Here is a 72,089-nt window from a genome sequence, read left to right as displayed (position 1 = left end):
AAGCCATGAGACGTGACAACACAATAGCATAACATAATAAAAGCACATACCGGTCCTTGGGGCCCACACAAGACACACGGCACCCAAGTCCCATACCAACCTGCCGCTGCCCCGAGAGGCAACATGTATCTCCAACAAACCTGCGCGCGCTATCCCGGGTCGGTACTCCCGTCACCCGTTCATGTCGGTACTCCCGACACCCGAGCCATAGGCTCCCTCGAAACGGTACTCCCATCCGAGAACTACTAACTACCAGTAGCCATGCAATGCACATAGAAATGCAATGGCGTAGTGAGCATCAACGTGATACACTGGCGCCCATACATCCAGGCATCAGGCCATGCTCTGCCCACATAGTAAACCACACGTGATGCATATGCCCGTGCTGGATGCAACCTAACCAAACTAGAATGTCCATGTCCAAGCATACTCAACAAATGAATATCCCAACATGCAACCTATACCCATGTGTATATCAAATCATAAACAGTAATATAATGAATCTAGACGTGCTGTAAATCACATACTGGCAAAGCTAGTTAGCAGTGCCCGGCATCGGTCAACGGCCAGTGACTAGGAGTGTCAGCCCGACGGTCCACTTGAGGGCCGTACAATAGTCTACCCTAATGTCACTAAACAATCGACCCCTACCCCATTGCTCGATAGCTCTAACCGAACTATAAATAAACCCAAGAAAACTGGAATAAACCCACACGTCTAGGAACCTAGTTCCCAAGCTGGTTCAACATCATTTCCAAAAAGAGTGGGGGCGGTACAAACCCCCATAGGCTCACAACGAATAAAATTCTAGAAGTCTCGGATTTAATTTAAATTAAAACAAATGAATAATAATTCAACAAATAAGGCTAGGCGCCGAACCAAAGTAAGGGAGATGATAAAATATGAGAAATCACGAGGTCTTTCACGGGAATTAAAGATCATGAGGAGAGGGTTAGGAGCTTGTCTTTACACGGCCGTTCCTTGCCTTTCTTGCACTCTCGCTGCGAAGTAAAACGTTTAATAGCGATTAATAAAACCATGACTCAGATTAATTAAATCTAACCGTATAATATAAATAATTTAACCATATAAAATCCCACGTAGGCTCACCACAAATAAAACCCCAACGAGTCTCATATTTAATTTAAATTAAATCATGCTAATAAAATCCTCATTGGTTATAATTAATACGCGAAATCGAAACGAATTAAGAGAAGACAAGGGGTTCATAAAATGAAAGGAGATCGCAAAGGTAAAGGAAGCTTGCCTCGTTTAAGCTAATTATAGCGTTCCCACGCTTAAACACCACCAAAATAATACACGCTACAAATTCGCATAAACTCCCAAAATTAATAAAATTGAACCCAAAACGAAATTTCAACCGTAGAATACGAATAATTTAGCCATATAAAAATTCTTAAACATATAACACCTCAAATAATTTTTACCCACATACCTGGTTAGCTTTCATGCCGAAATAATCTCGAAAACCCATTTATTTTTCCCTTATTTTTCTTTCCTTTCTTTTCTTTTCTTTTCTTTCTTTCCTTTTCTTTCTTCTTCTTCCTCTCTTCTTCTCCTTCCCGCGCCCCTGCTCTTGCGCCTTGCTTCTTCTCCCTTTCTTCTTTCTCTTCTTCTTCTTCTTCTTCTTCTTCTTCTTCTTCTTCTTCTTCCCGCAGTCGAACCAGCGCTGCCGCGGCCTTATTCTTCTTCTCCATGGCGCGCATGCCTGCGCGCACTAGCGCCGGCCTCCGTTGTTGCCTCCGCGCATCACCGCGTGCCTGCTGGTCCGCTACCCTGCTTTGCCGCCGCCGCTGGTTGCTTGCTCGGCTGCCATGGCCAGGCTCTCGGCCAGCTTCCCTGCAACTCATCTCTCTCTCCTTCTATCTCTCTCCCTCTCTCTCAATCTCGATCTCTCCCTTTCTCTCGGCCGAGCTTTCTCTCTCGCAAGCTCTCATTCTCTCTTTCTCTCTGTTTCTTCATTTCTTCCCATCTTCTCCAATGGCTTCTCCCTTTAATCTCTCTGTTCTCGACCACTACGCATAACTTAACCCCCAAGCACTTGCTCACAACCACAAAATATACATAATTAATTTAATTTAATTTAAATTAATTTAGTTTATTCTTTTATTATTATTTCCAAAATTTGAGGATATTACAATTCTCCCATCCTTATTAGAATTTCGTTCTCGAAATTCGCGTCTAGTCTATGTCCTCAAGATACGCTCACAATTCCCTTGATATTACCCAATATCTCTTCCAAGACATTCCATATCATCATTTTTCAGTTTCCACAAGCCTGAGTCTACTACGCATCCTACTTGATTTAATACACTAGCACATCTCCCCAATCCATCACCTCAATTGAGCCGCGTTATGACTATTAATACCCTAACCAGCTTAAGGAACGTCACCGATCATATATTACATCCAACTGCAATGTTCTCCTTTTACCATATCATAACCTCACCGAGTACCCAAGCTATCTCGCATTCTCATCGCACTTTCGTTTGATACTATCACGACTACATATCCACCTAAGGGCGAGCTCAAAATTTAGAGATATTCAATCCTAATGATGAATTGATTCGCAACACCAAACTCAATGCAAAGACATCTAACTTCAAATACAATTGGTAACAATAGGAGTAGGGCCATCCTTTTGCATGGCGAGAAACTAATACTCGGTAACGTGACTGGGACCCGCCATGTACCTACGAGGCATAGGGACATGGAAGCGATATGACATACTCAATCAAGAATTCAATAACAATATCTTTTAGTCTGACTTTTTTCAACTGATTCTTAACCAGATACACAACATTTTCTCGGTAGTACTTTCTCCCACAATTTGTCGCATATGCTCGGGGTCCTGTCAATAAGTATGGGTAGTTGTTTAATCAGGACTATCAAGAAATAAACGTTCTCCACTCAATACATCTTGAGATCTAAAATGTCACCAGATCTCCCCAACAACGAAAAGTAACTAAAGTGGGTTAAGCATTCTTCTGACTGGCATAACAAGCCGTCTCATGTTTCTGCCGATGTACCACTTGACCAGCATCTAGAGGAGTCTCATCCCCTCAATCGGTCAATAACCGACCCTAGGGCGAGTGGTCCGCGGTTAGTACCGAGCGTACTCATTGCAACCACTATCCTTACAACAGAACCCAACGGTTACTTAAACATGCACTTAACTTCGGTCCTGGCCATATACCCGGGTATCTTCTGCCACAACAATCTTAGCGGGGTTTTCTTATTTCTAATTCACTTCACCAAAGATGCTCCATGGCAACCCAAAACATCTACTACCACTGTTGCCTTACCCTATTTATTACAAAATCTCACATCCTTAGTCCTTTACCACGCCAACCGCGATGCCGCCTGTACTCTGCTCCACCTGTGAGAACTGAACGCGTATACCCTATCTAGGTAGTGATGCCGAATCTCCAAGCAGCTTAACCACTGTAAACTCCAAGTCTACAATTCCGTAGTAGTCCTTCAGTGAATTCCTATCACAGATCTCTCTTGGGATAAGCTCGACCCTAGGCTTATCGTAAATACATTTACACCAGGCACACATCTCGATACCTACGGATCTACCATTTACCATCGGACTCCTATAGCACATTCCCACATGGTGGGACCTTTCCGTACCATTCCCGGCAAAATCCAATCATGGGCCTCCATTTCACATTCTACCACGACCTCATCTCTCGTGAAATTGACGCAAGCCTTTATAAGGCGTTGGCAACGCCTGATGAGACCAAGGAAACTCCAGACCTCTATCTCTGTTGCCGGTCCCGACTAATCCATAAATACTGCGAAGGCATCGGTCAGCCCCAAATGGCATGGCCACGAACTTATAGTGGTCGTACGAGTACGACAAGCAATCGTTAGAAAACACCTCGGAGTTAGCCTGATAAATCATTTACTCGGGAGAAAAAAACATTTATGCCTCAACGCTACCCAGCTCAATTGCAGGGTCAATCCCTTACTAAGACAACTTCCTTGGTAAATCTCTAAGAAAATCCAGAGTATCCCTAGCTCATTCACAACTGGGAAAAGAATCCAGCCATACACGCCCTTATCAAAAACAACGTGCGCCCTAAATGCAGCTTTAAAAGAAGTTCCCTTAATCACTTCTCTTAAACGAGGTACGTGCTATCCCTAATCCGCATCACTAATAGACAATGGTTAGGGACCCAACAAGTCCACAGCAAATCAAGTGTCCGGTCTACACGGTTTTAGCGAAAACGGTCCGCAACCAAATGTCCATCGTAGATCAAACTTATGACTTTCCAAGTCCATACTATTTATCACATCAGGTCACTAGGACACTCTTTGCTAACAGCAATAACTACTTGATTCCTAAGGATCCTAAGGCTCATAAGTTCATTATATACATCTCATTACATGATACCTTCAAACATTGTACCTGATGTTTCCCACACAATTCTCATCCTTACAAAACTCATAATTTACAACCATACATTTACTTTACAACCCCCTAATAATCCCACTAACTAGAACTTCTCTTATCACCTCTGGCAACCGAGATAACTTCATCTACCAGGTAAGCTAAGTCCTCAACACTAGCTACACTGGAGCTGGGTCCAACAGGTCCCTCTAGTGGCTGTAACGGTACCCTCAAGGTGGCTTGAACTGACTAGGTGCTAGGTAGTGCTCCAATCCTAGGCCCTGGGAAAACTCCCAAATGGCAACTTGTTACCTCACAGCCCTGGCAAAAACATCATAATGGGAATAAAGACTCATATCATTCATCATTACTTCAGTCAACCGCTTTCACATGTCATTTATGTGCTCACGAGAGAACAAAACTCGTTTATCTGACAATCCCCAAAAGATCTCGTGGATCATCTCTTGAAACAACTCGTCAAGCCAATACATATAACTCACTAAGTATTCTTCTTCGTCCTGCCCGCCTCCCCATACAGAAGCAAACTCCTGTTCCCACTAACACCATAAACAATCCAATGCTGGTAGGGGTACACCGGGATCTAGGCCTCCAGGTGACTGCACTCTCACCCTGCAATTAAAACATAATAAGAACAAATCATAATAAAACTTTTATATTTTTTTTTATTTTAGTGAGAGGTTTATACTCGCCAGTGTACGAGTGCAGTTGTAGTCCAAATTTAAATTTATATTTCTGGATGAGTCCAGGTCGTCCACTGAGAGATTTATTTATGGCAAAAGAAAAAGAATGTCACACACACGCACACGCACTTGGACAAATTGGCAACAAGGTTTTTTTATGAGTTTTTTTTTAGACAACAGATACTAAAAATAAAGTAAGGTAGAAATTGAAATAAACATTAAACGTAAAAATATGAATTTGGATAGTGCTTGAGTTAAGACAATTTCAGTACCAACCCGTTGATTCCCAAATTTTAGCATAAAAGATTAGCAACATTAATTTAATTTCAGATATGAGGGTTTGTTATTAAATGCAATTAGAGATGATGATAGTTCTAGGTTAAGCAATCCCCATACATGATATGCGGGATTCTAATTTAAGCAACCACCATAAATCGAATTGCAATTAATACACAAAACAACTAAATTAATCATCCGAGTTTGGGTATGATAGCGTTTCCAGTTCTAGTAACTCTCATATATGGCATGAAAGCTCTAAGTTAGGCTTACGCTCCAATCCAAACCTAGTGATTTTTCAATAATTAATACACACTCATACTGAAATTTAAATTAATGTTACTTATTTAAAGCGCAGCTTTCTTTGGGAATCATTGGCGTTGGACACTGTCCTTGCCTTAACCCAAGATTAGATTTAACTACTCATTTTTATTTGAAAGTTAATTGACATAAATTTAAATGACGTAATTTAAATAACAGAATTTAAATGACAAGAAATTTAAAGGCATAAACTAACCGGCCATTTAGGCGGTGAATAATTAAATGACAAGAATGAAAATTGCAGAAATTTAAAGGCACAAATTAACCGGCCATTTAGGCGGTGAATAATAAAGTAATAATAAATGACATAAGAATTTAAAAGAAGAAATGAAGGAAGTAAGATCACAAGAGAGAATACTAAAGAAAAGGGGAAAGAACAAGAACAATTCTCAAAGAGAGAATTATAAGGAAACAACTAAACTTTGATTCAAGAATAATAATCACACTAACAAATGCAATCAAGTGACCTATTTATAGGCCACAAGATGCAATACAAACCACACAATTTCAATTATTCAACTAAACATAATTATATCTAATGGGCACTCACACACTTAAAATTAAATGGATTTTAGCTATAATACACACCTAATATTAAATGAATTTTAGCTAAAATACATACCTAATAAAGCACTCATAAAGTTAAATGGATTTTAGCTATAATATCCACCTAATAGTTAAATGGATTTTAGCTAAAAAACACACATAATAAAGCTCTCACATAAAAAATAAAAATAGATTTCTATAAATTGGTTTTTAATCTTTATTAAGATTAAAAATAATCCTTGGGCCTTCTCCAAATAATATCTTCCATGGGTTGCTCAAATTGGGCCTTAATTCTTCATGGGCTTGAATTCTTCATGGACTTTAATTTGATTTCTTCATAGGTTTGATTTCTTCATGGACTTGAATTCTTCATGGACTTTAAGTCTTCATGGGCTTGAATTCTTCATGCCTAAAAAATAAAATAAAAATAATTTAATGTTATTAATAAATTATATATTATATATATGTATTACACATGGCACATATATATATTAGATTATATTATATATATTATATATATATTACATGAATGCATATAATGATGTATATATATTATATATAATTTTATATATTATTATTATTATTATTAAATTTTACTTTAAAATTTCATTTCATTCATTTTTCAATTTAAACTTGCATATAACCATAAAATATATATTAATATCTAATTTAAACCATTTTTAAGATCAAAAGAAGGGTATAATTATAACAAAATTTTTACAAAATTAACCATTAATCACCAGGTTCCATTGGGAATACTCAAAATCTACATAGAGCACCAGATATCAGGTAAATATATATTAAGGCTAAACCAACATCTTCCCCAAACACCTAGGGGCAGGCACAAGTCCTAAATAAATCCCATTCATTCCACCTCACGGTCCCATCCTGACATGCACTTATCACTCCTGCACGAATATAACTTTGGGACACAATCTCTCACACGAATCAACAAAACTCAGCTTGACGCAGCTTGACCCTATTCGATTCACCTAAACCTCACTAACTCTACCCGACAACTTTGGTGTACAGGAGCTCGTCCCCTAAAACTGACTCAAACTACGCTTTGATACCAACAATGTAAGCACCATCGCCTGGATATCCCCAACCACCTGGACTACCTGAACGGGAGCACTTACAGAAGGAGAAAGAATGAAATACAAGACAAAAATTACCCTGGCATGCATACTAAAAAATAAGAGCAGCAGAAGCAAGGCTAAACACATGCATGCATTACGGGTATCCCGCTAGCATAACAGTCACATGATAAATAAATAAACACAGACTCCTGTGCCGATATACACGAGACTCGAGGAAAGACCTGGCACAGTACCAAATAATAGAGTAAATCCTACTTAGACATCAGAGTTGATCACAGGGATTGACGGGACTGCCTGTACACCATACCGACTCTGCCGCTAGAGGCTGACTCCCTTGCCATGGCCCATGCTGCCACTACCTGGAATGATGGAAAATAAGGTGAGTTGAGAGACTCAGCAAGCATAAGAAAAGAAAGACTGAAGGCTGAACATATCCAGAACACTCTCCCCAGTATAAATTCCTAGGTACACACAAGCCATGAGACGCTACAACACAATAGCATAACATAATAAAAGCACATACCGGTCCTTGGGGCCCACACAAGACACACGGCACCCAAGTCCCATACCAACCTGCCGCTGCCCTGAGAGGTAACATGTATCTCCAACAAACCTGCACGCGCTGTCCCGGGTCGGTACTCTCGTCACCCGTTCATGTCGGTACTCCCGACACCCGAGCCATAGGCTCCATTGGAACAGTACTCCCATCCGAGAACTAATAACTACCAGTAGCCATGCAATGCACATAGAAATGCAATGGCTTAGTGAGCATCAATGTGATACATTGGCGCCCATACATCCAGCCATCAGGCCATGCTCCGCCCACATAGTAAACCACACGCGATGCATATGCCCGTGCTGGATGCAACCTAACTAAACTAGAATGTCCATGTCCAAGCATACTCAACAAATGAATATCCCAACATGCAACCCGTACCTATGTGCATATCAAATCATGAACAGTAATATAATGAATCTAGACGTGCAGTAAATCACATACTAGCAGAGCTAGTCAGCAGTGCCCGGCACCGGTCAACGGCCAGTGACTAGGAGTGTCCGCCCGACGGTCCACTTCAGGGCCGTACAATAGTCTACCTCAATGTAACCAAACAGTCGACCCCTGCCCCATTGCTCGATAGCTCTAACCGAACTATAAATAAACCCGAGAAAATTGGAAATAAACCCACACGTCTAGGAACCTAGTCCCCAAGCTGGTTCAGCATCATTCTTGAAAAGAGTGGGGGCAGTACAAACCCCTATAGGCTCACAACGAATAAAATTCTAGAAGTCTCGAATTTAATTTAAATTAAAACAAATGAATAATAATTCAACAAATAAGGCTAGGCGCCGAATCAAAGTAAGGGAAATGATAAAATATGAGAAATCACGGGGTCTTTCACGGGAATTAAAGATCATGAGGAGAGGGTTAGGAGCTTGCCTTTACACGGCCGTTCCTTGCCTTTCTTGCACTCCCGCTACGAAGTAAAACGTTTAATAGCGATTAATAAAACCATGGCTCAGATTAATTAAATCTAACCGTGTAATATAAATAATTTAACATCTAAAATCCCACGTAGGCTCACCACAAATAAAACCCCAATGAGTCTCATATTTAATTTAAATTAAATCATGCTAATAAAATCCTCATTTGGTATAATTAATACGCGAAACCGAAACGAATTAAGGGAAGACAAGGGGTTCATAAAATGAAAGGAGATCGCAAAGGTATAGGAAGCTTGCCTCGTTTAAGCTGATTACAACGTTCCCACGCTTAAACACCACCAAAATAATACATGCTGCAAATTCGCATAAACTCCCAAAATTAATAAAATTGAACCCAAAACGAAATTTCAACCGTGGAATACGAATAATTTAGCCATATAAAAATTCTTAAACATATAACACCTCAAATAATTTTTACCCACATACCTGGTTAGCTTTCATGCCGAAATAATCCCGAAAACCCATTTATTTTTCCTTTATTTTTCTTTTCTTTCCTTTCTTTTCTTTTCTTTCTCTCCTTTTCTTTCTTCTTCTCCTTCCCCCTTCTTTCCTTCTTCTCCCTTTCTTCTTTCTTTCTTTCTTTTTCTTCTTCTTCTTCTTCCCGCGGCCGAACCAGCGCTGCCGCGGCCTCCTCCTTCTTCTCCATGGCGCGCATGCCTGCGCGCACCAGCGCCGGCCCCTGCCGGCCTCCGTTGTTACCTCCGCGCACCTGCTGGTCCGCTGCCCTGCTTCGCCGCCGTCGCTGGTTGCTTGCTCGGCTACCATGGCCGAGCTCTCAGCCAGCTTCCCTGCAACTCATCTCTCTCTCCTTCTATCTCTCTCCCTCTCTCTCAATCTCGATCTCTCCCTTCCTCTCGGCAGAGCTTTCTCTCTCACAAGCTCTCGTTCTCTCTTTCTCTCTGTTTCTTCATTTCTTCCCATCCTCTCCAATGGCTTCTCGCTTTAATCTCTTTGTTCTCGGCCACTCCGCATAACTTAACCCCCAAGCACTTGCTCACAACCACAAAATATACATAATTAATTTAGTTTATTCTTTTATTATTATTTCCAAAATTTGAGGATATTACAGTATGAGTCCTTTGCTAAGGCACGCATGATTGGAAAAGAGTTTTCGATGTTGGAAGGAGTTTCAATACGTTATCTCGATCACCCCAAATTAGATCTTGGCATAGTTACCGAGTCTTGTGAGTTTAATCAGTCCATGGCTCTCACTCGATCGGGATGTTAGTAAGTGGAAGGATTATACGGTATGGTAATCGAAAGCCCAAATAGATTCATTTAAAGTATTGACTCCATTACTGATAGGATCTTCTTGACATAATACTAGTTGTCACTCAGAACCTTTCGGGATGTTTTGAAGTGATGGATAGATCCTCATAGTAGGTCAAAGTGTTTGACTAGCGTTAAAGAGTTTGACATTTCTTGATTGCTACTCAGTGGTGAACTTAAAAGGTCACATGCATACTATGCATAACATTAGATTAGTGATGCATGGCTGCATGTGTTCTCAATCATCATTAAGAGTGAATGATGATGGATGTTGTTAAGAGTTAACAATGAGATCAATAAATTGTTAAGAGTTAACAGTGGGAGGCTATTAAGAGTTAATGGATATCGATAAGAGTTAACAAGCATGCCATTAAAAGTTAACGAGAGGTCTAGTTCAATTAGAGTTAGTGGAATGACTACTAAGAGTTAATAGTGGTTTTTTTATGCAATTTGCTAAAAATTGTATATAAAAGAAGCAAAACGGTTGACAGTTTGCTTAAAACTATCGATAATTTTGGCAAATTATCTGGAATGGTTGACAGTTTGCTGAAAAGGTCGACAGTTTTCGTGAGTAACTTTCTACTCATTGATAGATTTGAACTTATGTGACACACACCAAGAGGGGGGGTGAATTGGTATAATTAAAAAAAAAAATCTTTTGAGAAGCAAAGATACTTTCAAATAGTGAAGAGTAAATATAGAATTTTATCAATGAGCATTCAAAGTTAGTAGAAATAGAAATGCAAAGGAAGTAAAAAAATTGGAAAGCAGTGAGGACACGTATTTATAGTGGTTCAGCTTTCCAAGCTTAGTCCACTACCTTAGCTATCAACTAAGGATTTTAAAACCAATCTTTACTCTCAAACCCCCTACTCAATATGAGCAGGTCCTCTAGTCCTTGACTAGAGAACTTACAACCTCCCAACTTAATGGGCCCTCTAGCTACCGCTAAGAAAAAAAAATTACAGAGAATGAAATGGAGATTCTAAGAGTACAACTCTTAGTTACAAGCTCTCTCTTTTAAATGTAAGATCGAGACTTAAAAGTAATATAACAGTAAAATATCAAAGCCTCTTAAATGAAAATACAGAGAGAAAAGTTAAAGCTCGATGTAACAGTGAAGGCACGATCATTCAAGATATCCAATATGTTTTCAGCAGCCTTTAATTCATCTTCAACCACCTATTTATAGTTGATGGTGGGTATATTTGAAATTTGGACCGTTGTGGGTGGTTGGCGAGCATTTAATGCATCAAAAACTAGCCGTTATAATATCTGTGAAACATGATAGTCGACAGAAGAAAAGATTAGTCAACTATTTTTACAAGTAAAATTAAGAATAGTCGACAGACATATACTGATAGTCGACTATTTTTAATACAAAAATCCAATAGTCGACAGACATACTTGAATAGTCGACAGTTGCTGAAATGAGAAGAAAATTTTGAATTTTATGAACAAAAATAGTCGACAGATCAGAATGCATAGTCGACTATTTTTACTCGATAGTCGACAGTTGCTGAAATAGTCGACAGATGCTTAAATAATCGACAGAACATTAAAAATAGTCGACTATTTTGAAGCATAGTCGACAGAATGATCCTGATAGTCGACTATTCTATAGAAAATCTTGAATTTTTAATACATCCTTAATTGATTCTGTTAGAAACTCTTTTTGATTATCTTAAAAGCAAGTTGAGATTATCAAAAGTATATTTTGAAACAAATCACTCTCAACAAGCAAGTTTTTCAAATCACTCTTAACCATACTCAATATTTCTTCTATAAGTTTTCATATCTTGCTTCAAAGCTTAGATACTAAAAATTCATTTTCTCATTCATATAATCCACATAGTAGAAATTGATTTTCATATAGTCATTATCAAAACTATTTTATTACTAAGAGTGAAATATCACTCATGTGCTAGTCTTTCGTTGCTTTCAATGACAATGCAATAAATGCTCTGTTGTGTCTTTTTCGAGAAGAAATGAGAGAAATAGATGAGAGAGACGGGGAAGAAGAAATTGAAGAAGAAGAAAGGGAGAAAGAATGATCCTTACCGGCGACGAGTTTAGGCCATGGGATGGTCGTTGGTGTCGACTATGCAAGGAGCATCTCTTGGCTTCAACTTCTTGTGTAGTTTTTCTTCTTGCTCTTTACTCCTTTTTTTTTTGCTCTTCAATTGTTTCCTTTTCTTCCTCTTTTTCAAATCCCATGACCATGAGATGGTTTCTCTATCTAGGTTGAGGACCCAAGCTCAGCCTTGTGTCACCTTCGTGAAGGGAATCCCTAGTTGGTGGTATAGGCAAAAATAAATTTTTTACCATGTATCAGATACACGTAACGAAATAAATCTCATACCTTAAGATGTGGTGGTCTTAGTCAGTGCAGACCTAGTTTCAACAAGGTACTATTTCGATCACCTTTTTCTGTACTAGACACAGAGCATCTGTGTATCACCGGTGCTCGCATCTCAAAATTATATGGATGACCTTCACGCGTAAAATATTTCTATGACACTAGAATACTTTTTAGAGGAAAAAGATAGAAGAAGAGGAATCAGAAACGTGTGAGGGAGAAAGAGAGATCGAAGAGAGAAAGGGGTAGAGGCCTTGCCTCTTTATTTATTTTTTCTTCCCCTCTCTCTTTTTCTTCTTCTCCCAATTCCATTCTTTCCCACGTCCACCACCCTTTGATTATTGTGCAATCAATAATTGATTTCACTATATAATTAATAATTGATTTTACTATGCACTATATACTATGCAATGTGCATTATTTGCAATTCGCTGCCTTTTATTGTGCAATCAATAATTAATTATGCATGCATTATTACTATATACTATGCATTATTATTATGCACTATACACTATGCATTATTACTATATACTATGCACTATACACTATTGGGCACATGATGTCGATACCAAATACAACACTATATGGTGTGTGACTTTCTAAATTTACCACCCGTTAGCAATTAGATAATATCGAAACCCTTTTCGATATCAGTCAACCCCTTGACCCATCATCGAAACTTCTTTAAATCTTGACAACATTTCAAGAGTTCCTAATTAGTGCCTAGCAACAGTTTAGGACAGTATAAGTGACAGTGAAGTCTCATTTCAAGTGAATCTATTACAATTGATGATTATCATGTGCTATAATCTTTCCATCACTTAACGTCCTGACTGAGTGAGAGCCATGGAGTGACAAACTCACAAACTCAGTAACTATGTGTCAGACCTCATTAATGTGACCAGATGACACCTTAAGAAACACCTTTCTTAACTTTCAATCTGTTATAGCTAGGGATTGTCTTGTCACATTAATAGTAGATCACATAGGACATTCATTTCATCAAATACCAACAAGGGTGACAGATCATATTCCCAACACCTGTCTTCATATACCAACAATATGGAATCACATAGATGAACATTCCCACCTCCCAATTGGATAGTTCAACTCATTAGCAATTTCACACACTAATACACAAAATAATTGTGTTAGTTCAACTCTAAGGATCAACACACCATCGCAATCTGATGACACAACCATTATCTACCATGCCATGTGGTCAGTTATTGTCATCACATTCGGATGATCATTCCCCAACGACCACCTACAGGTTTACTAACGACATCTCATGTCATATGGCACGTGACACACCATTCTCTCATTGGTATCCTTATACCGAACAAGGTAGTAACCCATATGGTAGTCCAAACTTGATTAATCAGAGTCCCTATCTAAATAATCTGTAACAACATCATTGAAAGAGGTAACAATTATCGCTTTCATTTCGTTTAATGTTTTTATTATATGCGTATAGCTATATTCATTTGTGTCTAGCAAGAACCGATTCGATTTCGCTGCGTTTTATTTTGGTTTTTGAATTTTTTTTGAAAATCAGCTTCTGTTCTTGCTTATACCCCTAAGTGTTAGTGTGTTCTTTCAATTGTGACATGCGTTCAACCACCTGTACTTGTCCCCTCACTTTGAGGTACAAATATGGGTCAACCCCCCTTTATTTAAGGGATCCTGATCCTAGAACTGAATCTTGAAAACCTCAAGAGAGCATACATTTTACTTACCCTAAGCATATTTATTGCTTAACTTGCTTGTTTAATTGTTGACTTGCTTTTTAGCATGGTGACTAACTTAAGCATCAGAGGGCTCACATGCCTTCTAATTGTGTTTTAGTCTTGTAAAAGCATCTCATTCCTTCACAATATCTTCTCCAAGGAAAAAGACTCTCTCATCCCAGATAAAGATCCTTCTATCTCCTCAAGGAAGAAGCTTTTCCCTCACAAGTACTGGCAGTGTCCCTCACAATGACACTTGCTTCTTGCCACTTTCGGAGATGCTTATTCAACTCCCTGAGGACTTCTCAGATTCCCTAAGGACTATCCTCACAATTCCTTCAGGACAACCCTTATAATTCCTTCGGGACAATTCTCACAACTCCTTGATGACTTCTTGAGGACTTTCTTCACAACTCCTTAAGGATTACCTCCCAACTTCTTGGGGACTTCCTTCATAGTGTTGATCTTCTCGTGCTTCAGTCATGCTTTACATACCTTCACATCCAACTTCCCAAGATTATAAATTTTAATTGTTTTATTTCAATAACTACACAAATCTTGTTTAGAAGTTTTGTAATAAACAATTCTTTGTTTTGGAACAAACAATTTTGTTAAAAGTTTTAAATGAGATCAAGTTAGTTTTTATTTCTCAATTCACCCTCCTTGTGAAATAACTAGCCCTAACACCTTGCGCTTCTAATTTGAAGCAACAAACAATGAAGTAGAGTGTGAGACACTAGTTATCGACCTATAAACCACTCGAAAGTTGGGAGCCATATGTGTGAAGGCATGTAGTGATTCTCAACTAGTGGTTAATCAAATCCAAGGAACCTTCAAAACTCAAGAACCAACAATGCCTTAATACTTGGATAAAATTAACAATCTAATCTTTACTTTCCAAAGCTTTGAGATCAAGCATGTACCTCAAGAAAAGAACCATGATGTAGATGTACTCTTACACTTGGCCACTAAAATAGATGAAGATCTTGAAATACAACTTTGGGTTCTTACTCAATCCTCTGTCATAGACAGAAGAGACTTGACAAGTCGAACCTATCCACAATTGGATGGACTCGATTGTTTCATATTTGGAGCATGACATATTTCTCAAATCTTGAGTTGAAGCTTTAAAGTTATAAAAGAAAATGAAACTTTATTCTAGAGCAAGCGATTCTCTACCAAAGGTTGTTCTCTCATTCATTTTACGATTCCTCACTTCCTAAGAAGCAAACTATGCACTAAGAGAGGTATATGTAGGAACCTATGGGGACATTCTGGGGCATACTCCTTTGCTTTTAAAGTGTTTTACTAGGGTTATTATTAACCAACTTTATTTGCTAATGCTAAAGAGTTCATGACGAAGTGAAATAGCTACCAATGCCACACTAACTAGATCCATTTGCTAACCTATCTCATGATTAGCTTTGCTTCTCCTTGACCATTTACCCAATGGGGCATTTGTTGCATAAAAATGTTCCGAGGGGGGGGGGGGGGAAGGGGTGTGAATTTGACTTATAAAAATTTGATTTCTCTTAAGAAAACTTTTGGTGATAGCTTTTTTTTAGACATATAACTTATTTTAATCTGTCAAGACAAGCAAAAAATAACCACAACACAAAAGCACAAGATTTTTTTAGTGGTTTGACTATAAAATCCTACGTCTTCTCTCTTCAAGGCATTCTTGAAGGTTTCACTAAGAAATGTATCTCTAGATTTTGTTTAGGAGCTAGTAACTTGGATTACAATTATAAGCTTTGTATAACAACTATAAAACCTCATAATAAATCACCCTAGCCTTTGTACAATAGTCAGAAAACCTTGTGGTGACTAGGTGACATACCTTGAGATTTGTACTGAATTTGATAACCCAATTGTTGAAAATCTTGTATTTTCACAAAAACTCTTCCTATTGCTAGGAAGACATCCATTTGGTTTTGATGTTCTTCATTGGGTGTTGCTCCCAAGCCACGAGTTTGAGTCTCTTATGGTTGAGTAGATTAAAAGAAGTCATTTGATTGAAAAGAAGTAGTGGGAAGTTAAAGACAAATGGTTAAGAGGAAAGAAGGGAGAACACAACTCAAGCAAGAATCTCACAAATTAATCTAAAGCAAGAAGATGAAGTTTGAATTGTCTTACGAAATTTATACTAGAAGGCGTAGAAGAGACACTGTGGATTCCTAGAAGAAATTGGCTAATCATCGGCACAATCCTCTAGGGAAAGTTAACTATAGACGTGTTCGTTTGTGTTTGAGAATCAAAACATTCTCAGAAGGGTGCATGGACATCCCATTAACGTTTGGGTCTCGATTTAGCAAAAGGCTGCATGCACCATTTGAGCCATTAATTGCATGCTAGTTCATGAGTGTTTTCCACGACTCTTGAATCTTAGATCGCGACCTTTGAGTGATCTCCAAAGGCTAACTTGACCTTAACATTTAAGGGCCAACATCGGCCTTAACATTTGAAATCCAACCTTAACCTTAGCATTCGAAGGCTAACCTTGGCCTTGGCATTTATAAGCTAGCTTCAGTTCCAGAAGTTAAGTAGTAGAATGATACTACTTCTATTTCCTTACCTTGGTTAGACCTCTCTTGGCTTCAATACTCCACAAAGGCCTTGTTTAACCTAAATGAAGATTCTTTCACAATGAGCAAATTAATCTTGCTTAGGATTGAAATTCCTACTTTAACTAGGATCCTCATTGAGAATTCAACAATCCAACCAAATTCCAACAAACATGGGATAAATCTCTTCTCCTAAATCTTAGGGAGGCAGTCTACAAGGGTAATCCTAATCACTTCAAATTCATCTAAGATAAATATTCCTGAATGTTGTCCACTAAGGAAACATAATCCTAAGTGAAGGATTATCTCCACATGGTTATAAATAGAGGAATATCTCTTTTTTTTGGATATATATTCATTCTTAGCATTAATCTTACTCTATATTTGGCTCTTGGGTTTTTCTCTATTGCTCCACATTTAATTTACGCATTGGAGTGACTTTCTCAACCAATCCTGAGACAGTCCCATTGCTTCTCTTTTGCAGGTCATTAGTTTCCATAACCCAAAATTGAAGTTTCTTGCCATTTGGTACATTTTTTTTTGTAAATATATTAGTACTTGAATTTGCTCATCATTAGTATTTTTATTCGATACTTGTATTTACACACATTATATTTGTCATACTGTAATAATATTTATCAAGTGTCTTGATTAAACATGTAATTAAAATGAATTCATTTCAATGTTTCTTATAATGTATGGAAATAAAAGTAGAGTTTATATCTATCAATCTTATGACTTGTTCAAATGATAAAATGTACCACATCAACTTGATGAGATAATAGTGTTATATAACTTCTCAAATTTAAATTTGATTAAGATTGGATCTAAAACTCAATCGATTGTGAATAGATGATGTTTATAGTAATAGTAATGTAAACCCATTAAAGTTGTTACCTAAATAGGCCCTAATTCAATAATTGTTGAATTAGACAATAATAATATGTGAGATGGTATAGTTAAATTATGAATTTGTATCTCTAGAGAGTGAAGAGTGCCATGATTTGACCTCTAGTTCTTTTGAGATGCGAGTAAAACTAGTTATATGAAGTTGGGCCATTTTTGTTGGTCCCTTAGGATATGATCGCTCAAGAGGGGGGATGAATTGAGAGATTAAAAAATTTAATTATTTTATAAATGAAATAATTGTTAGATGATTTTATGAAAACTAATCTTGTATAAATAGGTGTAAGAACCCATATTTTTGTGAGGTTGCCACGTAATTTAGGTAAGTTTAGAATACTGAAAAATTGGTTTGATAGTAGTTATAAGTATCGGATCGACTGCAGGGAATGTCTCGGAGTGAAATTGTCTAAGAAAAATGATATGGTCTCGATGAACGTTCTGAGATAAGATTTATGATATCGAAAGAAATCAGATCAAGAACGGTTTTTGGCACAACTAAAATACAGTTGTCATTTAGGCTGCAAAATCGAATCTTTGTAGGAGACTTCCAGGAAGTTAATGGAAGCCTGAGAGCGCTTCGATTTTTAGTAATGAGCAACCCTTCAGTGGTTTCAGAATGAAACGACAGCCCGATGAGGACACTGGGGCGAAATCGTCATTATCGAGTAACTTTGAAGTTATTAATTGTGAATTTTCGGTATTGTAATGCAAATTAATTTGAGGTTTAAGGGCATAGTTGCAATTAAGGAATTGTACAAATGTAATAGGGATGAAATTTGGGGTTTAATGTGTAATTTTTCTTAAATTAAAGTGTAATATATAGTTTTTTTTTATATATATATATCTATGCATGCATAGGCACACAATGGCCACGCCTCTATAAATTTTGGAAGGTTTTGCATGCCAATCCCATACCCTCTGAAATCTCCACGACCTGCAAGCATTATGGAAATTGGAGTGTGTTCCACGCAGGAAGGTATGGGTAGTGAGGTGAGAGAGCGATTGAGGGCTTATAAATAGAAATAGAGTTGGAGAAGAAATAGAAGCAAAGCGACATCAAGCTTGGCCGAGAGAGGGAAGGGAGATTGATAGAGATCGAGAGAGAGTTGGCAGTTGATGCTGGTCGGCTAAAGGAAGCCACAACGAAGTTGGAAGTCAATGCTGGAAGTGCTGAAGATCGGTGATGACAGCTATGGCAGCTCGAGCACGAGCTTCTAGTAAGCAGTGAACGGGTAACCAACAGCTTCGGCGACGACCCAGCAAGGTTCGCGGTGACTGACGGCATCGGTGGAGGCTCGAGAAGCGGCCTGGGGAAGCTGGTGCAACCATGGAAGCCATGGTCGTAACTAGTTGCAGCAACGCCGCAACCAGCCGTGGCCAACGACGGCCGTGAGGGGCTGCTAGCAACAACGTGGCAGTCGCAGCAGCAGCCGGGGAGGCCAGCGACGAGTGTAACATCCCTGCTTCTTTAACCATGAGGCTCATAAACATATCCGGGGTGTTAAAGGAATCCTGAAATACGGAAGCTAGGATCGAACCTGAAGTGGTAGGATTCGTACTAGCTTAATATAAATCGCGTACAAACATATAATACAACCACAAAATACAAGTTCGGTACATACTCTAATTTAAGTAGCCTATCTGCCATTCATATTACAATAGGTAGCTTGCACACAATATTGAAAACTAAAGTACAAAATCTAAGCATCTACCACCTTCTTGCTTTTCCCAGAACTCGAGCTTGGGGTACCTGAAAAATCAGACTTACCTGGGACATTGAATATCCTAGGAGTATGAACACTCAAGTTAGATAGCTATATCTAAGTGAGGTGGTTTGTGAAGTGAGAGAAATAAATACATGAAAATGTTAAAAATGCCAGGGTGTTGCAATCACCCTCGCGCCGACATGTCCATCACACCAAATCCATTTCACGGTCCCTGACCGTACATGTCAGCCTCCCCGAACTTGCCACAGTCACAAATGCAACGAAGCAAAATGAACATAAGAAAAATATGCATGAAACATAAGGAAAAGTGAGATGCAACCACAAGTCTCACACAAACGTAAGCAAACATGATCAATATGTACCAAATAGATACATAAACCACTCACCGAAGCTTCTCACTTCTTGGTTGCGAAGTTTAAGGCCAAACGTCGCTCTAAGAGAGCTGTTTCTGTAAAAACCGAGACCTTTTGGTTATCAAACCTAAATTTTTTTTGGATAGGTAGGTAGACATTAAAAATAGGAGTTTATATGAAAAATTTCAAGCTCAAAGGAGCTCTCACCGGCCCACACGCACAGGCACAAGTGGTTGCCACACGCTTGGACGCACAGCCCTGCTGGGCGCGTGTGGCGCATGCGCTGCACGAATTTCAGCCCCCGAAAATTAAAACAGGCATAACTCACTCATTTTAACTCCGATTCGAGTCTCGTTTGAACCTACAGACTCCTCTTTCTACCCTATACGTGATTAAAGAAAGAAACTGAGTTGAGCTCATAGATTTGGTGACTGTTTGCATGAATTTCGAGATGAGTTCGTATCTTTTGGCGGCCTAATTTTGGCTTCGACTCGGGCATAGCTTCCTCCCATCTTTCAAGAATAATTTCTCCCCTTTTATAAGCTACTTACCCCCTTGATTTAGTGGCCAAAAACCCAACCCAATGCATGCTTATATAGAGCCCTTAAATCCATAAGATTGGGACACTTGGCTTCTTAAGATAGTGACACTTGGCATTGAGATTTGCACCATAATCATTGCTTTCTTTCCCTTGTGATAAGTGGCCCTTGAGATATGGGCCTAATCATGATATTTTAAACCCTTCGACGAATGGATTTTTGCCACGTGTCATGGGGATTTGAGCCATAATGATTACTTTCATCCTACGGTGCCACGTGTGCTCGAGATATGAGCTATCATAATTAGTTCCATCCTACGGTGCCACGTGTCCCTCGAGATATGAGCTATCATCATTACTTTCTCAGATTTCTTTTTTCAAAAATTTCATGCACATTTCGAGAACCTTAAGGAAAATTTGGAAAATATTTCATTTATTAAATAGAAATAGCTTACAAATTTTTGGGTATTACAGCGAGGGCGATGGTAGGCTGGCAGTGGTGAGCTGATGCTCTGTTCACGCACAAGTGGGAGGAGGAAGAAGAAGAAGAAGAAGAAGAAGAAGAAGAAGAAGAAGAAGAAGAAAAGAAAAGAAAAGAAAAGAAAAATAAAATGGGAAAAATATCAAAAAATCCTAGAAAAATCCCAAAAAATAGGATTTGGATATTTATTAATATTTTAGATATTTTGGGTGAGAAAATGGTTTGGGCACGCATTTTGAGGATATGACACGCATACCAAGGAAGCCTGAGAGGCTAAGTTAAGGATACTTTGAGGCTAAAGTTGAAGGGACTTGTGCAAATTTTGAGGTTGACACGCAAATTAAGGTGATGCACGAAATTCTAGACATGCGCGAATATCGAGGTAGCCCGATAAGCTTGAGAACGTAAGTGATATTTCCTAACTAGATTTAATTTTATGGAAAATGCTTGGTTTGTAGGTGATTCAACCTAAACCCGATTTAAGTAAATAATTTTGTCATGTTGTCATATCTTGTTATGAATATGTCATGTAGATTGCATTTACATGCTATGAAATGCATATATACACGTTGATATCATCGATCACACACATTGTAGCCATAGGGAGTACGAACTGGCACTGCTGATTTACCAAGGGTGCCCCCATACACCCCGGCTTCGAAAGAGGTGGCCACAAAAATGATGAGTAGCATGAAGGGTGCAGTTGACCCTTACAATGAAGTAAGACATTGCATACATGCATGATAAAATATTTTGTTTCCTTACTTAGATAATTCATCATCTAACTTGGACTTTGCCCTTGGAATATTCAAACGTTCTAGATGGAGATTGTAGCAGATATGAGAATGAATGAGACATGAAATGATACTTAGCAGAGTGCATGATGAATTGTATGTATGTTATGTAGTCCACGTATTTAAGTTCTACTACTTTGAATTCTGAACATTTTGAGGAATAATGATGTATAACCTTATGGTTAATGAGAATGTAAGAACTTATTTAATGTTAAAGTAAAATGTCAAGTTCGATTCTTGCTTTCACATTTGATGTGTATAATGATTCTCTTTCGAGAAAAATGATTAGAAATTCTGGGACGGATACGAGGAATGATATGGTTTAGCATTAGTTTGAAAGAAAAGAATTTATTATCCCAGAATTGTCCCAATTTATTAAGCGCCCAAGAAAGCGGGGCGTTACAATAGGTATAGGTGAAATTGTATGATGTGTTTGATATGCAAGCCACAAGATATATCGCTACAATAAAATGAATAACAATGGACAATACACAATATATAGTCGTTCGGTGTATTCCAAACACCTAATCCACTTTCTGAAGACCTAACCACTCTTGGGGTTCCACTAAATCCAACACTAAAGTTTTCCCTTAACTCACTTTGAAAACTATTACATACCTAGATTTAATTGGTTCTAGGCAACCAAAATAGTACACAACAATAGTTTGGATAAATACAAGGATTTTTCCATTCTTGGACACAAGAGAAACAATTAACATACACAAATATACAAGGCAATGATGAAAATTATTGCATTACCCTCAATTGATGGAGATATTTGGATTTGACTTATGTAGCTTTTCTTCACTTTGCCTTGAGGCTCTTGGATGAATGGACAATGAAGTTTGAGAGCCTTGAATTTGCTTGGAAGTATGTTGAGAGAACTTGAGTGAGCTTTTGATATTTAGAAAATGCAAAATCTTCTCTCAATATTAAGCCCCAAATATATATAGCTGCTGTTGGATGATCTACATAACGGACAAATTTTTGACCACTGGACTCAGAAAGTCGACTTTCCTAAAAGAGAAATCGACTTTCATTTGAATGAGAGTTGATTTTCAATACTGAAAGTCGACTTCCTCAAGTAGAAGTCGATTTCTCAAGAGATAGCTCTCGGTTGGGTCGACTCTGCATAAATGGCTCTTGGCTGGGTCAACTAATGCTATATAAAAGTTGACTTTTGGAAAATCAGAAGTCGACTTCTTGGTCCAGTTTTAGAAAAAAAAAATATTTTAAATTGATCTGAAAAATAGTTTCAATGTAAAAATAACAATTTTTATTATACATAAACTATAGAAAATATTTTATAAATTAATCAAAAATAATTAGGGTCTTCAATTAGTATATTATAAAAAGATATCCTATTTTTTTTTTTTGAAATCATTAAAACTTAATTGGGGATTAAATAAAGCAAGTTGCCTCAACAATTTTTTATCACCTTAAAACAATATTGAGTGATTTTTTTCTATCTTTATGAAATAGTAAGGGTAGCCATTGTTGCCAAATTATAATAAATGTTTGCATTATTTTTTCATCTTAGTCCTTGTATGGGATTGAGAGGTGAGATGGGTGAGTCAAGATGAGTTCTATAACATAAAAGTGTTTAGATAAATTGGTTAAGTTAGAGTTGAGTTTGAATTATAATTATTCGATAAAACACTTAAAATAATTACCTTAATGTATCTAACATGGAAAAATGCTCAAGTTGAGTTTGAACTCTTTTTACACACCTAATGTGAATTGAGTTGAAATTTATCAAATGTCTTATTTACTACATTTTTTTGCCAAAATCTCAACTCAACCCACCCTAACCTCAATGACCCCATTGGCTATGAGGTGAGGTGAGTTAAATTTGATTATATAAAAGTGTATGTTACTAAAGTTGAGTAGAGTTAGAATGTTAAATGACTAAAAGTACATAAAAATTATAATTATATATAAAAAATATTTTAACAAATCTTTGTATTATTTGATCAAGTTGAGTTGATTTATTGAAATATAACCAATGGATATTTAACAAAAAAGATTAGTTATGAAAAATATATTATTCAAAAATGTATTTTAATAAATTTGTGTATAATTTATAATTAGAGAATATGTAATTAATATGAAAATATATTTATTTTAACAAAAGCAAGAAAGAAAAGATAGAAATTTGGTTAGGGACATATAGAAGAAATTAAAATTGGTATTAGTTAATTCTTTTGAAAAAGTAAAATGGATATATTGAAGAAAAATTTTATAATAAAAAGAAAATTTTTGATAAAGTTGAGTCTAGCCATCTCAACTCAACCCAAGCCTGATGGGTTGAGAAATTTGAAATTGCCAAACACTCATGTTTAGAGTTAGGTTCAGACTTAACTTCATGCACCTCCCACTTTAATGTCACAAATCTTAATATTTAAGATAAATTATATAAAATCTTCCTGCATTTAGGATCATGTGTAATTTATTTTTTATATTTTCGATTATATTAAAAGACCCATTTACACTTTTAAAATGTTGCAATCAACTACCATTTATTATTATTGTACAGAATTTTATACAATCTATTAGTTGACCAACACAAAATTTTATATTTTTTTGATATACAAAATTCTGTATATAGAATATTTATAAAATTCTATATGTAGAATTTGGTATTTTATATGTAAATTACTGCATAAAATTATGTATAGCATTAACAGATGGTGACTAATTACAGTATTTTGAAAGTGTAAGGAAATTTTTTAATACAATCGAAAGTACAATAAATAAATTGCACATGATCTTAAATACAAGAGAATTTCATATAATTTATCCTAATATTTATGTATAATATGTGTGACATTGAATATTTTTTTTTAGTGGACAAGACCTATGTTGGCAAGCAAACGAAAGCGTTCCATTGTTGGATTCAAATTGATGGAAAAATTTGAGCTTCTTTACTTTTTAATTAGAAAGAAAAAAAACTTTGGGCAATTGGGTTATTATGTGTTGTCTTGTCTTTAATGATGAGAACAAGGAATTAGCTGAAAGCCATTGATGGATATATATGCAAGTTGATAATTCTACAAGCAAAAGGACTCAAAACTCTTAACTGATCTATAATATATATATATATATATATATATTATGAATAAACTTTTAGTTATTTGTTGCAAACCATTTGTTTTCCGAATTGAAGTTTTATATGGTAGTGCTTTTATTTCTTAATATTATAATTGTAATTTAAAATTTAAATTTGATTGAGATTGAGACTCCTAATTTGATTATAATTATGACTTTAAATTTTACTATAATTAGAATGTTATCAAATTTAGTTTTAATTAAAATTTATCTCATCTAGAGAAATATTTTTATGAATCATCTTTTAATCAAAATATAATTTTTTATATATATCTATAGATGATTTAGGTCTATAAATATATATCCAATGTCCTAAAATTAGTTGCTTCTATATCAAACTATTATTGTAACAATTTCAATATTTTATTTTTTCTATCCGTAATTTTTTTTATTTGAATTTTTTACGTAAAATTTTATCTTTATGTAAGTGATTGATAATTTGATTGTGTTTGATTCAATTTGGTGACACCTAATGACATAAATGCAAATGCATGTTGGGATGTCTCTTTTGTTTTTGCTCTTTAATTTGGAGGATTCCATTCATTTGGGATATTGAGTTGATTCAACTCCCAGAACCATTGTGTTGCAGTCCAATGCAAGCAGTGATTGTGATGGTTAATCCCCAAAGCTTGCTTGGTGCTGCTTTTGCTTCAAGCAATGCCATTTACTTACAAAATTCAAGATTATATATAGAAAAATCTCTACTTTACCATAAAAATAAGTATAAACATGCTACACTTGTATGGAACTTAATATAAAAATTCTAAAATCCATTATTATATGCAAGTTTGTTTGGGACATTCAATTACTAAAATAAGAAACTAGTATATTATTCTTATTTTATAACCAAAGTAATTTTAAAAATAAATAAAATTTAAAAGGCTTTGTTAAAGATTTAAATCGAGTTAAGATTGTACGCGATATAAGAATTTTACATCTATACGAATGTAAAATTTATGCGTGTAGTGTGAATGAATTTATATGAGTTAATTATGATATTTATTAATATTAATTTTATAATATTATATTATTATAAAGTATAATATGTTTATAACTCACACATGATATTTCATGATTCATTTTAAGTCAAATGTAGGTAGGTTTTGAATCTACGAGAGTTGATGATTTTTGATAAATAAATAAATATTTTTTGTTATCATGCAAAACCAAAATTGTAGAACCCAAACAAACCACAAAGCTGGCTAACCTTGAAAGAAGGATATTTAGGTCATTTGGGAAGTCTGTCACCGGCAACCGGTGACCGACAGAATAGTACAAACAGGTTGGAAATAGTACAATAGTAGGGCCGCCAAGAACCACATCAAACAACTCTTCTCTTTCTCTCTCTCTCCCTCTCTCCCTCTCCACAGTTCAATTATTATTATTATAATAATAATAAAGTAAGCAAACCTAACAAAAATTATATTTAATTTGTTAGAATAATAAATTGTAATGTTATTATTAACATATCAGTATAAAGATGATTTTTTTGAAAAATAATATTAGTGTTGTTGAAATTGTGAAGTGTTTGAGTGAACTCAATAAAAGGGGTTTGCTTGTTTGATCAGAGTAGAGTAGAGTAGGCGCCAGTTAATTTATTTGTAATCATAATAAATAAACGTTTGTTGATGTTAAATCATTTAAATAAATTATTTGTATTACTACCATCAGTAATAACACTGTACCATTAGAAAATCCCATTGATGATGCTGAGGATATTAAGTAGGCTTTACTGCTTGATAAATGTGTGTTAATATTTCTGGTTGGTGGGTCCTTTCAAATGCCACCAAACGCCCACAAATGTTGAGGTCTCAACCATATACATATAGGAAGAGATAGAAGCCAGAGCCATAGAAATAAAGGTCATATCATATGATGATATATAATAATATAAGTACATAGTTGCTTCCAGTTCTCTGTGCTGCCTACACTTGCCTTAAATTCCAACCCCCTCCCAGCTGCCTCCATTTATAGAATCTGAAGCTAATTCTTGCTTGGTTCACGGCTCTTTCTCTGAGATTTAGCTCTCTGTGAAGTGGGTTTTAGTGTTTGATTCGTCCAAGTTGGTTCCTTGGATCTGGAGCTGGGTTCCCTGGCCTCAGTTGACTCAAGATTCGAAATGGTTTTCACTGAACGTTGATTGGGTGGAGGAAAGAAGAGCAGCCAAATAACAATGTCTTTGAAGAGCAGAGGAGCAGAAGGAAATTCAAAGAGTGTTGTGTCTCGGAAACTGACTCTTCTGTTGTGTGTTGGATGCTTTTGTTCTGGAATGCTCTTCACCGACAGGTTTAGCTTCTACTGATTTCCATTTCTATGGCCACTTGGTGAATTGGGTGTTAATTTTTTCATCAAATTCTTGCTTACGTTTGATTATAGATTCGGGTTTTGGTGGGTTTGGGAACTACTCTTTGCTAGTGAAATTTCATGCCCCCCAAACGAAATTTGATGCGGTGATGATGGCAATTTTTGTCTTTTATTGGCCCTCGAATGTGGGGCTTCTTGTCTGTTTTTGGGCTAATACGAATTATTGATTTTTGTAATTGTTACGGAATATCTTGTGTTGGGTTTAATCATAACATTTTTCCAGTCTCTTATGCATGTAGGAGGAGCCTTTTTTTCTCCATTTCAACTCAAAGATTATGAAGGATGATTAAATTCCATGTTCAATGCCATAATAATGCTTGGTTTGGACATTTGGTTTTAGAACGCATCATCATTTTCCAAGAACATTACCACTGTGTTATATCACTGTTTTTTCGCTACCATCTCACACCTTTTTCTTCTCATTTCTTTTCAATCGGCATGCACTCTAGTGCCTGAACTTCTAAACATGAAGGCTATAGTTTTCGGTACCTTGATGGTAGGATCATAAACATGATGTCAGATCCTTAGTGATAAGAATGCAGACATGAATCGACGATAATTGCAATTGATTTCAAGCGCCTAATGCTTACAACTGTTGTTTGCAGTTGTCAGCCATGTAGTGGAAATCAATTTGGCTGCATCTATTTGGTCCTTTTCCATTTTCTGATACTCTTTTTGGTTCAAATAATCTGCTTAGCTGATTTCACCATCTTAATGTGGGAACTTCGGCTATGGGTTGAGTTCTCTGTTGTATCTACTAGTACAAAAATTTTCAGTAGCTTACAGATATGAAACTAAAAGGTGCGTTGAGATTTTTAGCATCTGTATTGACAAAAGTAGGCCTGAATTTTCTTGCCGTAACTGTAGGGTACTGTTCCCTATTTCATTTTGTTATCAAGGGTTACAACCTTTTCTATATACATGTTATAATAATCAGGTCCCTTTGGTAACAGGATGTGGGCAGTCCCTGAAGCTGGGGGCATATCTAGGCAAATGGAAATGGAAGCTTCAGAGGTCTGTGACCCAAGAATAGTGAGTACACTTCTGTTAATTAAGTATCCGATAAATTGAGTCCCCCTTCCAACATAAGAGTGACACTATACTGATATTGAGAGAAAATCATCCTTTTTTATTGTCATAGCTTTCCAATTTAGAGGTTAATTGTGATTTTAACTTGGTTTTCTCTTTTGTGATCCTATCAGAAGGATGAAAAGAAAGAGTCAATGAATATCTTAGAGGAAGTTGCAAAGAAAGATACTTCCAGACAGTAAGTTAACCAGGGTTCATTGTGGCTCAAGTACAGCCTTTGGTTTGTCTTCTGACATGAATTTGTGGCGATATGTGATGCACAGAATGCTTGGTAAAATGATTTCAAATTTAGAGACGAAATTATCTGTTGCAAGGGCTGCACAAGATTCTAAGCTTAGTGGTTCTCCCATATATGGAGATTTGACGATTACTCAACCAACTAGGAAAAGGAAATATCTGATGGTCATAGGTATTAACACTGCTTTTAGCAGCCGGAAGCGAAGAGACTCAGTCCGCGCTACTTGGATGCCGCAAGGTTCATGAAGTTCCCTGCATTAGTTTTTCTTTTAACTAATGATGCTTCTGGTCATTAAATTAGATCCATGACCTTTCTGCTTCTTACGGTATGAAAAACAGGTGATAAAAGAAAGAAACTCGAGGAAGAAAAGGGCATCATAATTCGATTTGTAATAGGTCACAGGTATGTGATGGAGTACATTGAGGGGTTATTTTACTGAGTGACATCTATCTCTTGTATTAGGTGTCATGTTTATGCCTTTGCACGTGGCAGTAAGCAACAAGCTTGCTGTTGTCCTGCTATCGGTGGTAGTGCTTTTAATTTTATGATGATCTTGTTGTATAACAATTGTGTTCGGAAATTGCACAATGACATAGGCTAACTGGGAATTCCAAGTACTTCTGCAGTTCATAGCTAAGGACTCTGCCAATCACTCTGTTATTTCACAGGGGAAACAATTATAGTAGTCAGGGAAATTAGAAGTATAGTAGGATGTGGGGTTGTGATACAGGTGGATTATATAGTTAATATTAAAAACTGTTTTGTCTGTGGACATTTTGCTTTCTTCTATATTATATTTTATTTTCGTATTTTCCAGTACTTCATTTCATGCATAGAAAATAAACCAGATTTGTTAATATTTGATTTAGCTTGCCTAAAATAAGTGAAAAGGTTACATCTAGCATCGGCATCTCAGTTGTAGGCTTGCATATCTTATTCTTAGATTGGTGAGAAAGATTTCATGTCCTAAAACCTTTTAAGGTAAACAATCTCTTAGGGCCCATTTGATAATTGCAGTTTCCTATTTTCTGATTTTGTTTTTATTTTTTGAAAATAAAAACAAAAACACTGTTTGATAACTATTTACATTTTCAAAGAAGTAAAAACTGAATGAAAACTAGGCCAAAAATAACCAGAAAAACGTGTCTATGTTTCAATCTTTTAAAAATGTGTTGTCTTGTTCCATAATGTTATTCTAATTAATGATAAAACATTATTATAATAATTTGATGATATTCTTTTAGTAATGTTATATAATGTAATACTATGTTATTAATAATATTACAATTATATCATTTATATTGTTAATAATATTATTAGTTAATATTGAAGTTTGCATTTTATTTTTTATGTTAATAATAATATGAATAATCAATGACGGTTTTGGTAATAACAAATAATGGTATTATAAATATTATTCTCTATTTACTTTCCTATCAAGTTACTTAGTAAATTATAATATAATAATAATTTTAATATAATCAATCCACAATTATAGCATTAACCCAAATACAAAAAATATTGTTTCAACTAAAACTATTTATTCTCATTAAACTACTTATTGCATATGTTTAATTATAGTATATAGCAAACACAGAATATACACTATCAAATATATTTTCTTGTTTTTGTTTTCAGTTTTTAAAACAGAATGCAGTATCAAATGTCATGCTCAGTTTTATTTTTCTTGTAGAAAATAAAAATTAAACACACTAAAAAAGAAACAAATACAGGAAAGGAAAACATGGAAATTGGCAGTGTTATCAAATGGTCCCATAAATATAAGAAAAAGGGTCTAGGAATTCAATCTCAAGTAGATAGGAAAATTGCGTTGTTGATTTGAGAAATAATATAGTTGCTCAATGAACTAATAGAATAAGAAGGATGCACAAGAAACCTCTGATTGCAAGGTTGAAGGTGCTTAATTTTGGCCTGGGGACGTGATATCAGGAAGTAAAGCGAACTTCAGAGTTAGCTTGCTTTGCAATGATAATAGTTTCTTTCTGTTGCCTCCAAAAATTTTAAAATGATAAGCTGCAATAACAATAATCTTAGGTTTGTGAAAATTAATTACCTTGTAATTCATTTCCCTAATTCGTCATACTTCTACAATACCTGGCAAGTTGCAATGTAACTGTGTTAATGTCTTTCTTTGTTTCTTATATTTTTAGGGTTTGGACTGGGTTGCATGACGAGCTTCTGATTTCATTACCATAACTACTTAGATTTTTGTCTGATTGTGTTGTATCCAAGACTCACATGTGCCTAAGCTGGTATGAGACTTGGGAGTGCTACTAGTGGTAGGTGGTAGTGTTGGTGAGACCGAGGTCTTGAGTTTGAGTCTTGTGAACCTCTCAATTGCTCCCCCACTAGGCCTATAGTGATATATAATCTTACTGAAAAAAAAAAAAGAAGTATTTTGTGTTAGCAGTTAATTTTTTCGTTTTTATTATGCAACTTATGATGTTCTGAATGTAATATCCTCCCATCTCTCCAATTGACCATTTTGTCATCAGTGCAACATCTGGTGGTATTCTTGATAAAGCTGTTGAAGCAGAGGAGAAAAAGCATGGAGACTTTTTGCGACTGGTACTGCTACTCTAATCTCACTCAGTATTCCCTTATCTGTATTGGACATAATGGCACCAATTTCCATCCATCCTAGTGCTCACCATCTCTTACAGAGACCGCACCCAGACCAACACCACCACCTCAGGTTTGTGAACATGCATGTACTCTAGTATACACACAAGATTGATGGGTCCACAGCTCTTCAGAAGAGCCTTACTGAATGAGAGGTCCTTCCAGTATGTAAAAGAAAACAATTGACTGGTCCTCACCCTATATGCATATACAATGTGCACAGGAACATGTTGAGGGTTACCTTGAACTGTCAGCAAAGACGAAGATATATTTTGCTACTGCAGTTGCCCTGTGGGATGCTGATTTTTATGTGAAAGCAGATGATGATGTTCACGTAAACATAGGTAATGATGCATATAGACTGGTGTTCTTGCATGAGTGGAATGTGGATTTTTTTTGTTGTTGTTAATTTCCTATTTAATATGTTGCTGGATGAAAATAGATTTATTCAAAATTATTCTTTAACAAGTTGATCCAATATAAACAGACTAAATTCGCCATTATTATTATAAAGCATGCACATTTTAGAACACAATCTGTACAGCTAGTTCATTAGGTCACTACTAGTCCCAAAAATAAGCTGGTTAAGAATGTTCCCAACAATGAAAATCAAACAAGACACACAACATTGCACAAAGGATGAATAACAGGAGACAGTTGAACTCATGAACAAGACTTGAATCAAGATTTTCTGGAACTGGGCTCTGGTATCATGTCAACACTAGTCCCAAAAGTTTAAGCTGTTAGCATTGATCCAATTTTGTATCAAGCTTCCTATTGGCAGTTTACCACAATGGCTGCACAGAGATTCCCCAAGAAATAGTTCCAAAAATTACTATCATTATGTGTTAATGATACTTTATTAGCAAAGCAACATAATTTGATCTATGCTCCATCGCAGTTTAAAATGGTCATAGTACTTCTTGCTGATCTTGTGCATGGATTTCAAAATCAGAACTTCTGTTATTTTTTATTGTTCTAGTTGTTATCATTGTTATCTAATCATCACTTTTGTTGACTAATTCTGCTTAACCTGCAGCAACACTCGGGGAAACTTTAGCTAGGCATCATTCAAAACCAAGGGTGTATATAGGATGCATGAAATCTGGTCCTGTCCTTGCTCGGAAGTAAGCTACACTTGTCTCCTTAACCCTCGTCTGAAGCCTGAATTCTTTTATCTTATTTATTTATTTGTAAATAGGGGAGTGAGATATCATGAGCCTGAATACTGGAAATTTGGTGGGGAGGGAAACAAATACTTCCGTCATGCTACTGGACAGCTATATGCTATTTCAAAAGATTTGGCTACCTACATATCAATAAACCAGTAAGTATTTGAATGAATAAAAGGGTTCGGTCTTTCCCTTACTTTATTACTGTAGTATCTTCTTACTTGATATTGTAATCATCTCAGGCATGTGCTACACAAGTATGCCAACGAGGATGTTTCCCTGGGATCATGGTTTATTGGATTGGATGTGGAGCATATAGATGATCGGAGATTATGTTGTGGAACCCCACCTGGTAAAAATAATAATATAATATTAGGCCTCATGCAATTTCTTCGTTTAGATTTTCATCGTCTCTACAACAGTTTCAGGATATAGCCTTGAGAAACAGTTGTTCATCACCTTACTTTGCACAGTTGACACCGTTTCTGATAGGCATATGGAATGTCTTTGACCAACCATTTTTTCTTCACTCATTGCGATCACCTGCTATGTTGTCCACATTGGGGCCTCAAATTTTCAAGTTAAGCAGACTCCATGAATTTTTAGTTTAATGCAATGCTTAGATTTAGATCTATGGTCAAATGATGGAATTTGCATCGTTCATAAACCTTGATGCATCTCAGACATAGATTTAGGCTACCTGTATAGAAATTTTCCACCCAGCTGGCTGCACAGAGTCAGAAACTTTTCCAACTGGACACTCTTAAAGACTGAATCTCTAAGAAGGTGTCTTGATTGACAGAGTCCCTATCCAACCATATAAAATATGCACCGGTATGCTGGTCATGTGGGGTTTGAGTTGAAGATTCGTCCTTCAAGCCATGCTAAGATTTTGTTCATGAGATAACCTGATAGGATCGTTTAACTTAAAGGCGAGAGCTAATACCAATAGGATTGCAGCATCACCAGATCTATGACCATATAATTGCTATGAAAAAGAAATTAGAACTAAGCTGAGAGTAGAAAAGGCACCAATAGGCTGGTGATAGGTTGTATAAACTTCCCAGAATCCAAGACAAATAATTTGGTCTTGTTAATTGTTATCGCAGACTGTGAATGGAAGGCTCAGGCAGGCCACATCTGTGTCGCTTCCTTTGATTGGAGCTGCAGCGGGATTTGTAGGTCTGTTGAGAGGATGAAGGAGGTTCACCGCCGGTGTGGGGAAGGCGAGCATGCTCTGTGGAATGCAGGTTTCTGAGAAGCCACATCTCATGCAACTTCTGGAGGAAGCAAATGTGTATGCAAGAGCTTATGATCATAGAGAAGCATATGTAACATCAAACTGTAATATATGTATGTGAGGTAGGAGGGTGAGCAGGGCTGCTGATTGGATACTTCTCCATTTTAGCCCAAGAGATGAATCCGCGCAGCGATGAGATAATAGGGGCAGACACTGTAAGCTCCATTTTTTCAGATGATTGAAGGAACATTTTGTTGTTAGTCTGTTTCATGGTGCCTAGTTCCGTTGTAAGTTTCTTGTGTTTTGCTTCTTATGAATTATTTGCTTCAAATACTGGTTCCTTTGATGGTTGCAACTGAGTGGTGACTAGGGCCCGACCTTTTCATGTGCTTCCTTCCCTTCAATCTGAAGCCACACTGCAGATCTTGACCTTTCACCCTTCTTCACCTACTGGCCTCTTTTGACTAGCTTGCCGCTGCTGCAGCTTTTGCTTTTTTAATCGCTTGCCTCTCTCTGGTCTTAAAAAGGAAATTCTACTATTTGCTTTGAAAACTGGTTGGTGATCCTCCTAAAAGTTCACCTGTGAATGGGTATGCACAACTACACCAAACTTTTCACTTTATGAGGCTCGATTTACTTAAAGAACGGGTTATTTTTATGTATAATTTTAGTTTTGCAACTTTTTCTTGTACTGTCATAAACATCTTAAATATTGTTATAATCAGAAATCAATATCTTAATCTAACATTTTTAGGACGAATCCTTTACTGCCGATTTTTATTGATAAAAGACAGATAATTTCCTACCATTTTTATAGCATGAGAAAGATTGAGTGAATTACCTAAACATATACCATTTTCATCTTTAAAATGAAATGAAAATAGAAAGTAGTTACAGTGATAAGGCCAGCTTAACAATAGAAGTTATACAATTAGGGAAAAAGTAAATAGAAATCTTTATGAACCATCCCCCACTTTTCAATGTGAAACCAAACCCAATAAAAGGTCTCAATTGACTCAAAAAGGGCAATGAATTTAGCTCGTGGGTTACTCATTCATATCATCATCTTTCCATCAAAATGGAAGGTTGGTGAATATCGTATTTATAGACTCTTTTTTTTTTTTTAATTGTCATTATAATTCGAATATGTAAATTTTTAATAAAAAAAATATCAAGAACATTCTTATCTTTACTATATATCAAGTGAGTTGAGAGTTATCTTTTTAAATATAATATTTAAACAAAATCTTACTACAAGATATATATATATATATATATAAGAACAATATATTATCCCTGTAGCTTTGTCATCTTTATGGCTCTTCAGGTAGAGCTTTTAACACAGATGGACAGACCTCTAAGACCATGGAGTTTGTCACATTCACATAGGCTGTGATTTTCAGTCAAGTTCATCATCATGATCATCAAGATGTCCACCACAACAAGAAGCATAATACAAACCAAATATTTCTAGGTTTAGGAAATAGAGCCAAGTGGAATCAATGATGCCAACCCATCCAGAAAACAGCCATCCCAACCAACCTTAGCTCTTGATTCCCTTTCTGAAAAGCAAACCTCCCCCCCCCCCCCCCCCCCCCCCCACTGCTTCTCTCTCTTCCCACTACAAACCAGCCTCTCAGCCTCTCCTGATTTCTTTCCCATTTCTTCCTCACCAAACCCCAAGGCAGCTTCTTTTTTAACCCCAAGAGAGAAAATCCACTTTCCCTCCAACCAAACAAGCAAAAGCCTAGTTGATCATCAGTTGTTTATTTTTTTTGTTTGTTTGTTCTGAAATGAGGATTCTCGATGGCAATGTGCCCCCTCTCAAGCTGCTGGATTCTTCTCTTAGGCTACTTGTGATTCCTTTGAGTGTTGCTTCCATCTGGCTCACTGTGACCAACCAGCAGGACAGCAGCAGCTATGGCAAGCTTCAGTTCAGCAATCTTCTGGGTCTCAAGTAACAAGCATCAGAGTCCATCTTCTCCATTTTCTCTTAGTTTTCTTTTTTCTGATAAAAACCGCAATCGTTATTTTTCGAGTACGTATTGCGTAAACTCACCGAACACCAAAAAGGAGTCGAGCTGACCCTGAGGAAAGGTGTTATTTTATATATCTTAGTCATTAACTCAAGGGTTTGCTTGGTTCAACGTACTTTTGCTTTATGTAATGCAGATATATGGTTTGGATCAGTGCCATTTCTGGTGGGTATGCTCTGGTGGCTGCTGTTTCTTCATGGGTGAAGCTGTTGGTGACAAAAGCCGCCTGGATTTTCTTTGTTTCTGACCAGGTTTGATTCTTCTTCATACCCTTTCTTTCCCTGTTGAGTTCTTCTACATGGCACTGTTTTGCAAGAAGTTCCTAGAACCTACAGTGGAGAATAATCGATCTATGGACTATGGTTGATTGATTGTTATCCTAAATTTCCCCAAAGTCCAAACTGGAAGATTATATTATAAGAAAACAAAAACAAAGTTGGTCGGTGAAGTTTGGCCTTTAATGACACAACTGTCACACCACTCTCTTGGTTGGGTTGACATAATAACCATTCACTTTTCCGTTCTTTTTATTTTTTCTTCATATTTAATTTTCCGTTTTTTAATGTTAAATTTTGTTCAAAATAAGTAACCAGATTTCAGACTGATAATATGGTTTTTTAAATACCTTTTTATTCTTAAATTAGCTAAATTGGGGTAGAATTTTTGTGACTATACCAAATCTGAGCTACATTTAATTGGGTATTCATAAGTCAGCTTACTTCCAGTTTGATGTAACTGAAACTCAGGTTGGGTTTGGTTTACTCAAATTCAGGTTGGATCATGTTGGGTTTTCGTTCCAAGGTGTATAACATTATACTAAAATTTTCTAATCTAAACCTGGTAGCACATTGAAATATTAAGATTTATAAAAATAATTTTAACATAAACTCTAGAAAAGAAAGCAACCACCCCAAGAAAACAGACAAACAGATATAAAAAGAAAAACAATATTAGGGAAAGAGAGTTTATATATATTAGTGAAGTTGGGCCGGATTCATAGACATGATAGCTTAACCCCAACTCTAATTCTATTTGGATTCGATGTCTACTCATTCTTTTCTCGTGAACCTAACGTGTATTAAACTGACAGGTGGTGGCATATTTAATGGTGACATCAGGGGCAGCAGTGGGAGAGATCATATACTTGGCCTACAAAGGGGACAGGGAGGTGACATGGAGCGAAAGCTGCAGCTCCTATGGAGGATTCTGCAGCAGAATGAAGATGGCTTTGGCTTTCCATGCCGTGTCTCTCTGCTGTTTCCTTGTCTTGTCTCTCATCTCCGCCTACAGGGCCTTCAGCTTCTTTGACCCCCCCATTCCCATTTCCCAAACAACACCTTGATCGTCAATCAATCACATATGCATCTTCTACTCTCTGTCGTAATGTAAATTGCTCCGACTCAATGAAACAATTAATGCTTTGTTAATTTGATCTTTTGGGGGTTTCTCTTGGCTTGAGAGAGATTTAATGATGCAACTCAAGTAAGTGATTGAGTATAAAATTGTCATGTATTTTAATTGAGAGAAATATTGTTATTCTTATGGAGAATGATAGCATGTGAAGGGGCGAGGATGACGACAAAGTCCTCCATTGAACGGTTCAGGTTCAGAAGAGCTCACGAGAACACAGTCTTCCATTGCTACTTGTTTGTTTAGAGCTGTGAAGCACGGAAACGGCTCGGAGGCGCCGTTTCGACATTTCCGAATCGTTTCCCGTTTCGAAAACGCGAAAAACAGCCCGAAACGTTTTTCAGGCCGTTTGTATAATTTTTAAAAAGTTTCGGGCCGTTTTAAAATTTAAAAAACATAACTGGAAACGCGTTTCCAGCCAGAAACACGTTTCCAGCCGCCCAGCAAGATTGCACGCAGGCAGCAACTTCCTCCTTTCTCTTTCCCTCTTTTCTTCTTCTTCTTTTTTTTCTTCTTCTTCCAGCAATTTCACAGAGCAACTTCCTCCTTCATTTTTCTCTCTTTTCTTCTTCTTCTTCTTTTTTTTCTTCTTCTTCTTCCAGCAATTTCACGCAGCAGCTTCCTCCTTCCTTTTTCCCTCTTTTCTTCTTCTTCTTCTTCTAGCAATTTATTCTCCTGCTTTCTCCTTTCTTTTTCCCATCTTTTCTTTTTCTCCTTCTCCCAGCGATTTCTCTTTCTCCTTCTTCTTCTCCTTCCCTTAACAGTGTGTGCAACATACATTTCCTAACAGTGTCTGCAACGAAGATATATATATATACATATGTGAAGCTAACAGTATATATATATATGTATATATATATTTCTCATACATTATAAAATTTATGTTTGTTATTTATGTTTGAATTTTTTTTTATATTAAAAATTATATTTATAAAAAAATCCTTATATTTTTAAAATTTACAGTTTACCCTGCGTTTTCGTTTCTTACTTTTTTTTAAAAATGCCATTTCTGCGTTTCCGTTTCCTATCGGAAATGTCTCCCGTTTCTGTTTCCGTGCAACCTAGGTTTAGAGCAACTCTAGGGGGAGTGTTATTTTAGGGTGCTAAATCACTTATTTGTAATTTTGAAGAGTGTTATGGTATTTTTTAATTATAAATATGCTTTAATGGTAGGTGTCAAAATAAGAGTGTCATTTTAATATTTTTTATTAAATCAAACTAGAAAATTCAAATTAACATACAAAAATTGAAATAAAAATATTTAAATTCTAACAATTAACTAAAATAAAAATATTTATTTTAAATCAAAATCAATTTATATATATATATATATACGACTGCCTCTTTCCTCTTCTCCTTTCCCTACTACGCCTCTCTCTCTCTCTTTGTATTTTCCTTCCCCTCGACGGCTCGCCCTCATTTGCCCTCGGTCGGTTGTTACCCATAGCTTGCCCTTATCGATCGTCACCTCGCCCTCACCCTCGTCGGTCATTGCCTCGCCCTCATCGGCTCTCCCCTCGATTGCTCGCCTTGCTCTTACTTGTTGCCTCTCATGACTCTCTTGCTTCGTTGCTCGTCAGGGTCGCAGCCTCGGCCTCGCCGGCTTGCCTTTCCAGCCCTCTATCGCTCGCTACCTCTTTGACTTTCTCTCGCTCCATCGCTCTCCTCGCCTAAAAATCCCTATTTCAAGTAATATAACCGTTGGATTTTACCATTGAAAATGACACATCTCCCTTTTCTCTCTCCAAATGTTGAAAAATTGGCAATACAAAAAGATTATTGTCATTTTGTAACCCCATTTACCACCCTCATTGGAGTGGAGAATTTTTAATCTAAGGTGTCATTTCGACAATTATGGGATAAACATCTGCATGACACTCCCTTAAAGTTGCTCTTATAAATTATTTTTCGTGTTAACTATCCATCTTATTTTCTGTATAAAGATTTAAGTATTTAACTAACTAGTGCTCATGGGAAACTACAGAAGTTGTTTGGACATAGAATATTCACCTCATTTTTGAGAGTTAGCCAGTTAAGTCATTTTTATATATCTCCTTTCATTTACAATTAATATTTTATTTATAATATAAATACATTTTTAATTTACCCCAGATTGTTTGTTACTGATTAGGACAGATTGTTAATAATAAATAATTAAAATTAATCCCCTAATAAAAAAATTTACAGAGTGGAATTAATATAAAATGAGCCTCAAATCACAAAACATATTAGAATCCGTCTAACTGTTCCTAAAAATGGAAAAAGAAAAACGATTAGGTTCAATAATAACAATAGTAGCACTTGAGCTAATTAGCTGGTAACATCAATTAGAAGTCCATGGAATCATGGGCGGATATTTAAGTTTAGGGTTTAAGTATCGTTTGATTGAAGGGAATGGGGATTAAAGAATGGAATTTCTTTTAAGATATTGTTTGGTTGCTACCAAAGGAATAAAATAACCTACTTATGAGGGAATGAATGATCATTCCTTCAAATTGATGGGAAATCTTCCCATTTCATGCAATGAATGGGCTAATTATCATTTTATGCTTAACTTCTTCTTCAAATTATACTTTGCCACTTATATAAGTTTGTCTTGAACTATTACTCACCTCTCCATCAACCCATCTCTAGTAAGAATTTCTCCCAAACACATCCAACCACCGTCGTTGGATGTCGCTCGATGGAAATCACTTTCTTATGTATGTCTTCCTCTATCTTCTTCATCTTTCTCTTGTCGTCAATGTTTTTCAACCTTTTCCAATGTGATCCATTGTCTTTCCCCAACAACCACCATCTCTTTGTAGTAATTTGGTTCATTGTCATTGTCGAAGAACACCACAAACCACCTATTGACACACATTTTTATAACACCCTGCATCGAGCGATGGAAGGTTCGTGACAACTTACATTGATGGGTTTATGCGAACTTTTCAAGGGGGTCACCCGTCCTTGGACTTCCTCAGGTTAGCATGCTTAACCCTGGAGTTCCTTGCCTGCATTCAGTTCAAAAGGTATCAAGTTTGTGTTATTTCCTTACTTACTTATCTTCGATATATTAGTCCTTTTCTCTAGGCTCTTGGGGGTATTACGCACATCATGTCATCATGGGCCCACAGCCATGGGTCAGCTCATAGCTCTAGCTTTTCGACGGCTAAGAGTCCCACCACACTTGTGAGCCTCTCAATCACCCTCTAGGCAGTCGCCTTCTAGGCAACCGATGTGAGACGAACCCTATGCATCCACACCATCCCCTCCCCCCACAAAAAAATTAATTTAATATCATGTGAGCCGATGGCCCACTTAGGGGGAGGGTTGGAGGTGGTGCTGTAAGCACCGGTTCTCGATCCCACATCTGGATAACCACTGAAAAGCTCATAAGTGCGGTAGGGCTCCTGGCCGTTGAAAGGCGAAAGCTAAGAGCTGATCCGCGGTTATGGGCCCATGATGACACGATGTGTGTAATATCCCAAGAGTCTAGAAAATTGTAGTATACATCGAGAATAAGTAAAAAAGGAAACAACACCAACTGGATATCTTTTGGGTTAAATGTAAGCAAAGAACTCTAGGGTTAAGCGTACTTGGCCTAGGGAAACCCAAAGATGGGTGACCCCCTCTGGGAAGTTTGTGTAGGCCTATCAGGGTAAGTTGTCTCAGACCTTCCTATCGCTCGATGCAGGGTGTTACAAAAATATGTGTCAGCATTTAACCCACCTCGATCGCCTAGAAGGCAACTGAGAGGCTCACAAGTGCGATGGGGTTCTTGGTCGTCGAAGGGCGAGAGCTATGAGCTGACCCGTGGTTGTGGGCCCATGATGACCACGAAATGTGTAATACCTCAAGAGCTTAGAGAAAATGTAGTATACATTGAAGATAAGTAAGAAATGAAACAACACCGACTAGATACTTTTTAGACTGAATGCAGGTAAAGAACTCCCAAGTTAAGCGTGCTTGAGCTGAGGAAGCTCAAGGATGGGTGACCCCCCTGGGAAGTTCGCGTAGACCCATCAGGGCAAGTTGTCCTAGACCTTCATATCGCTTAATGCGGGGTGTTACAAAAAAATGTGTCAACATTTGGCGTCGTTCGTGGGAAACCCCTAATGGTCCTGGTGCGAACCCAAAAGGATTTGATCCTATGAACCCACAACCAATGCAAGATATACGCACCCCAAGAACGCTAAACACAGATTTGGATGATCCACACGAAACTCTTGGACACGAAAGAACAAGGACCCCGAATGTTGAAGATGCCACAAGGTTGATCAAGCCTTGATAAGTCGGTTAGTTCATAAAAGAACCCAAGAGAAGAGCACCTCTCAAATCTGGAATTCCAGAAAAGTAAATCACTCATTCATTCATTGATTGATTTTCAATTGTTGGGAGAGTACAATTTATAGAAAGAGTAAACACTTAGGAAAATACAAAAGACCATAATTACTAGCCTAGGAAATATTCAAATCTGATTTCTCACAAAATATTAAATCTCTAACTTAATTAGCCTAGAAACTCAAAGTATTAAAGATGCTTGGAAATATGAAAAGTCAGATTGGGTTTTCAAGATTAAATTTTCGTGCACCCATGTGGCTAAGATTTAAAACAACATGTGCAGCCCAAAATAATAAAGCTCTTCATTTAATAGTATTCTAGCTCAAAAGACTCTCAACAGCTCCCTCTTCAGCCCATATAATGTTGATGACGTCTTGCTTGCTTTTTAGGTCAGAATCTTGATAATTTTGATTGGCCCACATATCTAGAACCAGCCCATTCAAAGCTTCTTTAAGTCTTTTAGCTCTTGCCCTTGTAATTGGCCCTACTGGAACATGCAATGGGTCACTTGAATGATTTGAGTCAGCTTGTTCTTCGTGATGATTCTCATCAGGTCCCTACAACCCCCGATAAGGAAAGGGCTGATAGAGTCCCACCACACCTGCGATGGGGGATGGTGTGGATGCACTGGGTTCGTCCCATCTTGGTCGCCTAGAGAGCGACTGAGAGGCTCACAAGTGCGGTGAGGCTCTTGGCTGTAGAAGAGCGAGAGCTATGAGCTGACCCGTGGCTGTGGGACCATGATGACACAATGTGTATAATATCCCAAGAGCCCAGAGAAAAGGCATCAAAGATAAGTAAAGAAGAAAACAACACCAGCTGGATACATTTTGGGCTGAATGCAAGCAAAGAACTCCCAAATTAAGCGTGCTTGAGCTAGGGAACCTCAAGAATGGGTGACCCCCCTAGGAAGTTCGTGTAGGCCCATCAGAGCAAGTTGTCATGGACCTTCCTGTCGCTCGATGCGGGGTGTTACAAAAAAATATGTTAACACCACCCTAGTTGTCGAAACCACCATAACCCACCCCTTCTTTTCCACTACTTGAAACTATGACTATCTATTTCCTCCCATATAGGTCTAACCCAAAACTACCATTCTCCTCCATTGTCGACACCAATGTGACCAAGCCCCATCTTTTTTGTGGCTAGAGATTATCGAAAATCACCGCAACCATCTGTCTCCTTCTAAATAGATTTGGCCTAAAACCATGGCATACTGCCATCTCCTCCATTGTTGACACCATTACGACCCATCCCCTCTCTTTCATTGCTAGAAAGCATAAGAAACCATCGTGACCATTTGTATCCAAAATAGACATGGCCCAAACCCGCTACAAACCACTCATCTCATCCACCCATTAAACCACCAAGATCCACCATTTCGTTTATTCCATTGTCGAAGAACACTAGAAAGTACCCATCTATAGAAGAAAAGTGTGAGGAGTGATTTTTGTATATTTCACAATAACAATACAAGATTTACAGAGCTGATATATATAGACATTTGAGCAGTACAAATTCGACTTTGAATGAGCTGAGAAGTGCCTATAGTTTGGCTACAGCAACGACTAAGAGATTGCCCTGACACACCCCCGCAAGAGCGGTGTGCCATCAAGGACACCAATCTTGTTTTAGAGATGGTGATGACATTGCCTAGATAGAGGCTTTGTGAGGCAGCCAACAAGTTAATTCGTGGTGGAGACATGTTGCACTTAGAGAATACCTTATTGGACAAGATCACAAACAAAGTGCACCTCAATTGTTATGTGTTCCATCCAACTATGCATTATCAAATCAATGGAAAGATAGGTGGCACTGAGATTGTCACAGTAGATGAGTGGGACATGTGAAACTTGGATGCAAAGTTTAGAGAGTAAAGAACAAATCCATGTGAGTTTAGTGGAGGTGTTTCTAAGGATCGATATTCGGCCTTGGTAGATGAACGAGTTACTGCATGTTGTTTGGAAGATTTTCAAGATATGAGATTCTCTATAGAAAACAAGATAAGAAGATGTTGAAGTGTAATCATTCTTGTTGCTGGCCCAATCTGCATCACTAAAAACATAGAAAGAAGAGGGACGACTTCTATGAAGGTGAATGCCATGAGAGATCGGAACTTTGAGGTAGTGTTGACAGCATTTAAGGGTTGCCATGTGCATGGTAGTGGATTTGTGCATGAATTGGACTAGGTGATTTGCTGAAAAGATAATGTCTGGCCTTGTCATAAATAAATACTAAAGAGCACCAATATTGGTTACATGAGATGCTAAGGGCCCTCTCAACTATCCTTATCAACAATGTTGGTTGCTAGTGTGGCGTCTTGTCTTCAAAGGTTCATGTGTGCTAGCAACTTGAATATTTGACAATCATCACTAAAATTTTACAATTCAATTTTCTAAATTATTTTGTACATTAATATGTTATTGTGGCATACAAAAATTTGAGTTTATATATATAATGGAGGGATAACCCGTGTTATGTACGTACAATAAAAATAAAAAATTTTAAATAAAAATTTACTAGGTAGTATTTGACCGTTATTGTTTATATTTTAATTTTTTTAAGGTAAATTTTAAACAAAAAAAGTCTTAGTACTTTGATAAATTAGTTATTATTTAGAGGTTATAATTCAAATATTGTTAACAGAGTTAATTTTTTGTTGAGACTTCATAATCCTAAAACTTAGTGTATGCTTTATATAATATTATAAATGTTTTTAGTTAACGCACCATCATGAGCGTCCCTTGCTGCTTGGCCCTACGATATCAACAGGAGATGTAAATCAGGGAACCCAGCAACTAGTTCGACGCTTAACCTTTCTCCGCAAATGTGAGGGCAGTGTGGTAATCTTTCAACATTCAAGGTCGCCCGGACTGCTGGGCATTTTTTCCTTTCCTGATCAAAGCTCAAACACGGAACCTGAAGGCCCAGAGAATAACACTCCAACGCATTCTTCCTTTGCCATTTGATCCAAACACTAAGGACATAAATGTTTACTACATACGATAGTCTCTTAACAATTACAAAATAAAACGTTTAATCTTTAAAGTGTAGAACGACAAGATTCAGTATATTAATTATTAAAAATTATTAAATATTTATTATAATTGAAAATAAACGGAGTCATTATCTACGTCATATAAGATGTCACGTCACATAAAAAAAACACACACATTAACAAGACACATAAGATTAGCCTTGATACATAAATATAACATTTGATCCGTCAACAATTAAAAAGTTTTACATTTGGTCCATGATATGAAAGAAAATAAAAAATAATAAAAAAAAACTTAAAAAATCCTAAAAATAATAAAAAAAATACCTAAATTTCATAAAAGACCTAAAATTTTCATAAAATATCTAGAAATAATAAAAAATACCTAAATTTCATAAAGACCTAAAAATATTCAAAAAAAACTTAAATTTCATAAAAGACCTAAAATATTAAAAAAAAGACCTAAATTTCATAAAATTACATTCTTTTCATAAAAAATTAAAGAATTGTGTATTTGAAAATTCAATGAAAAATCGTATTTATTGAAAAAATCAATTATTTGAAGATTATATTGCTTCCACAGTTCAAAGATAAAACAAAAATTGATTTGTTTTTGTAATTTAAAGAGAAATTAGATTTTGCTTAAGTTACGGACTGATTAGTTTTTACACATCTTTTAGAGATAAACTGAATTTCTGTTTGGGTTTAGGAACTAACTAGGGCTAGTAGTTAGATTTTTTCACCCTTTTTTTTATTTTATGAAATCATCAATTGCCTCAACTTTTCTCTATTTAAGTGTAAGTTTGATATTTTTATTTTGGGTAATATTACGTTAATGATTAGGCTTCAATAAATACCTATTATTTTTAGATAGACTGCATTGTTTTTAGTTCTAAAATAATTTTATTATTAAGAGTAATATTTGGAGTCACGATTGATAACGATACCACCAGTTATGTGTCGCATCCTTATTGAAGGAGATGTTAAGTCAAGGAGATAAATGATACATAGTCTTCTTAGTCTCTTTTAATAAAAAGATATCACATGATTGATGATACCATCATCATCATCAGTTATGATTTTTAATATTATTTTTTATTAATTAATTATAAATATATCATGTTTTATAACATTTTATCAATCAATAAAATTATTTTGAAACCGAAAATAATGTAATTTATCTAAATAGAAAGTGTATTTTCTTTTTTATTTTTAATTAATTTATAATAATAGAATTTTGTATAATTATTTAAGAAGTATAGTTTTTTTAACTAAAAATGAGATCAAAAATAAAATTATAAAAGAAGTAAGTGTTGCAAATTGTAAATTTTAATGGAATTAAAATGACTTTTCTTTTGAGGAATTAATTAAAATGATTTTATTTTCATAAAGGGACAAATATATAATGGGAAAGCCGCCCACGTTGTTTCCACCTCTGGCCTTTTGTTCTGCTCTAGACGAGGGCAAGAAAACCCTATTTTTTCCCGTCTCCGATTCCTTTTCACTCAATCGACGCCATGGCCAAGAGCTCCTTCAAGTTGGAACACCCCCTCGGTCTCTCTCTCTCTCTCTCTCTCTAAGTTTTGGCATCTGTGATCTGGTTTGATGAACCCCAAGTTTCGCGATTAGGGACTGTGATTTGATTAGTCGAGTATGTATAGAGGTGTATGAATTGGACGCTGATTCTTGTACAGCCTTTACAATTGTTAATTGTTTGGTGCCTTACTTTGATGGGTTGGTGTTTCTGTTACTTAATTTTTGTTGATCGACTCATTTTTATGGTGATTCGGGGTTTTTGTGAAGAGGAAGTGTCTGATCTGAAGTGGATTTACGGTTGAATGCGATATAGACTTGTGAACTTGTATTAGACGAAGATAGTTTGTTTGATCGGGCTTTTTGGTAGTGTCTTGTTCATCCATCATGTCCGTAGATAGTACGCCATTTTCTTCATCTCTATTATATTATTCTCTTGTGCAATTGATCCGCAATTTAATAACTTCCATTTGTGCCTGGTTTGTTTGTCGGTGTAATTATAGTGTGCTACTTATTTATTTGTTTTGAGTTTCATTTACTTGAGAACTAGTTCTATTTTCCTTTCTATTTTGTGTTTTAAATGTAATTAAATATCTCTTGGATGTCTGTTCCCTAAGGCTATCGCTCCCTATTCTGCCTCTTATTATATTATAAACAATTAACTCCCTTTTGTCTCGAAAACTGTGCTTGTTCCAACTAAACTCCATATTCTCCTCTCTCCTTATTTTATTTATTAATAAACTTATAATTTTTAAATACACAAAATAATCAAATACAAACATACACAAAATTAATAATTAAATACACAAATTAATAATCAAATACATAAATTAATCAGATGCTCTCATACACAAAATCAATAATCAAATACACACATATACAAAATCAATAATCAAATACACAATATTAGTCGTCCAATATAAAAATAAATAAAAAATTTCCCAAAATCACAAACTCAATGCTTGATCTGCTCCTCGCTAAAGATGCCGCCGTTGCCAGGTCTGATGGTCGTTGCCCTAATTTTGTCTTCTGTTGCGCCTACAACTTGTCTTCTTTGGCTGTCTTCTCCGGATATACTGGCTGTCGCATTTGCAACTTCTCTTCTCTAACCAATTTTGTCTTCGCTACGTCTGGTCAGGCCTTTTCCAGCATTGATGGTCGTTGTGGGGGAGAGATGGCGAGGATGGTTTGGCAGATTTCAATCGCCGCATCTGGTGATGGTTTTGTGTTTCGCCAAATTTTTGGTGAGTGATTTTGGCAATGGCGAGTAGCGTTGGAGGCAAAAATTTGCGTTTGGCTCGCTATATTTTGCTTGGCGAGCAAAATAGCTATCCCATTGGAGAGAGCCTAACAGTGCTTTTGGGAGAGGGATATGGAATGGAATTGGATGGATGTGCATTCTCCTATTTGGGAGACACATTAGTTTGAATGGAATGCAAGTGGACAGAAAGTTTTTCAATCCATTTCCATCCAAAGGCCTACTTTTTGCCTCCTCCAAATTGGGAGAAAATGGATGACTTCGTGTTTTTACAACATTAACTTCAATAGTTTTTTGAAAGGTCAAATTTACCCTTTAACACTTTATCTTTTCGTGAAAATGGTATAATTGTTATTTGATGATTAATATACTTCGATTCCATCCATTTCCATTGCTCTCTCAAACAAGCAGGGAGATTTTCCATTACCTTCCATCCCTTACTCTCCTAAACAAGGACATGACAGTTCACTGATTTTCATTCCATCTATTACTAAATCTCTCCCAAACAAGCCTAAGGAACAAATGGTAATTACACTAAAATTATCCTTGAATGCATTGAGCTTGCACTCAACAGAAAAATAATACAATGAAAAATAGTTCAAAACAAAGAATTGAAATATTCTTATGCAAATACCAAACTTCCACTGAGGTTAGTAGCATGGCACTTGAACAAAGAACAGGCATTTGTGTTCTTGTTGGTTTTAATAGCCCATTTGTTTTCTATCTTAGTATGTAGGATAATTTTTGTGCCATTTGAATTGAAGTTCTAACTGTCTCGTAGTAGAAGAATTACATTTGTTTCATTTCATAGCTTGAGTTAAGATGTTGATTGCATGAATTTTTCTTTTACTTTGAATAGAAGAATGTTTGCATGAATTTTCCTTTTACTTTGAATAGAAGAATGTTTGCATGAATTTTCCTTTTACTTTGAATAGAAGAATGTTTGCATGAAATTGTCAGTTATTTGGAAAATTATCGTAATGTTTTGGTAGCAACAATAAGGTTAGTTCTTTGTAACTATGACTAGAAGGTCAGGGGTGGTTCAAGTTGAAAAACTGTCCCCTTGTTTAACAAGGGTAAGGCCATGTACAAAGACAACTCTCCCCCAGCCCTCACCAAGTGGGGAGTGTCTTGTACTGCAAGCCCCTTAATGCTCTCTCTCTCTCTCTCTCTCTCTCTCTCTCTCTCTCTCTCACACACACACACACACATACACACCCACACACCGACAAGCTTTCAGGCAATATAGTCAGCCTCAATAACTTGTGTGGATATTTAGGATATATGTATGACCAATTTAGTATGTTGATTTGAAGGTTAAAAAAGAACATGAGAAAGAGGTTTTTTTTTTTTTTTTAAACTTCTTTATGTCCCTTGTTATATTATTTTGCTTTGTCTAAATTCCAGAAAGGAGACAGGCAGAAGCTGCCCGTATCAGGGAGAAATACCCAGATAGAATTCCGGTATACATGATTGTACTTTCTTCATCTGGAATATTTTTTTCCCTAGGATGTTATGGATGTAAACTATGTATTGATTTTTTGCCCCTCATTTTCTTTTAAATAGGTTATTGTGGAGAAGGCTGAAAGAAGCGATATCCCTGATATTGACAAGAAGAAGTTAGTTGATTCATCCAATAATTAATATGAGTCTCACTAAAGATTACTTTTTCCTATATTTGATCTTTAGTTGATGCAAAAAATTACTTTCTCCTTTTGGCTTGCGATTCCATATTCTTCTTTCTTTCCTTGAGAATATATTCAATTGACAAGGTGAAAATATCAGTATTCATCTTGCATCCCACACTTGAAAGATGACCACTTGTATTAATGGGGGTTTGAAACATTACTTCTACCTTATTTTTTGTCGTGAGTCTTGACATGATTATTGTCACGCATTTCAAATGATGCATGCAGAATTTTATAGCTGAGTTTTGTTTGCCATAATACTCTTATCACCATAATTCATGCAGATATCTGGTTCCTGCTGATTTGACTGTTGGACAGTTTGTCTATGTTGTCCGGAAGAGGATAAAGCTTGGCGCTGAGAAGGCTATATTTATCTTTGTTAAGAACATTTTGCCGCCCACTGGTGAGAAAATTACTGTTGTTCTGTCTATCTTACTGAGACGGGCTGCTGAATTTAGTGGATGCATTTTTTATATTCATTTTCTTGCGTCCATATGCCTTCGTTTACTTGTGTTCACTTGTATTTGTTGTATTGCAGCTGCCATGATGTCGGCAATTTATGACGAAAACAAAGATGAAGATGGGTTCCTTTACATGACTTACAGTGGGGAGAACACATTTGGCTCAGTCTGACTGCAGTCAAGGAAATTATGTAAATAAGACTTCATGGAAGCATATGCTGAAATATGTAAATTCGTAATCATCTACTACCTCGTATTATGGTTTCTTTCTATATTGCACCTTTGCGACAATTACCCCTTCCTAATTTGAATTGTTGAGCAATCATGATTTCAAGTGGTGAATGTTTATATAGGTGTTTTCTTTCTCTCTTCTTTCTTTTTTTTTCAAGTCGGTTTGAATGAGATTGAACTGACAGTAAGGTTTGTTTGAGCACCATTTCTGTTTATGCCTCCAATGTGTGTGTACATATGAACGCACAGGTGTTTATGTATTGCTCCCAAATCCCAATTGAACTCCTCGGGGTGAGTGAAGTTAGAAATCCTTATGGCCCTAACTCACAGATTTAACTTTCGACCATTTACCTTGTAAATTGGTAATGCTTTCTGCACTTGCTCCGTTCCATTGTTCATCTGCTAACAAAGCATTTGAATTTTGCACAAATTTCTTTACAGTTGAGAAAAAGCAGTTCATGGGTACGTTTAGGTGTCTTCAGTACATGAGACTGTTAGTTTTAGAAGCTTGGAAGAGGTTTGCTTGTTCTTTTCTCTACTGTTTTTGGCAAATAGGTGGTTGTCTCAATTTGAATGTGACCTGTCACAAGTCATAAAAGGCTAACTTGTAACATTAATATATGCATTTGGGTAAATTCATATCATATGTGCGTCTTGCCATTTTTTATAGACATTTCATGTGATAATACCCACTATTTCGGGTGGTTCTTAAGCTCTGTGGGGTATTTTTTTGTTCCCCCAAACAATTCCCTCTGCCTAAATGAGTTATTTTTTAACGTTATATTTAAACTATGAAATATTAAAATACAATGTTCATCGAAATACAAAAAATAAAGACTATTAGTACGAGGGTGGTTGCTTTTTTTTTTTATTAAAAAAATAATAAATTATAAATTTAAAATAAACCGAACTTAAACATGAAAGAGATGATGGGGGTGATATTTGAGTAGCGTTTCATCATATATATATATATATATATTATGTAGTGGGTGGGTCTTGCTTTCGGATGAGATTGGTTGGTATTTTATTGCCATTGGTGCATAGAAATCAATGTGGTAGGCCAACTAGTATTAACTGTTCAATATGAATTGGGTGAATTAGTTAGGTATGGCCCCATTATGACCTATTGTGTGAATTCATTCAAAGCTTCCTCTCTTTGGCCCCATTATTAAATTAACTTATTAATGGTCTCACCATCATAATAAAATAAAATTCAACTTGAACTCTTATCTTCTCCTTTGAACGCAAACGGTATGCTTAAACAATTTTGTACCCTCTATGCATAATAATTTAATAATCATCTTATTCTTATAAAAAAATTATGTTGTTTGGGTTGGGTAAGATGACGTTTGCACAATAATTTAATAAATTCTTATGTTGTCTTTATATATTTAATATTATTGAATTGCCCCTCACAAATACATTCTCATGAACTAAGCGATAAGAATAAATTAAGAATAAGTAATATAGTAATACTAATATTAATGTTTAGAATGACCGTCTTTATATAACTTTTGATATTCGTATTATCGATTATAGCAAAAAAGATAAATCACAGATGTGAGGTTTTACCTTATTGCGTAGGACGATAATCAAACTCATGATCTACAGAACTAATACTAACATATCACTTATCGGATCGTTTGACTTATGCCCTGGAGACTACTAATACTAATACAATAGGCGGGTGAGTTATTAACCTATAATTCACATAATGTGCTGCTAAGTATAATTTTCAAAGATGAGAATAATTCTTTTGTCATCGTCACACCCCTTTGAGTTGAGCTGGTTATAAATTTTCATTTTTCAAGTTATCTCCACAATTATGACCGACAGAGTCGTATTAGAATTGGAGGAGAGGCCCTGGTAGTGCTAGGGATAGAGGTCTGGGGACAATCTTCTACCTAATAATTAAGGTCTCTCAAATGTCCTCAGCACAGCAGATTAGTGTTTTTTTTGGTGACTCCCAAACATCATCTAATATATATTTCATTACTAATTATGAGTTGAGAAATAAATATTGAAATGACGTAATTGCAAACGTATCAACCTTTTTAATAAATCTTTTATACACAAAATTCAACAATTCTCTGTGAACGCATGACAAAAATGAGAATATTAAAGCAGTTGAATTGAAGCAAAGTGGAAACAGCACAGGAATCCACCAGAAAATGACAACTGGCCCCAAACCAAACAGACAGCGTGTGGCGCTGGCTCTCTCCAACAACACACGGATAACAAAGTCAATAATGGCCACCGAGACGGAGGCTTGGACCATTCAATGCCTTCTCTCCCTCTCTCTCTCTCTCTCTACATGTACATATAGAGAAAAGAACCCATTTGGCAGGGGGCAGAAGCATTTCCTCCTCTTAGCATCTTGGTGTGTAGCCGCCGAAATGGCCTTGTTTCTGAGTTTCTTGAGCTGCTTCTCTGAGTCTGAGTCTTCTTCGTCTTCGAGGCCCGCCCAACTGGTCTGCAATGGAGATGTGTGCGTGTGGAGGAGCGAGAAGGATGGCCGTCGCCGGAGATTCAAGAAGAAGGGGAAGCAGAGCCTCCGGATTCCCCTTGTGCCGGCTTTCCCCGAAAAGACAGGAGCTTGAGCCCAGAATGAAAATGGCAATGGCGATGGCAATAATATTGATTCAATTCTTGGTTGTATGGTGGTGTATCGGTGAATGCCGCCGTGTTTATATGAAGGAAAACTCAATTCAATTGGAATCAGAAAACCAAGCCATTCCAGTATACAAATATACTGCCTTCTTTTATTAGTAAGGGTTTTGATTACTACAACGATCTTACTTAAAAATTAATTAATGGTGCTTCACTGATTGGCTCTAGGGTTTAATTTGATGATGGTTCTTAGCGTTTATTAAAATCCGTTAGAGAATGTTGAAATATTTTTTAGACCAAAATATAGAATCATCAAGATAACACGTTGAAAAATATTTCAAATTTTTTATCAAATTATTTGTTAAATTTTTTGAAATATACTAAACGATCAACATATGCTTATCTTAAGACTTAAGACGGGAGAGATAAGTATATCTTAAAAAACTCAGATAAAAAGTATTTCTTTTTCAAGAATTATTAGATAAGTTTAATAAACATATTAAAAATGACAAAAGTATAAAATATTTTTTATATTTTATTTTTTTTAATCTATATATTGGTTAACAAATACTATATATATATATATATATATATAAATTTAATTGACATCTATCGTTATATAGGGTTTAAACTCTCAATTCTATTTATATTTCTATTTCTATAGACCCACCCCCAAAATCTTCCGAATACAATAAACATACGCCAGAATTCGTCTCTTTTAATTTTTCAGAGAGGCAAATATCTTTGTAACATCAATGTTTTGTTTATTGTTCGTAAATGAATGTTCAATATGAATTTTGTTATAATACATGCCTATGGTTTTCAAAGAAGATTCAATCTGATCCTCCCCAGGAAACAAATAATGGAAAAATTGTATGATATTTATGTGTGTTGATACCCATACCCTCTGAAACACCAAAACAGTTTGGAGACGTCGTTTCAATGTTTTCAAACCATTTTTCGTTTCAAAAATGGAAAAAACGGCCCAAAACTTTTTTTAAGCCATTTATGTAATTTACAAAATATTTTGGAACCGTTTCACAAATTACATAAAATGGCCAAAAATGTGTTTCCAGTGACAAAGTTCACAAAATCCCTCTCGGTCGTCAAACCTTGTGGCAACAGCAACAGAGGGAGGGGTGTACGGCAGCTAGGGGTGAGCAGCGATTCGGTTAAACTGAATTAATCGAGCCGAATCGACCAAATTAGTCAGTTCGGTTCGATTTGATTTTTTTGATAAAATAATTTAATTCAGTTAATTCGGTTTGATTTTTTTTATGAAACGGTTCCAATTCGGTTTGCAATAATTTAATTTTTGGTTATTCGGTTAATCGAACTAACCGTGTGAGTTCACCCCCCCAAACACGAAACCCACACGACCGACACAGAAACTCACACTCCTCCCCTCTCTCTCTCGTTATTTCCCCCCACCCTTGCTTGTGAGTTCGTGTGCTGAGGCATAACCGCACCCCCCTTCTCTTTCTCTCTCTCTCTCTCACTCTCACAGGCGATCGAATCGAACCCTAACCCACGCCTTCATTCGAATCGAACCCTAACCCACACCCGATCGAATCGAACCCTAACTCTTACCCTACCATCCCTCGCCTTCGTTTTTTTCTTTTCCTTGTGCTTGGACAATCGGCGAGGGCTATTCCAAGATCTGGGCCATGGCGGCGGTGCTAGCAGTGGCGGCTGTCGAAGTGGCGGAGGGGCAATCGGCGACGGCGACAACGACATGCACTTCGAAGCTCGTTGACCAAGCCCTTTTTCTTCCCAATCGCTACAAGATCCCCGACGACCTCAACTTTTGTGTCAAAGACTCAAAGGTACACTATTTATTATTCAGTGATTCTTGTTCTGGAAAATTCCGATTGGGAAACTCTAGATATTTCTGATTTTTGTTCATTTGTTTTGGAAATTCTGATTGGGGACTGAAAAATCGTTTTGGTTTTATGTTTGGTTATACTAGGATTATCGATTTTGATTGGGGATGGAAATTTTCTGTCTATTGTCAGTTCGGTTCGATTATTACATTTTATTGTTTGGTTATTTCAGTTTTGGTTAGTTCGGTTATACTAGGATTATCGGTCTGTTCGGTTCGGTTATTAGAGACAATTCAGTTCGATTCGATTAATAATTTTTGGACAATTCAATTCGATTATAACTAATTGCAATTTGCACACCCCCTAAACGAAAAAAAGTTGCAGTGACAAGAGACAAAGTGACAAGAAGCGGTTGTTGTTTGCTGGAAAATAAAAGGAACATGCAGAGGCAATCAAGAGAAAAAGAGAGGATTTTTTTGAAGAAAGACCCATAAATGATATAATATATATGTATGTATAGACGATTGAAAAAGAAAAAGAAAATGATGATATGTATGTATATATGTTAAATAATATTCCTTATTTATGTTATTTTTAATTTTTAAATTTAATTTACTTATTGTTCCCTCTTGTACACTTTCAAATTAATTACAATAATAATATTATTAATTGATATTTTTTTATAAAAAAAATATAATGACTATTAATAATTATAAATATTTATTTGTATTATGTTTGAATTATTTTTTATATTAAAAATTATATTTATAAAAAAATTCTCATATTTTTTTTAATTTATACTTTACCTTTTTCAAAAAAATTGTCACTTTTCCAATTACATTTCATATCAAAAGCGTTTTTCATGTCTATTTTCATTTTTCATATCTATTTTCATACACGCTACTTCATAACCACGCTCTACACATATATTACACGGAAATACCTCATAGAAGTTATTCTCCCATTTCTGAAACATTTCCTATTCTTATTTCGAACCTTATTTATGCTTATTTTTTTAAAAAAATATCTATTTTCACATTTTCGTTTTCTATCGAATGACATACCTCTACACTATATAAAAGGTGTAATTAAGCGAAGAAAGCAAACGTTTCAAGTAGGGACAGCCCTAAAAGTGACAGAATTAAAGTAGGGATGGATAGGGTTGTTCGGTCTCCACAACCACCTGCAACTGAACACATGGCTACCTGGCCGGCCCCATAGGAAATATGCAGTAACAAACGACACTACCAAATGACTATGCATGCAACAAGTGTGTGTGTCGTCTTAGCACACAAAGGCAGGCTGAGGCTCGCCCCATGGGCCGTGACAAGTTCTTTTTGCATACAATTCTGTTTTTAGAACTCAAAACAACAACACAGCTTTCACATAAAAAGTCCTCTTTGATTTGGGCCTATACAACGCTGTTCGGTTGGAATTCTCATCACAGCTGAAAGACGGAAAAACAACACAAGAACAAGAGGCAAGAGGCATTTAATACCAGTAATAACCGGTGAATGGTGCGGAATGAGAGGCAGAAAACGTTATATGTGATCAATGCAATTAATTAATTACACATGATGCATTAAAAAAAGGCAACAAAACTTCAAATACTCCTTAACCCGCCCATCATAAATATACAAGGAATTAACAGGGTTCCAGCAATTAATTCACTGGGAATATGGACCTTTAAACATTGCTACAATCATGGTGGCACTAATCAACTTTCAACTCGGGCAATTCTTATATAGCAACCTACTGGATATGTGTGCTACTACAAGTCAGTAATCCTCAATCAAGGCAGATAACAGTAGTAGCCAATCTAAAACTATCTTTTCCCTTCTGATTTTACTGAATAATCAGAGAGAGAATCCCATCTTAGGTATGTTACCTTCTTATCAAACTGATCCGGGCAACCTTTCAAATGGAAAACCCCCAGTTAAAGACTTCAACTTGATCGATCAATATATAGAAGGATTGGATCCAGCTGCTGTGAAACTCTTTCCTATCAGGCGATCATCCAAACAGACTGTAAAGAAGCCATGAATATTGGGATGCAACTACTGGCTGGGGGCAAGGAGTACTTACATTCCTCTTTGACGTCATCTGACAATACCATGTCACAATGCTTGGTGTTTTCTTCTTCCGGCCCAACCAAAAACACAATTGTGCTGCATCAAAGTTGCAGGGCTAGGTCCGGCTGCTGAGAGTCCACGAGGACGCCTGAAGACTGTCTCACCGGGGACCCAGACGACTGGAAACCTATATTCAAGTCTGGAGGATGTGATTCCTGTTTCTCTTTGGGCTGCCTTTTCGAACTCGGGCCTTGCCAAGGAGGCTGCACCTGGAACCTGGACAAATCAGCTGTTACTATCTGTGGAAAAAGCACTGGTCTGTTTTGGAACTCCATTCTAACAGGCGGTGCCCCAAAAGGCTGAAGCGGAAAGCTGTTCTTTGCGGGCTGAAAATGCATCCCAGCAGGAGGAAAATCACCACGGAATCGTGACACTTGTGGCTGGAGATCCCTAGCTGGATTGTATAGTGAATCAGCAGATATCTGATTTGCGTGTGTGCTCATATTTTCTGAGGTTACTTTAGACCCTCCAGCCCCAATTGACATCCATGCTCGGGCAGCAGCTGCAGCAGCATTGTTAGAATCATCTCTTCTTGAGGATGGACCTGATGTTGGAATAACTGATGGGCTACCAACCGGAGAATTATTCGAAGATTTCTGCTGCTTCTGAGCATTTTCAGCCATCATTCTCATCAAATGGACAGGATCGCTTAGACCCTGTTCCTGCCCGTGGGGAAAATAAGTTGCTGGTGTTGCCAACTGGTTAGTATCAGATGATGAAACAACCATCCTATTTCTGTCCAAATTATTACTTGTAACTTTTCCATTCGGCAATCCCCCAGCAACAAGTCCTTTATTCTCTGGATGCTTAAAAGATGAAGATTGAACAATCTTCCTGTTCCTTGAAACAGTCTCCATTGACCTTGAAGCTGGCACGTCCAGACCATTTGGAATCTGCTTCTCCGCAACCAAATTATTCATATTTTGATTAGTTGAGGTTGGAAGATAGTTCAATTCAACTTGCTTTACAACTTTTCTCTCTGGTCCATTATTCCTGGATCGTGGGCTTTGTTGCTGATAATTTGGGCTTCCAGCCATAGTAGGTTTGCTTCCACCAGAACCAAAAAAAGGCTGTTTCCCTTCCAAAATAGTCCTCCGAACAGACTGCTCCTTAGCAGGAACCGGGTTGCTGGCAGTAGCAGTGACAGTTGATTTGGTTACGGCAGCATCAAACAAAGATGAATTACCTTCTAAAGCAGGGAAACTATTATGCTCTTGGACAGGACCTGGGGCCTTTGTACTTTTGTCATCCTTTCTTACATCAGAAGTATGGGATGACTTGGTTAGAAAAGCAGGTTCTTTTTGGGAACAGTTCTCAAGCACTAAAATTGGTGTTGGAAGTGGCTCATAATCTCCAACCCAACCACGGCCAAATTTAAACCCTGGAGGTAGTGCCTGTTCAATCCTTCTGGAGGCAACCTTCCAGGCAACGGGTCCAAGTGTCGCAGCAAAACGAGCCAGACTCCGGGCATAGGAATGGTCTGAATGAAGCCCAACCTGCTCAGGAAAATGAAAAGTAAGTATGAAAACAAATAACCAATAGGAGACAGTAGTTTCTATGTCACGTACAGTAACCAACTGCTTGATTTCACCCTCAAAGGTTGTAAATATCGACTCCGATCCAACCACGGGTTGATCGGAATTGTTGTAAGTTGCACGTCGATTCTCATCATGCAAAAAAGGTTTTCTCCCAAATCTAGATAGAAGACCCCTACCTGAAATAGTGAAGCAGATCAAGCAATGAGATCATAACAACAAAATCAATATCAGGTAAAAGAACTCTCAAGATATCTAAAGATGAAATACAAGCAGAAATGAACCAAGTTGATTGCAATCCATTTCATTCCTTTTTGTTTTTTTCTGAGGAAAAACATTAATAAAATGCTCAAAATGCATCAAATGATAATCTGATCTTAGCATGTGTTTATTACAATTATCACTAATAGAGTAATTCCAAATCGTGCCTTCAGTAAAGATATCTAATATTATAAAACTTAGTTTCCATGTCATACCTTGTAAATCTTCAGGCTTATCTAAATTGTTATCAATCTGGGAAGTATTCCCCTCTATGGGTCCATCCACATTCGTAAGCCTCTCCAAACCACCAATATGGGTAGCATTTGAAGCACTCTGGAATTCTGCAGCTGTAGCAAGTGCTGCACCTGAAGAGAAATCAGAGCCAACAGGTTCCTGTGTTACCCGGTTCATTGGCTTCTTTATTTGCTTCTTACCATAGGAGCTGGATCTTATTTTCTGATCTGTCTTAAGCTCTTTCTCATAAGGCTCAGTGTCAACCCTTAACCTCTGAAATTTCTTTTTTGCCAGCTCCTGGATGGAGCGTGCCTTTCCAAAGGAGTAATATAAGATTAAGTTATTGACACACCAAATGATCAAAATAAAAAAACCAAACAGAAAGAGAGATGAAAAAGAACCCCCCCAAAAACAAGCCTCTACCTGCTTATGGTATATGGTATCTGGCGCGTTGTATTGCATTGCATTTGTGCAAATTAGGATAACATCACTCTGTGATCAAAAAAGGACAACAAACTTTACAAACCAGTACAAAACAAATGTAATGTTTTCCATCTTTGGAGATAAATTATTTAAGTTAGCAAAGTTGAATTTCAAATAATTGTGTTACTCAACACCAAAATTCAGTATAAAGGAAAATAAAAAACCATCACATGCACTTATTCAAACAAAAAATGGGACTCCTTACATCAAGTATGCCACACAATGATAAGATAGTAAGATAACTCAGTATACTAACTGCCAAAGAATGTAAAATTTGCTGCCCACAACTTTCAGCAGAAAGAAACAAATAAGCATGAGAAGAAAATGTAAGCGCATGCAAACATTAATGAATGTGAAAACAATTAAGAAATAGGAAACTTAAGAGACAAACCAGTTGCATCATTTGATGACACAATTCCTGGGAAGACCAGCCTATGTTTTGGATGCAACAGCATCTATCCATTTAAAGTTATAAATTCCAATGACGCGATGTAACAAATGGTGGTATACAAGAGTAATATAAACTTCAAGTCTCAACTTTCTGCAACAGACTGACCTTTGAATGATTGAGAAGAAAAAAAACAAACGAAGCCCACTTTTACAATTTGAGATTTTTTGTACATCCAAACCACACGGGACGTTATTATTACTTTCAAAATTCTCATTCCATTCTAGATTTCCTATCATGAAACCATGAAATTCTACCTTTCAATCTCTCTGGTATTGACTGATGACAAAATGCATACAATTACCATATTATTTAGCTGAAGAATCATTCTCCCAGGGGGTACCAAGCCAGAAGATCTAAGAAAATGGTTAAGAATACATCATTATAAGGAATGAGCAAAAAGAGAAGCTCCCATAATTGCAGGCAAAGATCCTAGATCAAGGACTGCAAAACAATGGAACCCATTGCTGATTATGTTTTGCACCCAGATTACCTTATATTTAGGCATTCTAAGGAGCTAACAATTATGAAGCAAAGTTCAGGGATCCCACCATTCTGCAGCCACAAATCTGGAAAGTGGTCAGGCCCCAAAAGGATCCAAAACCTTAATTCTATAGATTCTCACTGCCAACAAACTTCATAGTAAAAAATCATACATTGCCTTTACATCACGGCAATCAGTTTCCGTACTATTGACTTGGATTTCCAAGGGAATCACTATCTCACATCAATTTCTAGTATTACTGGAATGTGTATATATGCATCAAATACTTTTTAACATGCACAAGGACAAAAAAAAAAAAAAAACATGACATCCTTCCACAAGCATATACCGCCATCCAAATTTATCATGTTAATTTAAGAAGGTTCCCTCTCTTCATGTAACAGAGCACAGAACTTCAGTCACACATCAATCCTGATGTATAGTCAAGTATATTTTATATTAAGAGGAAAAAGATTGAAACAGTAGACCAACAGCAAGAATCACATGGAATAGCATTGGCATTATTTTCAGACTACTTAAGTGGATACAGACCCAAATACTACTTAATTCTATTCACACAGCTCAATGTAACCCTACATTCCACCAATCTCTGATTACACATACTTATTTTGACATTCAGCTGTATCCATGAGCATATTTCCAATGGATATATATATATATGAATATATTGTTATGATTCTCCTTACTACAGATAAGGCTATACATAGAAATGATTGGCAAACTAGAATTCATGTATTGACCCCACAGTGGGATAAGAGTTGATAAGTTACTGTATTCTCCTTCCCACCTTAATGCATCTTGCTAGCTTTCCTTTGTCCTTCCATCTACCATTAACGCTAGCAATACTTGTCGAGATATTGAGTATTCAGATTCCAGCCAGAGTCGGGTTAACTGTATAAATTGTTGTGTTCTCCCCTCATAATGGATCATGCAAAAATGGAGCTTATATGAAAAGAAAGAGCAGTCAACTCAGCAACAGTGATTACACACCAAAACTGTTGGTTCAATTTTTTTCTTTTTTTTGTCCAAAAAGGACATTTATATTCTTTTCTTTTCTTTTTTACAGAAAATCATCAATTTATTGATTAGAAGAATCTACACAAACAAGGGGTTCAATGAATGGGGGGAGAGAGGGGGGGAGAATTTCCACCCAAATCTGTTTTGACTCTAAAGAGAGCACAAGCCTGGCAGGAGAATAAGTAGAAATTTTACCCCATTTTGACATGAAGTTGAGCTTCAGTAGCAACAATAAGAATATTCTTTGTGATTGGAAGGTCACAGGTTCAAATTGAAAAAGTCTTCTTGTAAAAAAACAGAAAGAAAAAACAAAAAAAGAAATGTTGTGTAGAAATACAACCCTCCCCCAACCCTTGGAAAGCAGGGAACCTAGTGCACTAGGGTCGCCAATTTTTGACATGCAGTATATTAGAAGACTTGAAACAAGTTAACAATGGCTTTACCAACTCAATTATGTGTCCTTCCAAGGTCCTTAGTCATTTCTAGCAGCATTGTAATAAGGCTAGACAATCACCTTCCAAAAACCATTAGATAAAACCACATCTTGAGCAAGGTGATTTTTACTAATGGTAGCAAGCATTTCCATGGATCTGGCCCTGAGTTCACAGTTTTTACTCATGGATTTTGCAGCAATTACATCTCCTTTAAAGTCTATCGATTCCAATTCTGATCCTTAACTGCTGGCCAAGTAGCATGCCATCAAAACTAACCTTGTACACACCTCTTGTGTTGGAGGATACACCTGGTCACTGCAAATCTGTCCAGCAACTCCCAATACGCTTCTAGGTATGTTTTTGCATGAGCAACTAAACTCCTAGTCTCCCTATCTCCTTATAAAAGGATAGAGAGATCAATGTATCCGATACATGCACAAATTGAACCAACACAGTCACTGCACTAAAAAATCCACCTTAGTCATATCTGGAGAAGTTATTTTTCCCTAGAGCAAAGATGGAATCTATGTGGTATGCAACATACGCTGCAGGCATAAGAGATTTATTGAATAAGCAAGTTGTGCACATAGTTTACTGATCTAACACAAAATTTATTCTTAAGCAGCTGTTTGCAGGGTAAAGTTGCAAACTGAGGCTCCTAAACAAACACAATGGACATGTTAGAAAATATAAGAAGGTGTTGTCCCTAATTACTTGAAACAGCGGTTTGTAACTTTGTAGTAGAGTTTTATGTTCTCCAATAACCTTAACTGAATGATATGAGTTTCTAGTCCCAGTGTTAGTCTAAGTATTCACGAACTGCAGAACCAAAATAGTAGAGTGAAACATTTTTTTCTTAACGCAAAAGAAAGTTACACTAGGTGGACAGGGTCAGCCACAATCTAGAGTCCATAATTATATCTTCACAAAGCATGCTTACCATAAAACTTATCCAGGAAAAGAACAGCATGACCCGTAGGGATCAACTCAGAGTTCGGTTAACATGGTCTGCCATTTGGCACCAAGAACATTCGCACCCACCGAAAAACCAAAAATCATTCAAGCGACTTGATAAGCAAAATAAACAAGGTCTGAATAAGCCAATGCCCCAGACCGTAAAATCATGCTGACACCAAAAAAAAAAAAAAAAACTAAAATATGTAAGAATTGTAGCTACACACCTCAAACTGTTCAAGAGTAGAATACGATCCATTTCCTAACTTCTTCCTCACTGTGGCAAAATCCATGGGATGCTCAATGACATCGTGATAATCAGGAAGCTACAGGAGAAGAACACATCAAAAACTATAATCCAGAAGATGAGTTTCTTTAGGACTCACTATCATTAAAAGAGATTACGAGTACCTCTTCGGGGTCAACCGGTTCTGCATACACGCCATAGGTATCTTTCCTGACACATTGAACCGAAATTGAAATCAGAGAAGCCCTTAGCTTCAAAATAAGAAATTCTTGAATGAAATGAGAGAAGCTTTTCTCCTCCCAAAGTCCCTACTTTTGAAGTTTGTCGAGGATCAACTCCAATGTCTTCTTATCATGTAGAGGAAGCCCCAGCGGAGGTTCTGATGGTGTCCCTGATTAAGATGAAATGGAAAACCCACCAACCCAAATCAAACTACACGTTGTAGAAGAGGACTAAAAGTGTAGACCACAATTGCACGAACCAAACCTGGAACAGAGTCGGCTCCCTTCGATCCTGACTTTGTCCCTCTAATCTGTCAGAATCAAGCAAACCGGAATATTAAAAATACGAACTCGAAAAAATTGATAAAGATAGAGACAAAGACAGAGACAGATGAGGGCAGACAAACAGAGAGAGAAGAGAGAGAAAGACTGGGTATTGCGTGCCAGAGAGAGAAAGTTGCGAGTGTGATCAGATTCTGTGGGGTTTGTCTTTGACAGTTGACCCGACCGTTATCAATCTCCCGCATTGCGAGAGAGAAAGAGAGAGAAAGAGAGTATTATAGAAGTCAGGACCAATTAGAAAAATCTCAGTGAGTTCAGCTGAGCTGGACACTCTCTCCTTTTCTCTCTCTCTCTCCCCCTTCTCTCTGTAATGACCTCAACCTCACAGTGTTCCAACTCCACACGCCTCAATCTCTCTCTCAGCAGCACATACGCTTCACGGTTATAACATAGATTCAAATTTCAAACCAATCATATTCGTACCTCTCCGTTCTTAACATCATTTTCATCGGCATCGGCGTCGATTGCATCGCCGCCGTCGATTTTCCTTTTCTTTGGAGGCTTCTCGCCGGAGTCCGAAGAGGAGGGAGAAGCAGGAGGCGCGTGGTCCACGCGCCGAGTCCGACTCGGCTCCGACTCAGCACCGCCTTCCTTCCCCTGGAGCTTCAGCAGCAGCTTCAACTTCTTCTGCCGCCTCCTTTCGTCCTCCACCTCTTCCTCCTCCTCCTCGTCCAAGTCGTCGAAGTCGTCGAAGTCAAAGATGTACCTGACATTCCGCCGGCGGAGGCTCCGCCGCACGTCCTTCTCAGACGCCGCCGCTCCGGGAGGCTCCCCCTCGGAGGCCCGCCGTGCGAGATCTGCCTTTGATGGTCTGCCTTTCTTCTTCCTCTTCACGATCTGACCCATCCCTCACTCTCTCTCTCTCTGTCTAAAACTCTCTCTCTCTCTCTCTCTATCTCTCTTCTTTTACTGCATTATTATCATTTCTTTGGGGTCGCTTTTATTGCCCGAGCCTGGGTCCGAGCCTTAAGTTCGGTTCCGAACCGAGGCTGGGGGGAGTCTTCGAAGGGCTAAACAATTTATGATTGTCGCTTTAGGTGTAGAGAGAGAGAGTGCTTCTCGGAGCTGCCCGGGATGCCCGAAGGGCTTGCGTGTCCAGTGGTTGGCTGCCCAGCGCTTACTTTCTCCACCCATTTTAGTTATTTATTTATTTATCTTTAATATGAATAAAATCACTTTCAATTATATTCATAATAAAAATATAAATCGCGCAGCCTAGCGCGTGGTCTCCGCCTTGCATCGTGATAATGATAAAAATATAAATTGCGTTAAATACAGTTAGACCCCTTAAGTTCTGTGAAAAACTTAAAAGTCACCGCCCACGGTGTTATTTTGGACTGTTAAATTATTATTTTATAATTTTAAATAATATTATAGTACTTCTAAATTCTACATCACTCTAAGGATAGATTGCAAATTGGGATGTTATTTTAATATTTTTTATTAATAATTATAATTAAAAATTCAAATTTTAAATTTTGATTACTGAAATTCAAATTTCAAAATTCAACTATCGAATTCAAAATTTTAAAATTTAATTGTCAAAATAAAAATTTAAAAGTTTCAAATTCATCTATAAATATGATAATCTTTCTCGTATTTTCATTAATCCATCGATATGAATCGTTATCCTAATATTTTAGGAAGGATCTTCAATATTGAGGGAAAAAATGATGATCAATTAGATACGTTATATGATTCAACTAGAATGTTAGAAAAGTCTAGTCGTGGATAAGTAAGAAGACATCGTAGTTCTGTTCCAGGCCATAGAACAATTAATCATGGTAGAGTTGAAGGTCATAAAAAACTATACCACGACTATTTTGCTACCATTTGTGTATATGAAGGGTTTTTTTGAAGGAGATTCCAAATGAGTCGTCATTTTTTTCTCCAAATTGCAAATAAGGTTGAACAACACGATCCATACTTCATCCAAACAACAGATGTCGTTGGAGTTCTTGGTTTGTCATCCCTTCAGAAGATAATAGTTGCTTACAGAATTCTTGCTTATGAAACACCGACAGATTCTATAAATGAATACATCAAAATTGGATAAAGCACTGTCATACTTAGTCTAAAAAGATTTGTAAAAGCTGTTATTGTAGTGTTTGATGACCATTACTTGAGACCACCAAACAATAGCGACATTACTTGATTGCTACAGATAGGGAAACAACGTGACTTTCCCGGCATGTTAGAGAGTATTGATTGTATGTATTGAAAATGAAAAAATTGTCCGATCGCATGGCAAAGTATGTATACTGGTCATTGTCATGAACCAACAATCATTTTGGAAATTGTGGTTTCTCAAGATCTTTGGATATGGCATGCATTATTTAGGCTTCTTGGTTCGCTGAATAACATAAATGTTCTAGATAAGTCCCATGTTTTTGCATTATTAGCAAATGGTCATGTTCATCCAGTAAACTATACAATTAATGTCTATGAGTATACAATGGGATATTATCTAGTTGATGGTATTTATCCAAATTAGTCGACATTTGTAAAAATAATTCCTTGCCCACAAGGTTTGAAGAAAAAATATTTTACAAAAGCACAAGAGTCGGCAAGAAAAGATGTAGAACGGGCATTTGGGGTACTTCAAGCCCGTTTTGCAATTGTGCTTGGATCAGTACGCTTTTGGGATGAAAAAACACTTGTAGATATTATGAAAGGGTGCATAATAATGCATAACACGGTTATTGAGGATGAAAGAGATATTAGTAACAATGACTTTGATAAAAGTGATGCAAATCCGCTTGTAGAAGTGTCACATGCGTATACACCAGAATTGGAATACTTCATGCAAACACATTATCAGATTAGGAACAATGCAACTCATTCTCAACTACAATCAGATCTTATTGAGCATTTGTGGGAACGCCATGGCGAATAATAATTTTCTCAATTTTAATTTCAAGTTGTATTTTCAATTCCAATTTCAATTTCAAGTTATATTTTCAATTCCAATTTCAATTTTAAGTTGTATTTTCAATTCCATTTTCAATTTCAAGTTGTATTTCAATTTCACAAGTACTTTCATACCAATCAAACTCTAATTTCAATTTCAAGATTTTTTAGTCAATTTCACAAGTACTTTCATAACAATCAAACTTAATACATAATTTTTCATGAATAATAACAACATAATAAATAATAACTAAAAAGTAAAACATCGTTTTTTCATAATCTCCATCTTCAAGTTATTCCAATATGCTGCAGAAATTGGGTCCATACTAGTAGTGCCAGTTTTCATGATCTTCATTTCAGTTTTGCCATTCATTATTCTTTTCTTCAACTTCTACATTCTTTTTTTGAACTTCTAATTGCATTTTTTCAATTTATAACTGTTTACGATATTGCTCCAATAATATCTCTTGTTGAGCAAACATTTTCTCATGCCGCTCCGCTTTTTGTCATTCCACTTTCATTCTTTGATTTCAGTGGTGATGATTTAGTATATTTTCAGCCCCAGTTTGCTTCTCTTTGTTTTTAAGTTGTTTCTTCGAAGATTTTCTACCCAATGGCCTATTGAGGTTAGGAGTAGACGATGGTTCAATGTCATCCCCTAAATATGGAGTTGAATAACAAGATTCAACATGATTTGTTTCAGCAGTACTACCAATTGAATGGTTTTTGCTCTCTTATTGCTGGTGAGATTTGTGACGCCCCGTCCCCACTACCGAGTGTCATCGTAACCCAAGGTTACGTCAATAGGTCCCGCTCCGGAGGCTGGCTATGCCCTAACAACGGGGGGATAAAATGACATGAGCGTCCTAGGTGGGGTCCAAGCTTCGCCGCCTCCGGCCATCGAGAACTCGAGGTCTAAGACTCATTTGCAGCAGAAGGACACTCGAGTCTCGAATCTAATCTATGCCTTATAAGCAAATCAATAAACTGCAATTAGGGTATAACATAATTTACTCACACAAAGTACTCATTAAAAGTAACAAGTCCAACTGGGAAATACAAACAACGTTCAACACAGCCACAAAATAATTACATGACAGACACGAGTTACTAGGTCGCATTCCCATCATGGGTTGCTATTCTCATTATTTAGCTGGTCTTCGGCATACATTGTATTCCTTTTACCGGACCCTGAACTATCTGTGTGGTTAGTGGGAATGAAAGGGGGGTGAGTCCTATGACTCAGTAAAGGTAATATGCAATACAATAAATTATTAAGCATGACATCATAGATAAATATGAAGTGCAACATGCATGCAAGTGCGTCCACCGCACCTATCTCAGGCTCTAGGTGGCCCCTAGTGGTTTCCTCCAAAACCCTATCTCGAGACTCCCATGGTCAGAAATCCACAGTCTCATGTCTAAGCACTCTCTTAACATCTTATGCAATCCATGACAAAAGTAATTTACGCACAGAGCATATTAAACCCTTACCTCGAGATACGTGTCGCCTGGTAATTCATACCGTTGACGCACTCAATTCCCTTAACAAAATATTTTCAAAGCAAGGTCAACCCATAATTAAATTTATTAACTACTAAATCCACAAAGTTATTAACACAAAGTTATTAACTAATTAACCGACTTAGACATTGTCCCTTACTAATTAATTTAATTAACTAACTAATAATTAAATTAACTAATTAAAATATACTTTAGCTTAATCAAATACACCACCTTACTAATCAATTCATCAATTGACTAACAATAGAATAGCTTTAAAATTGAGCATACCTTACTGCTCTGCTTCTCCTCAAATTGACGTTCACTTTCCTGCCTTCAATTGCCCTCCCAGACTCTCTATTTATACCATTCTTCACTGAGCACTTTCTTAATTTACATCATTTCATAGCATAATTGGGTAGTCCACTATTTGGACAATATCATTGATATTCTTCCCAAGTTCCTAGGGCAATTGCATCAAAATGTGAAGAAAATTAAGGCTGTGGCGGTCAAAAAAATGGAAAGCAACGCAGAAGGCAGCCTAGGCTGCCACCTGGCACGGCCAGGAAGGCCGCTGGGCGGCTCATGGCGCTCGAAACGGTGCCATTTGGCGCCTGGCTTATTCCCAGCCTTTCTTTTGCGCAAGCAGGGGTTTGATCCCCCGCCCCCCATGTGCACACGAGCACTTCAGCCACTTGGTCCAGCCACTCCTTGCTTCATATTACCCTCCATTTTATTTTTAAGGTGACTTTTGCTCCAATTTTCAATATCTCCATAATTACTTCCAAGTGAAATAATTAATTACCTTAATTTTTCATTTCCTCAAAACACCATAAATAAATATTTTTTCCAAAATTTTCAAATATTCCTCAACCAACTATTATTTATTTTTCAAGATTTACAAAAATTCAGGACGTTACAAGATTATCAGTTCATTTTCACTCCATTTTTAAGATATTCCAACAATGCTCGTATTGAAATGGTCCTCCAATGATCTTAGCAAACATTTCTTTTGTTTCATCAACCTGAAAAACATATGAAATCATTTAATCAATAGTTCAAATATTAAATCATAGTAGTGTTTATCTAAAAAAACTCAATCATTACATTATTTTGCTCGGTATGTCCACTTTGTCGCAGTCTTTCAATTTAACTATAAAAATCGACAAATTTGGCACATTTTGTATTTATATCAGTCCAACAACTTTTAATAGAAGCTTGCGAACGTTCTTCTTAATTGCCTCCATGAAGTTCTACGTATTTCAATATTCTATATCAGAAAGCACTACCTTGTTGTTCATTCCTAGTAATTGCATCTTTACTCGTATTAAGCCACGCAAACACAATTAATTTATCTTCTTCTTGAGAGAAGTTCTTTGTCCTTTGCGATTTTCTCACTCTTGGAATGGCTTCATCTTGTACTGGCGCCAATACTGCGGGATTGGGCTGCATAATATCATCATATAAATCAGTGTTACTCATAAGCAAATCATTGAAAGAACCGTCAAATTGAGAATCCATCTAAAAAAAATCAAAAAATATAATTAATTTAAAGAATGAGCATAAAATAATAAATTAAAATAAATTCTAACAATTAATTTAAATTCTAGCAATTAACTAAAATAAAAATATTTATATATATAATTATTAATTAATTAACTAAAATAAAACATAACAATTAACTATAATTAATATATATAATTCTAACAATTAACTATAAAATCGTTTCTGCAACTCCCCAAACACCTCCTATTAAACATTTATAATTGATTAATATATATAACATACGACTTCACTCCAAAACCTTCTTCTTCCTCTTATTAAATATTTATAATTAATTAATATATATATATATAACATACCTTCATAGTAGCTTCACTCCAGAACCTTCTTATTCTCTGTGCGGCTTGCCCCACCCGCCCTCTCTTGCTCCTGCTCACGGCTCGCTGCTCACCCTCGCAGTTCTTCTCACTCAGCATTTCTCGCCCTTGCAGTTCTTCTCGCTCAGCGCTCCTTGTCATCATTTTTTTCTCGCGCTGCTCGCCTTCTCCTTTTGCCTCTGATTCTCTCTTGCTTTGTCTCGCCTCTATTTCAAGTAAGTGTTGCTCGCCCTCGTAATTCTTATCGCTCACCGCTGCTTGCCTTTGCATTCTGCCTCTGATTCTCTTTTGCTTTGACTCACCCTTGTTTTAGGTAAATATGTATATATATATATTTTCTCTCCAAGAGTTGTAAAAATGGGACCAGAGTAGGGAAGTTGCCATTTTACAACTTCATATGCCACTCCCGTTGGAGTGGGCATTTTGTATTTCGTGGTGCCATTTCGGCAGTTACGCGAATGGCACCCCGAATGGCAACTCCCGTTGGAGTTGCTCTAAGCCTTCTTTTTGAACTTTCAAGTCCTCACATTTACATAATATATAGTAAGATATAGAGTTTAACCAAAGATAAAAAAAACTACTGTTCTTTCCTGGTCAAAAAGAGGTGATCAGAGGTAGGCTTGCAACGGCAAGGAATGGGCTACAACAATTGATCCGTTAAGAGAACAATTGGCACTTACAAACACTCCAACGCTCAAATAAGTAGAGGAATAAAATGACAGAGTATGGGTAGGCTAGAAAAAAAACGTCTGGCGCCCACAATGGGTGTCAAATGTTCATTTTTGGCCAAAAAAAAAAAAAGGTAACCAGAGATAGGCTTGCAACGGCAAAGTACGGGGCTTGGGCAATTGATTTGTGAGGGGGACAGTTGGCACCTGCAAATTCTCTGACGCTCAAGTAAATAATGAATGAAATGACAGAATGTGGGTAGATTAGAAAGAAAACATACATTGGCTCTAAAAAGAGCTGGGTTATATATAAGATGAGAGGTTTCTTGCGTGCATGTGTTGTGTGCTTTCAGGATGATGGGATTGAATATCCGATACTAATAAAAGTTCCCAGATAATAGTATGGTGTCGATAGGACCCTCATTAATGTGGATGAGATCTCCATTAATAAGGATGAAATCTGTCATTAATGAGAATGAAATCTTGAGTAAGCGCAAGAACATCTAGTATGCGGTTGTAATGATGTTGCAGGCTGATACAGAGCCAGGATCTAGCCTTGACCGAGGTTGGGCTAAGGGCTGGCGATAAGGTCGCGGGCCGAGATTAGGCCGTGGGCCAAAACAAGGCCAAAGGTTGAGATTGGTCAATTGGGCCGTGGGCCGAAGGCCAAGATTGAGCCGATACAGTCCAACTACCAATTTTGAACTTTCAAGTTACAAAAATAAAAATATTTTGAGAAATAGATGCTAAAACTAAATTTTAAAATGGTAAAAAAAAATGATTGATTTTGTGGTACAAACACCGATACCACATATGTTTGATACAAGAATAAACATATTAACATTAATATCTCACTCAACTTGACCTCGATTCGATCTCAAAATTATGTTCGAGTTTGGCCTTATTAAGAATTTATTGAGTTTGAACTCGACTTATCAAAAGCTTGTTTATTACTGTCAAATTAATTGACTTTTGTTTATGATGGTTTTTTAATTTGGGTTTATGTGGTCCGTATCTTGAGTTTAAGATTTTGTTTTTAGTTGGGGGTGTGTTTATAAATTTCAAAAAATGATAAATCAAACGTTGAAAAGGCAAGAGCTCAGGCTCCATATGCAATTAATCCAAACAGATGTTTGAACATTATGCCATTACTTTTCTTTTTTATAATTTTATTACAGAAAATATCACACCTTTCTTCAAAATAATTTTAGGTTTGGAAAATGTGATCTTACAAGTTTATATATTGTATAGTTTTGTGTTAAAAGTTTTTTTTTTTATTTAACGAGGAATCAATGATATTACTAATTACTAATATGTATTGATATAACATAAATGACCATACTACTTGTACACTTAGTCCTATACTTTGGGTTGTATCCAGACATACAAAATGATCAAAATATTCTTACAAAAATTGTAAATTTGCTTCTCTTTGCCCTTAGTTGCCTCATCTCTTTTCTCTTTACCTTTCTTTCCATAGCCACCCACTACAATCGACAATCGCCGTCTTCGCCTCACGTCAATCGCTACGTCGCCTCGCTTAGCGCCATTCATCACAAAGAGGGAGGATCCCCGACAGTCAGCGCAAAGCGAAAGGAGACGACAGTCGACACCAGGCAAGATGGGGGAGGCAAAGATAATGAGAGGAAGGTGACAATCGGAGATTGTAGTGGGTGATCGTAAGAAGAAGATGAGAAATGAGACAACCAATGACAAGGGAAGTAAATTTGCAATTTTTGTGAGAGTATTTTACTCATTTGTACACCTAGGTGTAACCCAAGATGTGACCGTCAGTGTACAAGAAATATTTTTCTAACATAAAATATATTTAAAAATAATTGATAATTTATGAAGAAATAAATTAATTCAAAAAAAGAATTGATAATTTGTTAAGAAAAGTTGTTAATTTCTTAAAAAGTATTTATAATTTAATAAGTATCAAAACCAATTGTATTTATACGTATTTGACTGTGGGTTTTATTTTTAAAATATTAAGTTAAATATAAAAATAAGATAAAAAGGTAATTTGATTTTGAAGGCTGCCGACTACTGGGACAGGAACCAACCACTTGGAGGGGGCCAGGGCAGGTCGGCTTAGGCCACCCAAACATGGTGGTGGGGCTGCAGCTGCCACGTGACGCTGGTCTCAACAAAAACTCATTAATTTTAGGACTAAAATATTTTCTATTGGTTAATGGTAGAATCAATTTATTCAATTTCATTCAAAAAAATGCTCAAACTCCTATAAAAATGTAAGTGTGATGGCGGGTTTGGTATGTGAATTATTTTGTTATGCAATTAAGTTAAAAATAAAATTAAATAGCCTTTTTTATATTATGATTTCATTAAACAATTCTTATATTATTTAATATGATTTATAAATAATAGAATAATCTATTAATATACCTTTATATACACTTGGGTTACACAAAACTATATCAATGATAAAAAAGTCTCTCATAAGACGCGTGAGGTGCATGAATGCTAGAGATATTTTGG

The 72,089-nt window shown here is 36.6% G+C and overlaps 4 protein-coding genes across 6 annotated transcripts; 3 read left to right on the top strand and 1 right to left on the bottom strand.

Annotated features, from left to right (window-relative positions):
* Positions 1–26,558: 26,558 nt before the first annotated feature.
* On the top strand, positions 26,559–33,705 carry LOC127812041 (probable beta-1,3-galactosyltransferase 2). 2 transcript variants are annotated; one of them, XM_052352317.1, is made up of 11 exons: positions 26,559–26,982; positions 28,014–28,074; positions 28,263–28,327; positions 28,413–28,624; positions 28,726–28,789; positions 30,904–30,976; positions 31,254–31,374; positions 32,070–32,157; positions 32,232–32,357; positions 32,445–32,554; positions 33,312–33,705. In XM_052352317.1, the coding sequence occupies exons 1-11, from the start codon at positions 26,870–26,872 to the stop codon at positions 33,458–33,460; spliced, it is 1,182 nt and encodes a 393-aa protein (XP_052208277.1). In that variant the 5' UTR covers positions 26,559–26,869; the 3' UTR covers positions 33,461–33,705. The 2 variants fall into 2 exon arrangements, with proteins under 2 accessions (XP_052208277.1, XP_052208276.1); XM_052352316.1 differs by having other exon boundaries at positions 26,561–26,982; positions 28,014–28,092.
* Positions 33,706–34,783: 1,078 nt separating this feature from the next.
* LOC127811052 (CASP-like protein 2D1) lies at positions 34,784–37,118 on the top strand. Its single transcript, XM_052350766.1, has 3 exons — positions 34,784–35,399; positions 35,615–35,729; positions 36,569–37,118. Exons 1-3 carry the CDS (start codon positions 35,236–35,238, stop codon positions 36,818–36,820), a joined length of 531 nt encoding a protein of 176 aa, XP_052206726.1. The 5' UTR covers positions 34,784–35,235; the 3' UTR covers positions 36,821–37,118.
* An 8,508-nt stretch (positions 37,119–45,626) lies between these two features.
* Positions 45,627–49,517, top strand: LOC127812057 (autophagy-related protein 8C-like). Of its 2 annotated transcripts, XM_052352355.1 has the most exons (6): positions 45,645–45,766; positions 46,884–46,989; positions 48,411–48,466; positions 48,570–48,622; positions 48,976–49,094; positions 49,230–49,517. In XM_052352355.1, the coding sequence occupies exons 2-6, from the start codon at positions 46,920–46,922 to the stop codon at positions 49,322–49,324; spliced, it is 393 nt and encodes a 130-aa protein (XP_052208315.1). In that variant the 5' UTR covers positions 45,645–45,766; positions 46,884–46,919; the 3' UTR covers positions 49,325–49,517. The 2 variants fall into 2 exon arrangements, with proteins under 2 accessions (XP_052208316.1, XP_052208315.1); XM_052352356.1 differs by lacking the exon at positions 46,884–46,989 and having other exon boundaries at positions 45,627–45,766.
* A 5,881-nt stretch (positions 49,518–55,398) lies between these two features.
* On the bottom strand, positions 55,399–63,605 carry LOC127811658 (uncharacterized). Its single transcript, XM_052351721.1, has 9 exons — positions 63,053–63,605; positions 62,553–62,598; positions 62,379–62,457; positions 62,231–62,276; positions 62,047–62,145; positions 58,402–58,470; positions 57,960–58,290; positions 57,517–57,662; positions 55,399–57,444 (listed from the first exon to the last, which is right to left on the bottom strand). Exons 1-9 carry the CDS (start codon positions 63,473–63,475, stop codon positions 55,990–55,992), a joined length of 2,694 nt encoding a protein of 897 aa, XP_052207681.1. The 5' UTR covers positions 63,476–63,605; the 3' UTR covers positions 55,399–55,989.
* Positions 63,606–72,089: the final 8,484 nt, after the last annotated feature.

Source organism: Diospyros lotus, chromosome 10, assembly GCF_014633365.1.
Source record: "Diospyros lotus cultivar Yz01 chromosome 10, ASM1463336v1, whole genome shotgun sequence".
Taxonomy (NCBI): domain Eukaryota; kingdom Viridiplantae; phylum Streptophyta; class Magnoliopsida; order Ericales; family Ebenaceae; genus Diospyros; species Diospyros lotus.
The sequence above is the reverse complement of the archived record's forward strand: the minus strand, read 5'-3'. Positions and strand labels throughout refer to the sequence as shown.

Excerpts from the sequence above, each read along its gene's own strand:
- LOC127811658 (XM_052351721.1), bottom strand. The coding sequence starts at position 63,475 with ATGGGTCAGATCGTGAAGAGGAAGAAGAAAGGCAGACCATCAAAGGCA. Across the intron at positions 62,458-62,552 it reads GGGAGCCGACTCTGTTCCAG|GGACACCATCAGAACCTCCG; the intron begins GTTTGGTTCGTG and ends CATCTTAATCAG. Across the intron at positions 62,277-62,378 it reads ATCCTCGACAAACTTCAAAA|GAAAGATACCTATGGCGTGT; the intron begins GTAGGGACTTTG and ends TCAATGTGTCAG.
- LOC127812057 (XM_052352355.1), top strand. The coding sequence starts at position 46,920 with ATGGCGAGGATGGTTTGGCAGATTTCAATCGCCGCATCTGGTGATGGT. Across the intron at positions 46,990-48,410 it reads TGTGTTTCGCCAAATTTTTG|AAAGGAGACAGGCAGAAGCT; the intron begins GTGAGTGATTTT and ends TCTAAATTCCAG. Across the intron at positions 48,623-48,975 it reads CCTGATATTGACAAGAAGAA|ATATCTGGTTCCTGCTGATT; the intron begins GTTAGTTGATTC and ends TAATTCATGCAG.
- LOC127811052 (XM_052350766.1), top strand. The coding sequence starts at position 35,236 with ATGAGGATTCTCGATGGCAATGTGCCCCCTCTCAAGCTGCTGGATTCT. Across the intron at positions 35,400-35,614 it reads AGCAATCTTCTGGGTCTCAA|ATATATGGTTTGGATCAGTG; the intron begins GTAACAAGCATC and ends TATGTAATGCAG. Across the intron at positions 35,730-36,568 it reads TTTTCTTTGTTTCTGACCAG|GTGGTGGCATATTTAATGGT; the intron begins GTTTGATTCTTC and ends TTAAACTGACAG.
- LOC127812041 (XM_052352316.1), top strand. The coding sequence starts at position 26,870 with ATGTCTTTGAAGAGCAGAGGAGCAGAAGGAAATTCAAAGAGTGTTGTG. Across the intron at positions 26,983-28,013 it reads GGAATGCTCTTCACCGACAG|GATGTGGGCAGTCCCTGAAG; the intron begins GTTTAGCTTCTA and ends CTTTGGTAACAG. Across the intron at positions 32,555-33,311 it reads ATGTTGTGGAACCCCACCTG|ACTGTGAATGGAAGGCTCAG; the intron begins GTAAAAATAATA and ends TTGTTATCGCAG.